A 72089-nucleotide genomic window follows, 5' to 3' on the forward strand; every position below is an offset into this window, starting at 1 on the left:
CCTCACCTCACCAGATGCTGCTCCCTAACAGGAATCACAATGTCATAATGGGACTCATCCGTGTTACGTACTCCTAGCTGGATACGTATATAAATTTAAATAAACTTATTTTGTTCCATTTCATCATTACCTGTATATGTATATATATTATATTTTTGTAAATTATCATGTGGTGTGGCAATATCAGTGGGGACAGGAGCGCGGTTGCTCTTCACACGTCTAATACCTGTTAGATTCGGGAAATTAGAATTGCTGGACCTGTTCAGTTATGGGAGTTCCAGATGTCACTTTTTAATATTCATATATTTGTAAATTTACTGTAATTAAGCAGGTGGCATTGTAACTTATACATGTGGGAACCGACCTGTGAGATTTATATTTATTTAATTTATATGAATTTATATTTACGTTAATTTATATACTTCGATAGCAATTGGAATGATGATAAGTGGACTATATTTCTGCAATAATCTCACAAATCGATCCTCTACACATTAGGGGGGGTTTATATTGAATTTATATATATGCAGCCAATCAAACTACAGTATTAACTACATACATTGAAGAGGTTCCTTATCTTATTGTACAGCAAGCCTTAGTCCACCAGGTATAAATAGGATGTAGACACCAAATTATCCTCTATGAGGTAGCTTCCATCACCCAGTAACTGGCACACAAAGCATGCTTCCTCGTCTTGACCTGTCAAAAGGGCGCTAGCTATGAAGCCAGAATCCTAATATATGACAGCTATATCAGAGAAAACACTGTACAAGGAACCATAAAGACCTAGGCTTAATTACCTTTAGTATGAGGCGATCTCGTATTCTAACCGGCTCACCCTATCTAATGACATTAATGGCCACAAATGATAGATAAATGGGTTTCGGCAGAACACTTAACTTGTATTTGTTGACAGCGTGTTGATGATGGTACACCTTTGGTTTTCAAAACACTTCGTCCAAGTAAAATTAACAGGAGCCGAATTTCTCCCACGCCTCTGGTCTAAGTACAATAACAATGGCTGACCACTCCCTCCTCCCTGACGCTACTGGTCTACATTGCCCAGATGACAGTAAGTGATAAAAGGGTCACATTTACTCTATTTTAATTCTGATAATTAAGTTAATTTATATGAGATGTTTTTATGATGGTAAAGTCCAAAGACTAATTTATTTAAGAATAATTCCCACCATAATAGGTGGTGAATTTATAATAGTATGTGGTAATGATATCCTGTTTTCTATAGACGGAAATTCCACTACAAGTTACATTTTCTATGGGTAACTTGTTTATACAACACAGCAATATTATCTGGCTGTATGATATTATTAAATGGTGTTGGATTTTCAGACATAATTCCCCGGGGGCTGCTCACGGGTCGAAGTCCTCTTTAGAACAGACGAACACCGATACTCCTCCTTCGAATTATTAGATTAATTTGATGTTAGTAGTTAGTAATCACACATTTGTGCGTCTGTTCATACAGGACGGATGTCCCGTACTAGAGTTGCAGGGGTTAGAAGTCTAATGCGATTTCATTTCCCTGTTAACTCTTAAAAGGCTAAAATTCAAGCCCAATTACATATTATTTAACCCAGAAGACTGAATGTGATCAAGTACTACAGTCAAGTATGATTCAGGGACTGCAGTGAGATCAGTGACATTAGATATAACTTGAAGTTTGTTCAGGTAACTGGTCACTAATATATAAACACTGAGGCCCATGGAATTCATCTTGATTAAATAATAAATGTATCAAATCAGTCATCAGATTTATTGGGGTTTAATTTAGTTAATTGATTCAGAAGCTTGAATAGCTCATCATTAAAGTAAAGTATGGTTCTGAGACTGCAGTGGGTTCAGTGACATTGGTCGCAGTGACTTGTAGCTGTTTAGGCTACTGTTCACTGATTTGCCACTGAGGCCTCATGAACTCATCTTCAGCTTTAAATGATGATACTAACATCAACCTCTGTTACTATAGTCAGCTGTAATCTCCTTAGTATAATGCTACTGGAGAAATATAATCAGCTGACAAATTTAGATTTCTATTGGTATTGTTTATCTGCAGCCATAGGTCTTCCCAGGCCTGATACTGGGCCTGAGAGTAATTTACCTCCTGCAGAGTTTAACATGGTTATGCTCTGATATTTAGTAGGGTTACCGATGAATCGATGACAATAGTCTGTCCCTACAAGGAGACCGAAGTCGGTGAGGTGATCAGACATAATATTATCTGCCAATTTTATTCCTCTATTTCTCAGGTATTGTTTCTATTGGTATTATTTATCTGCAGCCATAGGTCTCCCCAGGCCTGATACTGGGCCTGAGAGTAATTTACCTCCTGCAGAGTTTAACATGGTTATGCCCTGGTATTTAGTAGGGTTACCGATGAATCGATGACAATAGTCTGTCCCTACAAGGAGACTGAAGTCGGTGAGGTGATCAGACTTAATATTATCTGCCAATTTTATTCCTCTATTTCTCAGGAATTTGGCTGTTGCTCTCAGACCTTGAACTTGTAGGTCTACTGGTATTTTGTCCACCACAATGGTTTGTACTCTACAGACGTACCTGCCTAAACGTACTGATGGTTGTACCACCTGGTAGACTTGAGGTCCTGCATCTGTTACAAACCCTGAGATATTGAATGACATCTGGGCTACAGGCCTTAATTGTAGTTCATCTGCGAACTTTTTAGTGACATATGTTCTCTGGGACCCTTGGTCAAACAACCCACGGGTATGGACCTTGGCCCTCTTATTCAGGATGGTAATTTGGGCAGTAGGCAAAGTCGTATTACCTTTAGACTTTGCCGATTGGACACTCTTTGTTTGTTGCACCTTGCAGTACTGTACTGTGGTGGGAATGCTATTTTCCACCTTGGAGTTTGGAGACGTTGTTTTGGTGTCTCTGCACAATGCTGCATGGTGCTGACCTTTGTTACACCTATTACAGGTGTGTAATTGGGTATCACAGTCGTTGATGTTATGTTTCCTGAGGCACCTCGTGCAATGTTGCAAATCTTTGAGTCGCTCAACACGGGCGTCACTATCAGGAAAATTAGGGCAGTGGTACATTGAATGTTTCTCATTGCAGAACAAACATGTTCCATAGCTTCCAGTACCCTTTGGTGTCACGTTCTTGGGTGACACAGTAACTATAGGCTTGGAGGGTCCCACTGCATATACGCCCACACTGCTACTGTTCCACTTTGGTGTTGAATTATATTGTCTAGATTGATTTGGAGTACCTTTGGTACTCTGTGGTTTACTATTATTGGTTTCTGAGGGTTTACTTGGTGGTTTTAATTTGTCATGTGTTCGTAATTGATGAACTACTGACTTTAAACCTTCAGATATTTCATTCATGGATAAGATGCTTTTATTGTAATGAGCACTCATTTGTCTCAATATGTCCCTAGGTATTTTCTCCTGGACAATTATTTTCAAGACCCACTCAGCCCCGTTTGTATCTGCTGTCAGGCTGAGGGCATTGATCAATGATTCTACCTCCAGCTTGAAGACTTGGAGTGAATCAGCTGAAGCCTCCGGTGGGGGTAAATGCAACAGCTCATGAACTAAATGTGATGTTCTTACTTCTGGATCAGCATAATTATCCTTGAGGAGTTTTACTGCCAGATCATAGCCGTCATTAGTTAATCTCAGATGGGATACTACTGTTTTAGCCTCACCTGATAATTGGCCTTGCAAATAAGAGAATTTACTACTCTTTGGTAAAGATTGTTTTGAGTCCACAAGGTCAACGAATTTGTTCCAAAATTCGTCCCAATCCTCCTCATCTTTTCCTGAGAAAGTGGGTAAATTAATTGGAGGGAGTCGAGCTTCTGCTTGACTCGTAATAGATGCAACTGTTGTTGCCTTGTTCTGGGCAATTAATTTGACGTAAGGCTGTAATGTGGCCTGAGTGTGATCTTCATAATTCGCTAGATCAACCATAATGTCGTCTATTTCTGTTTCTGATAAATTGGTGTTGGCAAGTTCAGCCACATATGTTGCTATTTGGCATTTGATTTGCTCAAATTTACCTGCAGCTGCTTGATAATAGCTTTCCAGGTCAGCATAATCAACTGGTGATTGTTGTGATAAATCTTCACATTTCTTGATCTGTCTTGTTAAGTGGCCTTTAAGACCTGCAAGGGTTCTTCTCATTCTCCCTGCATTATCCATACTGGCTAGTTGGTGAAACCTTGTGGGGCTTGTACTTGGGTCGCTCATAATACTGAACAAGTACTGATGGTAGCCTAGGTTAAAATTTCTGCACTCGCTAGGCTGTAATCCTACCTCTACTAGAGGTTAGCACTTAAAATTAATACACATTATATATATACAATCATACACACTAATGATTTGAGTGATAAACCAGTGTCACTGGAAGTACCTGTAGGTTAGCTCTTCTATATCACCCTAGGATGGAAGACACTAATTAATCACTCAAAGGTGTAATGATCATAAGTAAATTATTATATATACACAACTCAACTCGAGTTGATAAAATTTACACCCAAAATAGGGTCTGGACCATTCATTAATGGTGTTAAGTTGTTTAATATAGTACAACTAGACTATGGTAATAATGGGACTAGGATGAACAATAAATAGTTCAACTAGTCAATGGTAATATCCTACCCTGTTGTGGGTTGGCAATTGGTAAATAATATATTGTGATCACTAGTGCAATATATATTAAATAATTCTCTATTTTGGAGAAATAATATACACAATTATTGATAATAGCCTCTTAATTGCCTCTATAAAACTTCTAATATTATCTAGAAGTATTAAATATTATTAGTGACCTCGCGAAATAAATTCCACAAAATTCGTAGATAATCTCTCGCAAAATTTAACACCACGAAATCCGTGAACAATCTCGCAATGACACAGCCACTAATTTGGCTGGCTTCAATATTAGCGCTGTCATTTCACAGAATAACACGCCACCAAATCTGTGGGTGTTCATGAAACCGCTGACTAAGGCTTAACTGGGCTGAGGGAGGCTCCTGAGCTCCCTTGAGGCTACGCTGCCATCTTTGACTGTTGGCTTTGTATAAATCACACTGCACTAGTATATTTAATGAATCCACTGGTTAACTGGTTCATCCGGTACTAAGATGACCAAATAATCTGTCATCCAACTCGCAGATGACCAATAATGTGGGTTCAAAGGACCAAATAATCCGGTTCCGAAGGTCCAAATAATGTGGGAACCGACCTGTGAGATTTATATTTATTTAATTTATATGAATTTATATTTACGTTAATTTGTATACTTCGATAGCAATTGGTATGATGATAAGTGGACTGTATTTCTGCAATAATCTCACAAATCGATCCTCTACACATTAGGGGGGTTTATATTGAATTTATATATATGCAGCCAATCAAACTACAGTATTAACTACATACATTGAAGAGGTTTCTTATCTTATTGTACAGCAGGCCTTAGTCCACCAGGTATAACCAGGATGTAGACACCAAATTATCCTCTTTAAAGTAGCTTCCATCACCCAGTAACTGGCACACAAAGCATGCTTCCTCGTCTTGACCTGTCAAAAGGGCGCTAGCTATGAAGCCAGAATCCTAATATATGACAGCTATATCAGAGAAAACACTGTACAAGGAACCATAAAGACCTAGGCTTAATTACCTTTAGTATGAAGCGATCTCGTATTCTAACCGGCCCACCCTATCTAATGACATTAATGGCCACAAATGATAGATAAATGGGTTTCGGCAGAACACTTAACTTGTATTTGTTGACAGCGTGTTGATGATGGTACACCTTTGGTTTCCATAACACTTCGTCCAAGTAAAATTAACAGGAGCCGAATTGCTCCCACGCCTCTGGTCTAAGTACAATAACAATGGCTGACCACTCCCTCCTCCCTGACGCTACTGGTCTACATTGTCCAGATGACAGTAAGTGATAGAAGGGTCACATTTACTCTATTTTAATTCTAATAAATAAGTTAATTTATATGAGATGTTTTTATGATGGTAAAGTCCAAAGACTAATGTATTTAAGAATAATTCCCATCATAATAGGTGGTGAATTTATAATAGTATGTGGTAATGATATCCCGTTTTTTATAGATGGAAATTCCACTACAAGTTACATTTTCTATGGGTAACTTGTTTATACAACACAGCAATATTATCTGTCTGTATGATATTATTAAATGGTGTCGGATTTTCCGACAATACATTTTGAAAGTAACTATTATATTTTATTTGCATTCTTATGTATTTTGAGAACAAGTGGTTGTTCAATTAGTTTTATATATTAAAAAGTCTATATTTTCCATCCCTCATCCTGGATGAGGCAGAGGGGGGGAGAGAATTATGGGTAGAGACGGCACGAGATTCAGTAGCTTCAAAGGACCAGGAGTAACATGTGGGAGTTAAGTCTGAGAGTTCCTGTTGTGTCATTTAGTAGATCTTATTCTGGGAGAAACAGTATTTCTGATTTTGTTTTATAATTGATCTTGTCCATCTGTACTTTACATAATTTTGATTATATTGTTAATATATATATTAAAATTTATATGTATATTTCTTCAGTCCCAAAGGAGAAATTTTACTAAGTGCTTTGTACCAATTAGGGGGTTACACTGGTGACCCGCTCTAGAGAACAGCAGTTGTAGTATCCATAGATATTAACGGTCTGGCTGTTAGGGTTCCGAGTCGGAACGAAAGATTGGTAACAAGAGTTATGGTGGCCTGGCCGGGACATATTGTTCCCAAACATATTTAATATTTAACTTTGCTAATCTAACCTTGCCTTCCTAGGTACCAGTGTGTTAGGTGTCTGTGTGTTTTCTTAAGAACTATTCCATGTGCCAAGCAAGCCTTCCTGTGTGTCAAGTAACAACGCTTCACGATTTTGAGGTAAATCATCCTATATATTTAGTTTGTGCAGTGAGGCCAAGCGAATTTTCAGTGTGGTGACAATTTTACAAGTGAAGTGTAGTGCAGTGCCATTGTGTTAATTATATTGTGTTAATCAAGTGCCAAGTGTTAGTAAATATGGAGAATCAAGTGATGTCGCTGTTGGCTAATCAAGACTTTGAGGGAATTAAGAGCCTAAAATAGTCTGAGTTAATACAAATGGTCAATCAGTTGGAATTAACCGCCAACAATAAAATGGTTAAAGCCCAAATTGTGAAAGTCATTGTGACGCATTTAGTTGAGGGCGGAGAGTTAGATGAAGAAATTCTAGAGGAGGTAAGAGAGGAGTCGAGTGATCAGATGATGTTAAAGCATCTTGTGTTGGAAACGCAAGTAGCATTTGCTAGAATTGAAGCTCAAAAGCCACAGACAATTATTGAGGCGGAAACTCAGCGTTTGGATATTGAGGCACAAAATCGTAGGTTAGTGGCACAGTTGCAACTGGAAGCCACAAGCCGAGGAACAAACTAGGCAATTAGAGATTCAACAACAAATGGCTGACACTAACTTCAGGCTTGAATCACAGCGTATGGCAGCTGGGCATGGTAATGTTTCAACAAATAGTGATAATAATCCCATAAGGATGAATAAGTATATAGAGTTACCCAAGTTTAATGAGGAGGATCCTGAGGTTTTCTTTGTACATTTTTATAAGATTGCAATCAGTATGAACTGGCCAAGGGATCAATGGGTAGCAATCATGCAGTCTCAATTTAAAGGGCGTAGTCAGGAGGTTTTTACATCCCTACCTGACGCTAATAGCTTTGATTATGAATTTGTAAAGAAAAGCATCTTAAATGCGTATCAATTAAATACAGAGGCACACAGGCAGAAGTTTCGGAACCTAAGGAGGGTAAGTGATCAGACAATAGCTGATTTTACTCGTCAAAAGACGACATTTTGCAACAGATGGTTAAAGTCACTTTCAGTAACTGAGTTTGATGCTCTAAAGAATCTTTTTATCATGGAAGAAGTATTGTCATGTCTCCCAGACAAGTTGTCTACTTTTATGGCAGAACAAAATAATGTAACAGACATTTATGAGCTGTCGAAGCTCGTGGATGAGCATGAGTTGTTGACTAAGGCTCAGTTTACGGCCTACTCACCTAAGACTAGTCGTAGAGTAAATTATAATGCTCACCGAACTCCTTATCAGAATCCATCCAGTCCTAGTGCTCCAGTTACTCCCATGAGCTCTTCTCTTGCAAAACCTAATCCTGCTACTTCCTTGTCAGGAATGTCAAATATTAAGGTTAATTCTAAACCTTCAGTTGGTTCCACAGGTGTGTCCACTGTAAGGTCCAGTTCCCATTGTAAGAGAAAAGGCCATGGAATTAATTCCTGTTTTATATTGCACCCTGAGTTACGACCAACTGGTCTCATTTATTGTAGAGGTGTGCAAAATAAATTTACTAAAAAACATGAAACTGTAAACCCCAATTGGGTGAAACAGTATTCACCATATATGTCTTCAGGTGAAGTTTTGTGTATTAATGGGAAGTGGAAGCCAGTGGTTATTCTTCGTGATACAGGTGCTTCCCAAACCATAATTTCATCCAGTATTCTTTCTGATGTTGAAAAGAGAGAGACTGGAAAGTTTGTAGTTCTTCAGAGTGTTGCAGGATGTAAGACTGTACCTCTAATAGACATTAATTTCAGATCCACCATTACACTAAGTTTATGCACTGTGGGTGTTAGTACACAGTTGCCCATCCCAGGTGTGGAAGTTATATTGGGTAATGATGTGGCCATAAACCATGTTGTGGGTGAGAATGATCCCCGTTTCTGTAAACAGTCAGTTGCAGACCATGATTATTCTGCCTGTGCTGAAATTAGTTCCATGAATGAACAACCTGTTGGAGTAGATGGTTTTGTCCATTCTACCTGTGCTGATGTCAGTACTATTATAAATACAGTTGTCAATTCTAATGTTGTTACTCAAGCATTTGTTCCAGTAACCAGTACCCCTTCAGTGGAGAAGTGGGATGTGGTTGTTCCAGATTCCTGTGTGGCCGACCTAGTTGTTGAGAGTAAGCCTGATACTATGACTGCTTTATTCCAATAAATTAGGAAAGGATGTCCATGTACCATTGTCTTGCCCGCTCACTACGAACGTTGTGCCAGGAGTTGAGAGAAACTTAAAAGCCACGACTCTATTGTATTCCAGCCAAGTGAATGGTTTAGGACAAGATGTCGGGTTGGCAGAAGTATTCCCACTCACTCCAAGTTTAGAATCAGTTGTCGAGAGTAAGTCTGTTGTAGAGGCCCCGCCTCACCCTAGTCAAGGTGATAGTATAGGGGGAGGAGGTCAAACTACCTGTTACTTGCCCGCTCGCTTCAGATTCCCTTAATTAATGTGAATTGAGTAGAACTGACCCTAAGATTTCAGAGAGAAGCAAGGAGACAGTCTGTACTGTAGATCCAGTTCTGGAGAGTGTGGGAAAGCAGCCAGAGGATCAGCTTCTGTTGAGTAGATGGAGACCCAGTGAGCCTCCCTCTTCAGTTGTCTGTGAGGATGTGACCCAGCTAGGTAGTGTTATTATTGATTGTGAGCAGACAGTACTCCGAGCAGCTCCAGAAGTCATGGGAGGAAATTTTGGTAAAACCATTGAGAGTGGTAAAGTATCATTTGAATCTAAGTTGCGAAGTTTTGTGGGTTGTGATTCTTATTCCATGTGGAATAATTATTTGTCATTGTGTAAAATAAGTCAGAGTGTGTGTAGGATGTTGAAATCTACTTTTATTCTGCAGGAGCCATTTTCTTGTGAAGTAATGGACTGTGGGACATCTTTGTCCAGCCTTATGGTTGAGCAGAGAGAGTTTACTAAAGTAGGTTGTGCATCCAGTTGTTCTGAGGAAGTGGTGAGTTATACTAGAGCAGTGTCTCTATATTCAGATCCAGTTTATTTTGATGCACGAGTGATGAAAGTGTATGTTCCACTCAAGTGTGGTGTTGACTTTCAGAGTCATATTGGAGTTGACTTTCAGAGTCATAGTGATGGTGAAGGATTTAATCATAATGGGGAGCAGATGTTTGAGGCTCCAGGTGTGTATTTCAAGTTGGGGGATAAGGTTATCCTACCTAGTGTTAATCATTGTGAAGGGTTTCAGATTGTCCTTGGGTGTTTCCCAGGTAATCTGCTGTGCATCTTCAAGATGTTAAGACCCTTAAACCTCTTGGTTGATTGTTTGTCATCAGACGTAAATCACATGGGAAGTGATGGTGAGGGTTGTCAAGTTTTCGGTATGTTTTATTTAGTCTTTTGGAAGACTAGAAGGTTGATGAAAGTGTGTGTTGTGTTCAAGTTCACCATCAGGGGGTGTGAACTTGTCTTGAGAGTTATGATTGAGATATGGTGCCTAGGCATATGCCTGTTTTTTTTCACTGACCGTTATGACAGAGTTATGAGGAAATTGATTTCTGTGTTCCTTATGGATCATCTGAGTCAGTTCGAACAGGTAGCCTTTGCACTTATTATAGGTTGCATTTCTTGGTTTGAAGGTCAAAGGTTTGCTAAGTCGGTGTGTTGTGTTTCGGAAGGTTCTATGAATGGGAAAGTTTTATACATAATTGTGAGGTTTAACGCTAATTTCTCTAATTTTAGTATCCATTGGGCGAGAGTATGTGTTCCACTGAGGATCAAGAGTGATGAAGAGCAGATGTCTTTGTCAGAGCATACCCAAGAGAAGTCCCAAATCTACTTTACATCCAGTCAGCTTCAATTTAGCAGTTCAGCTCCAGAAAAAGGGAGTAATGGAAAATGGAGTCTGCCTTGGAAAAATTCACCATGTGGAAAAGGGATCACAAGGAAATACGGGACTGCTCTTAGAGAAATAGTAGGAACAGATAGAAAGATAAATTGCCGTGATAACTGTGTGAAAGCAGCTACCTTTATTGACAATTGTATTCATACTAATGATAATAATGTTGATAGGTGTGTGAAATATGATCTGAAACAAAGTGAAATAAATGAGATAGTACCCTGGAGAGATAAATTTGCTTACTCCAGTGAAACATATGTAGAACATAGTCATAAGACTGAAATTTCTGAGTTTCCTGTAAGAATATATTTGAAGTGTTTTCATTTTTGTCCAGAAATGTGTTCTTATTACTTTTACATGTTTGATGTCATTAATACCATAAATCTCAAGTGTCATACATTTTTACTTCAGAACAAATGCCATTGATCTTCAATCCATTGCATTTTTTTCTTGGTGGTGGAAGTGTTACGTACTCCTAGCTGGATACGTATATAAATTTAAATAAACTTATTTTGTTCCATTTCATCATTACCTGTATGTATATATATATTATATTTTTGTAAATTATTGTGTGGTGTGGCAGCATCAGTGGGGACAGGAGCGCGGTTGCTCTTCACACGTCTAATACCTGTTAGATTCGGGAAATTAGAATTGCTGGACCTGTTCAGTTATGGGAGTTCCAGATGTCACTTTTTAATATTCATATATTTGTTAATTTACTGTAATTAAGCAGGTGGCATTGTAACTTATATATTTTAAAAGTAACTATTATATTTTATTTGCATTCTTATGTATTTTGAGAACAAGTGGTTGTTCAATTAGTTTTAAATATTAAAAAGTCTTTATTTTCCATCCCTCATCCTGGATGAGGCAGAGGGGGAGAGAATTATGGGTAGAGACGGCACGAGAGTCAGTAGCTTCAAAGGACCAGGAGTAACATGTGGGAGTTAAGTCTGAGAGTTCCTGTTGTGTCATTTAGTAGATCTTATTCTAGGAGAAACAGTATTTCTGATTTTGTTTTATAATTGATCTTGTCCATCTGTACTTTACATAATTTTGATTATATTGTTAATATATATATTAAAATTTATATGTATATTTCTTCAGTCCTAAAGGAGAAATTTTACTAAGTGCTTTGTACCAATTAGGGGGTTACACTGGTGACCCGCTCTAGGGAACAGCAGTTGTAGTATCCCTAGATATTAACGGTCTGGCTGTTAGGGTTCCGAGGCATAACGAACGATTGGTAACAATCCGCACTGCTGAAATGATTACAGGCACGAACACCAAGGAATTTGTACGAATTCTAAACAACATGTACGCTGACATTGGTTTACCAACATTCACTGTTCGTGACGAACTCTTCACAACAACAGCCTCAGCCAACGCCAGTTCTACGACTTCAGCAACAAATACCACTTCTGCCTCTAACATCACCATCTCTTCAACTGCATTGGCAGATATCCTGTCTGCTGACGCCCACCCTGTGCAACCTGCTACATATTCTGCAATAACCTTGCACACTGCTACTCCAGACGAACCATCAACTTCTCCAGTGGTACCTGAGACTACACCAGCTTCACCAGAAACTACACCAGCCGCACCTGAGACTACACCAGCTTCACAGGTACCTACACCTGATGCTTCTGTAAACCAACACTTGTCTTCCGATGATGACTCTACTGCCTCGGTTGACGTTGAAGCACAATCACCATCTCCTGCAACAGAGGAGTCTCCAAGAGTCTCCGCACTATATGATCAACGTGAAAAAAATTGCATATGGATCTCCCGAATACAGACGCCTCTCCAGCAAAATACTCAACACAAGGTATGCGGAATGCCTGCTGAATGATCCAGACTCAAAGTACAAACTAAGGAACGAAGTAATCTTATTTGAATGCGACGAAACCACATTGTCAAAGGACCTTTTCCCACCAGACTACGCCGAGTACAAAAAAAAAAAATTATCAAATGATTACACGAAGCAAGAAAAAATAGAAGCAAGAAAGAAGAAGAAGGAAGAAGCACCGCCACATTGAAGCAAGAAAAAAGAAAGAAAGAAAGAAAAAAAGAAAAAAATGAAGACACCACCTAAAGACAGATTGCCTCTACCTTGAATGATAGAAGCACTGCCACTGCCGCCTTCCAGACCCGCCTCCAAGCCTAGCCTGTTGTTGGGTTGTTTCAGCATCGACATATTGCCACGCAGCTGGGTTTAGCCCTGGCACTTTTCTCTTCAACTTCAGCATTTCCTCTCACAGACTTCTCTTCAGCTGTCCCCACTTCAAGGCTCGCCCCATGGGCATCTTCTCCTGTATCCAATCTAATCTAATCTAAGTAAAAAATATTAATATCCTGTTTTTTCTAACTCACTTAGAAGGTCGTCAGGTCGGATTTTTCTCAAGGTTTTCTATACCGCCTTCATGGGGCAACATTTATGTTCACAATTTTTTATGTTTCATTCCTCCAGAAATTTTGTGTTGATACTTTGAATACCTTATTAATATCCACTTTGTGAACCGTATTCTTAAGCCACTGTCAAAGTCGTCAGTAAGTGTGGATCACTTAGCTATTGGGCACCATTCCACCCCCTCCCCCCTCCCCCGTCCAATCCCAAATCCTTATCCTATAATTGGATGCAGTGCCTGGTTATGGTTATGTTGTGGCTGAGGGTGTGGAGGCTGGTGTTGATGTTGTTCAGGGCCTTGTTGAGGTTGGTGATGCAGTGTCTGGTTATGGTTATGTTGTGGCTGAGGGTGTGGAGGCTGGTGTTGATGTTGTTCAGGGCCTTGTTGAGGTTGGTGATGCAGTGCCTGGTTATGGTTATGTTGTGGCTGAGGGTGTGGAGCCGGTGTTGATGTTGTTCAGGCCCTTGTTGAGGTTGGTGATGCAGTGTCTGGTTATGGTTATGTTGTGGCTGAGGGTGTGGAGGCTGGTGTTGATGTTGTTCAGGGCCTTGTTGAGGTTGGTGATGCAGTGTCTGGTTATGGTTATGTTGTGGCTGAGGGTGTGGAGGCTGGTGTTGATGTTGTTCAGGGCCTTGTTGAGGTTGGTGATGCAGTGCCTGGTTATGGTTATGTTGTGGCTGAGTGTGTGGAGGCTGGTGTTGATGTTGTTCAGGGGCCTTGTTGAGGTTGGTGATGCAGTGCCTGATTATGGTTATAACAATAAGCACTACAATGAACAACATGAAAGTGGAAGATGCGGACATAACTTTATGCGTGATATCCAAACTCCTGTAAATATAACTGATATCAACACGAGCGAGGCAGATTATGCAGTAGAAATTGTCAACATGCCCATGCACTCAGTCCAATGTCCAGACTCTTGGAACTCAATATTTGTAAAGAAATATTGTTCTAAATTATATTCTAAATTAAAAAAAAGGGGTTTTAGAAGCTTAATGGTGTAACAACACGTCTTCCTACTTGTTACACAGCAACATTGTTTAAAGTTTGGACATTTCTTTCTCCTTCACTAGTTATGTAGTATTTAAATACCGGTTAAAGGGAAGAGGCGACGCCGTTGTCATGGAGACATCACCCCTCCTCCTCCTGACTGATGTTTACACATTTACGCCATAAACTGCATATATGTCATGTTTTATGCCCTCCAAAGGAAGCAAACAGCCGGGTTTGTCATTTAAGTAACTGGGCTTTTAGGGGAGAATTTATCGTCTAAATGTCGCCTGTATCTGTGTGAGGAGCGAGGTGGTTGAGAGATGGTGTTGGGTCGCAGAGGGAGAGAGAGAGAGAGAGAGAGAGAGAGAGAGCCTCGACCCCCTGCCTAGAAAACTCAAGGAAATAAATGGTAGATTTTACATGACGTGTTCTGGGATGGGGGGGGGGGCCTCAAAGTAGATTTGAAAGTGATTGATGGACAACGAGTGTTTTCATGTCCACTAATTCACTAATTCATTAGTGAATTAGATAATATTAATGTAAGTAATAAATGAGTAATTTCACAAAATATCCCGTCTTCCCTAAATTAATGTTTTCTCTTCAACTTCAAAGCAATTGATTCTTACAATGTTGCAAGAAGTATAGATTACATCGAGGCATGAAGAGAGGGAAGATGAATGTCCTGTCGAGGGGAAACTAGGTAATCTTGCTCTGCAGTTGCATTGATCAGCTGAAGAAGAAGTTCGTGTAAACGTCTTAGACTTGTCAACCATAGAGTGTACCTAACTGAGTGTTTGATGTAAAGTTCTTCAGCTATGTCTGATGTCCTTGTATATCAATATCTGTCGATCATGTCAGTGTTGCTCGTCAGCATATCTCAGGTGATGGTCTGGTTCAGTGCAGAAATATTGTGATATTGCTATTGAATTCAGTGAACAACCAAAAAGCCGGTGTTTAACAGTGCCTTAGAATGATCACTGTACAGAGTAGTGAGTCAATTCGCATGTCAGAGTCCTCACATTCATGAGGAGTCCTGCTTAGTGCATGACGTCACTGGGGTCCTACTTAGTGCATGACGTCACTGTGATCCAGCTTAGTGCATGACGTCACTGGGGTCCTGATTAGTGCATGACGTCACTGAGGTCCTGCTTAGTGCATGACGTCACTGAGGTCCTGCTTAGAGCATGACGTCACTGGGGTCCTGCTTAGTGCATGAAGTCACTGGGGTTCTGCTTAGTGCGTAACGTCACTGGGGTCCTGCTTAGTGCATGACGTCACTGAGGGCCTGCTTAGTGCATGACGTCACTGGGGACCTGCTTAGTGCATGAGGTCACTGAGGTCCTGCTTAGTGCATGACATCACATGGGTCCTTCTTAGTGCATGATGTCACTGGGGTCTTGCTTATGGCATGCCGTCAGTGGGGTCCTGCTTACTGCATGACGTTATTGAGGTCCTACTTAGTGCATGACGTCACTGGGGACCTGCTTAGTGCATGACGTCACTGAGGGCCTGCTTAGTGCATGACGACACTGGGGTCCTGCTTAGTGCATGACGTCACTGAGGTCGTGCTTAGTGCATGACGTCACTGAGGTCCTACTTACTGCATGACGTCAATGGGATCCTGCTTAGTGCATGACCTCACTGGGATTAAGTACACTGTGGCCACCTGACCTAAACACCAACAACAAGAAACACCAGCGTGACCAAAACACCAACAACAAGAAACACCAGCGTGACCAAAACATCAACAACAAGAAACACCAGCGTGACCAAAACACTAACAACAAGAAACACCAGCGTGACCAAAACACCAACAACAAGATACACCAGCGTGACCAAAACACCAACAACAAGAAACACCAGCGTGACCAAAACACTAACAACAAGAAACACCAGCGTGACCAAAACACCAACAACAAAAAACATCAGCGTGACCAAAACACCAACAAACACCTGTTGGAAGGTGAGTTTGTGTCAACAACTGGCCTTAGAACACTGTACACAGTAACGAAGTGTCCCCCCACACTCTAACAACTGTGACGACCACTGTAGTACACAGTATCTAAGGGATCCCAAATCACTGCCCACTTTAAGGTTTAATGTGTACAATGTACTGTGACGGGAAAGTGTTGGAGTATTGATGTTCGGCAGTCCTCCAAGGGCAGGTGTCAATGCCTGGTCACACTTACAAAAAAAAGATAGACTGCTTGCCTGTTGTCTGTGGTAAATTAGAGGGAAGAACACGTAAAACACAAAGTATGAACAATGAAACTTTAATATATTTACTTTAAACATAAATGAAAATAAAGACAAATCTCGGGTAAATGACTGGTGCAATAAAATGACAAAGATAAATGCAAAAACATAATAGATTAAATAATATAATGTGAAATGGTGCTGAGAATATTGGCTTTGGCTGAGACCTGCCTTAGAATACGAAAGCCAGAGAGCTTAGTATGCCAGAGAGAGATGTCAACTCTAAGAGCACAAAGAATATTCTGAAGTTGACAGCTGGTCAGGCTCAGACGTCGACTCAGGTAGATGGTGCTGAGGTGCAGGTGCGCGGTCGGCGAGTCACCACTCAGGAGCAGGCAGGCTGGAATGGGTAGTTTGCTGGTTGACGACGAGCCGGCATGGAGGGTGTGTGGAGTAGGGGGGTTCTTGGGTACGTTTTGCCTCTTGGTCAAAACGTTTTGTGCTACCGGTGACGTATCTTGAATGTAGCAACTTATACTTGTAGAATTGATGTAACTTTAAGTAGGGAAGAGCAGGCTCAATCTCTCTTGAAAGAGATTATCGTCACAATACACATACACTTAAAATATATGATATAATTGAAAATTCACCACAGTTTGCTAATATTTACATTAGGGGTTATTATATACACATAATAATTTTTATAAATTTAAGACGTAAATTTTTTTCCTAAAATTTAAAACATTTAAAAAAAAAGTACAAACTGCTTTTTTTCATTTTATATTGCTAATTAAATCGTGTTATATCCATGTTTTATAAAGTTAAAACTAAATGTATTTAAGAAGTAATAAGTATAAAAATCCTGCACTTCTTCCTACACTCATTCGGTCGTCTTGTCGTGATTTTTTATACTGCCTCAATGGGTAACTTAAATATTCAAAAAAAATTTATGTTCATTCCACAAGAAATTTTGTATTGATACTTCGAATACCTTATTACTATCCCGTTTGTGTACCGTATTCTGAGGCCACTGTAACATTCGTCAGTAAGTGGGGATCACTTAGCTATTGGGCACCATTCCATTCCCCCCCCCCCCGCCATCCCCCGTGTGGGACATTTGGGGCTTGAATCTGATTATTTAAATATTAATGTAGTAAATTAAATTACGAAGGACCACCCGCTTTTATAGTAAAGAGGGAAACTGAGAATTTCTGATCATTAAATAATTCTTAGATGAACCAGTAACTATGGATAAAATACTAGAGAATATGATCATAGAAATAATTAATGGGCTGTATAATTAAATGAATCAAACCCTCAAACACCTACATTGGGGGGTTATTACTGGAAGTCAGTACGTCCAGGAATTAGTGTGGTTCGTTCACTAATCCAAATTATAATAATCTAATCCTATGAATTATAGTGAAACTAATGTCATTACCATGAAAGGGAACGTAGATTATAGGTATAGTAATGATAGTCACAATAAACACATGTTAATCCAGAGGAATTCTGCATGTAAGTAATTTCAGAAATTTCATGAATAAATACAAAGAAATCTTAGCTTAATGATGATTCCTTTATGTAAGCCACGACGCTTCCTCTAATTCCCTTGGGCTCAGCTGGCTGACGAATGGGATGGATTAACATGGGAGAAGGCGGCAGGGAGAATTCTTCTCACGTGCTGCAAAACAAATATTTACAGTAGCAACTAATTAAACTACTGAATCTCTATGTTCAAGAAATTAAGAGTTACAGGTGATAATAGGTAATAACCTGTAGTTTGATGTTGGCATACGTCGTCACGGTCAATCACCCAGCTACTACACTACACTTTACCAGATGCATCAAATAAAGAGAAGATACTTAGCTAATAAGGGCACTGTATAAGTCTTAAGATTGCCGAAATTCGCGTCCCAGGCTCTGGCTTCAGCATATCCTGGATAATGGCGCGCTTCACTAGCCGGTCACGTGTAGTCAGGAACCAGATTAAAAAGGTTCCTTATGTTACACCAGCACCAGTTGAAGATATTATCTGCAAGGTTGTTCACGCCTCACAGTGGTGACTTTCATCTGAGGATGGATAACGTCTACCCGGATGGCTGGGTAATGGCGTCTCCTCGTGAGCACGATACGGGTAGGTCTGCCTCAGAGCTTCCCTCCACGTGTACTGGCAAGCCTCTCCACCCCACGCCGCGTCTCGCGTTCATTAGACAAATTATTGTCATGAATATTAGTATTTCTCGCATTTACGCTTGAAATGTTGAAGACTGGACGGGTTTATTATTTAGAAGAGGACAATATTATTATTTGCCAATTTAGTGATAGTAAACGTATAAGGGAGAGGAATTAATGTCTCCCCATGGCATTCACTCTTGACGTTAACTTTTATTACTAGATAATCGCTGTGACTCCAACGCTCTATTCGGCTTTTAGTTGGAGGTCAATTCATCTGTAATTAATTATCATACAGAATGCCATGGTTATAGAGAATCGAATTTAATTCTCAGATACATTGGATATAATGTGTTTATTGTAAGGAAATCTGACGCAATACTGGCGTCGGATGACGTGAGAATTCTAACCTACTGCACAGATGAAATTATTAGTACATGAGAATTCTACGTGGTGTTAATTTTACTTACTACAATAATTAGTAAAGTTAGTAATAAGTAATGAGAATACAACAGTGTTGTATTCGGTGTTGGAAATTTCCAACATAACTCCGGGGGGAGGATTCTAGGGTCGTAGTGTACTGTGGAGTACTGACCTATCCCGAAGTGATATTATGATTAGTACATTAGTATGTTAATATGTTAGTATGTTAGTACACACATAATGAACGTCCCGGATTTATCAAGGACTTACAAGAACTTGAGTCTTGCTATTTACATGTCAAATGAAACATGTTGCTTATAGCCTACACAATATTTATAGATTTTAACTCACACAATTTAAACAACAGAATCTACTATGAGGGGATATCCTGGGTCATAGTGACGTGTAATGTTTAGTTACGTGATATCACATCGCAGCATCATCATAGTTATCTAAGTGGAATGTGAAAGGAATTACTCTTGCTCAGAGTTGTAATAGGCTTGCAAATTCCGCCTACATTGTTGAGCAGCAGCTCTAGTGGGGCGGTTGCTTGGAGGAACAGGATCATTGTCCTCGGAAATTACTGGGGAAACTGGATCTGGCTGATATTCTTGCTCAGTCAGTTCAAGGGGAACCAGCTTCTCTAAAGTTTTTAGAGTAGTGTTGCCTCGGCATAAAACTTTAACTACTCTTAGGACACCTTGACGATCTGGATGAATGGTAACAATTTTGCCTATAGGCCACTCTGACCTTGGTCATCACTGTCGACTAGTACTAGGTGTCCTGGTTTTAATTGCACCTTATTGTAAGGACTCGAAGCTCCGTAGTGGTACTCTCGTAGAGCTGTGAGGTACTCTAGAGTCCACACCTCATTCCACCTGTTAATAACTCTAGAAAGATGCTGGTAGCTTTCCACCAAGTCTCCTCTGGTCACATGTGACGGGTCTACAGGGTCCTCTTCGGCTAAAGGGATGAGAGGGCTCAGTAGACCTCCATGGATCAAGTGTGAGGGGCTCAGAGGTTCTCTCTGGGTGAAATCATCAGACAGGTAGGTGATTGGGCGGTTATTGACTCGCGCCTCGATTTCCACAACAATGGTTTGGAGTTCTGAGTAACCGACCTTTTGTCGGTGTAAAGTTTTCCTTAGACACTTCTTGACTGTGCCTACCATTCGCTCATAGAACCCACCTTGCCAAGGGGCTCTCGGTGCTATGAATTTCCAGTGACATTGTCGTCTCTGTAGGACTGACTGTACTTCTGGGTGGTTCCAGACTTCTCACAAACAACTTTCTCCTGCCACAAAATTAGAACCGTTGTCCGATATCATTAATTTAGGACACGATCGGCGGGCAGCAAATCTGCGGAAAGCTTGAATGAAGGCTTCAGCACTCATGTCTGGAGTGACCTCTAAGTGTACGCCTCTGGTTGTAGCACATGTAAAGAGACAAATGTACGCCTTCACTGGTATATTATCTGAGTTACCAGTGATGAGTAAGGCTCCTGTATAATCAACACCAGTGGTTTCGAAAGGACGAAGATGAACCACTCGCTCTTCTGGGAGTGGTGGAGGTCCTGGGTAAGGACATACTCTAGCGTCGTATCTCTTTCAGATTACACAAGATTTAATAATTGTCTTAGCTGTCTGACGACCTTGAGGAAGCCAGTACTTTTGTCTAAGGTCGGTGAGAGTATCTAAAACTCCACCATGTAAGGTACCATATTGATGGTGATGTAAGACAAGAAGTTTAGTGATGATGTGGTGACGAGGTAAAAGAATTGGATTCTTAGTGTCTAAGTCATTTTTGCATGTAGCAAACGTCCTCCACATCGTAGTATGTTATGAGTGTTGGCATCATACCAGATGCCTAGAGACTTAGTTAATTTATCTGGAAGATTCTCAAATTCGCTTCCATATGTCTCTTGCTGTGCACGCTTGATCCAATAGTGGATAGGATTGGGAAACTTATGTCGAATTCCTACCTTAGCAAGGAAATCAAACACGTGTGCAGTCACTCGTAGCAATTTGCTTAAGTTAGAATAATGGTGAGGATCAATGGCTAATATTCGTTGAGGTTCTGGTTCTTTCATGGGAGTGGTGATGTTGGTCACTATGACTTGTGGCTTTTGTTTGGGCCACTGACCACCAACAAGCCATGAAGGTCCATTGAACCACAGCGAAGACTTGACAAGTTGTTTTAATGTTAACCCTCGAGATAAATAATCTGCAGGATTGTCCTTAGTAGGAACATGTCGAAATTTATATCCAACAGATAAATCATGAATCTCCCTGACACGATTACTGACGTAGGGAGTTTTGTTGTTATTGTTTCTTACCCATTGTAAGACTGCCTCGTTGTCTGACCACACTACAATCTCACCAAAGTAAATATTATTGAGTGTCTTTGCCAGGCAATAAGCCAATCTTACTCCCACTGGCAATGCAGTCAACTCCATCTGAGGTAAAGATCTCTTCTTGATGGGAGCAACTCTTGCTTTAGATGTGAGTAAAATTGATTGTGCACTATTAACTAAATAGGCTGCTGTGCCATATGCTTTGCCAGAGGCACCGCAAAAAACGTGCAAATTGGTGGGTAAGTTTGGTCCTGAAGCATTACGAGGAAATTTCAAAACGCCTAACTGATTAAAATCCGTTGAGAGTATTTGCCATTTGGCTTGTAACTCACTTGGTAACGGATCATCCCATCCCATATGTTTCTGCCAGCACTCCTGCATTAGGAGTTTGCCCCTTATTAATATAGGACTAAGTAGGCCTAAAGGGTCAAATGGTTGACTGACAAATGAGAGCAGTGTTCTCATGGTAAGGGTTGAATTATCAGTTTGCACTGACTTGACATTCATCTCGTCAGTGCTGGTGTTCCATTCCACGCCTAGAACCTTTAATTGAATGGGTACCTGATAATCTGGAAATTCTTTCTCGATTACCTGGTTAAGCAGTTTATTATTTGAGGCCCATGACTGTAGTGGCATATTGGCTCCTAACAGTTCACGGTTAGCCTCATGGTAGATTTCTACCAGATCAGCTTGATCATTAGTTGTCCCCTGGAAATTGTCGACATATAAGTTGTCGCTAATGTCTGCCTTATAAGGGCTGTTTGATTTCCATAAATGCGTGTCTAATGTTGCTTGCAAAAGAAACGGTGAGGACGTAGCTCCAAATAATACTGAGGCAAAACGGTAGGTGATTATTTCACTGTTAGGATCCAGTGGATCCTTAAACCAGAGGAATTTTGTGTAGTCACGATCTTCCTCCTGTAACCCTACTCGGAGAAAGGCTTTGCTGATGTCAGCTGTATAGGCAAAAATGCCTGTGCGAAATCGTAACAACACGTCATGTAGCCTTTGTGTTAGGCTAGGTCCTGTTTGGAGACATTCATTTAAAGACACACTGCTCGGCTTTACTTTAGTACTGCAGTTAAAGACAATACGAATAGGTGTTGTCAATGAGTCTTTCACCACAGCGTGGTGAGGTAAATAATGACCTGTTTTTCGGTCATCGTGTTCAACAACTTCAATGAACTTATGGTTAAGTTGTTGTTGGATAAGTTGATGATACATGTTCAGTTTGCCTGGCTGCTTCTGTAGTCGTGTTAATTGAGACTGCAATTGTGAGGCTGCCATAATATAATTAACTGGAAGTTGTGGATGATCCAACTTCCATGGGAGTCTTACCCAGTATTGTTTATTTGAGTAGACAACTGTATCCAGATATTGCTGGTAAGTCCACGTATCATCAGGACTTGGTTGCTCAGGGATGATGCCTAAGGTGTCTAAATCCCACAAACGATGTATTGGTGGGTCAGACTCAATATCCTCAGATATTTCCCGGAAACGTAGGGGTGACTGTTCTAAGCCTAGTCACGCCACAATTACATTATTGGATTGTTGGTTTGTGGACGCTGGACCTTGTCTGAAAAGCACTGGTCCTGTGAGCAATTTGCCTCCTGCGGACGACAACAAATTCATACCATGTTGCCTAGTGCATCCAGTTATAAACTTGTAATAATGATCCGCGCCTATTAGTATTCCAATATTTGTGAGGCAGTCAGAATTTATTTTATAATCTGCTAGCCTCATGCGGTTTCGTTTAAGGTGTCTCGCAGTGCGAGCTAATCCTGTGACCTGCAGGTCTGTAGGAATCTTATCCACTACTACCGCTTGGATTGGACTAGTAGAAGATCCGAGTCTTACTAATACTTTAACTACCTTGTAGTCACGAGGTCCACTATTTGACAAGAAACCAGAAATATTTAACCTCACACTTTTGGCAGGTTTTAAATTTAACTCATGTACCAACTGATGTGTAATGAAGGTTTTCTGTGAACCTTCGTCAAAAAGACCTCTAGTGTTAATTCTAGATCTTCGGTTTATTAGTAAATTAATTCTAGATCTTCAGTTGAGCTGTAGGCAAAGTAGTATTATTGCCTGACTCAGTAGCAAGTACATTTACTTCGTGATGTACTTGGCAATATTGCACTGCAGTTGAATTCGTAGAATTCTCTCCAGTGGTCATAGTTGGTGTAGAAGACTTTCTACATAAGGCGTAGTGGTGTACACCCTGGTTACAACGGTTGCAGGAACGTAGCTGCACTGCACATTTCTTGGGATCATGAGAGCCCATGCACTTGGTGCACTTGTGCAATTCTTGTAACCTTTTAACCCTAACATTATAAGTAGGATAAACAGAGCATTGATAAGTGGTGTGTTCCTGATTGCAGAACAGACACTTTCTCTGGTTAATAGACTTAGTCTCTTTAGTAGACAAGTCCTTGGTTATCTCCGAAGGAGATACCGAATATATACCTACATTTCCACTTCTTTTTCCAGTGGATGGAGTAGGTTTGGATTTATATTTATTAGACTTACTCTGAGTCTGTTTAGGTTTGACTGAAATATCAGTACTAGTTGGTTTAGACTCAGGTTTAATTTTATCATGAGTCTTTAACCTGTTAACTGTGATCCTCAACCCCTCGAAAATTTGGTCGAGAGTGAGAAACTCAGTATTATAATGTGAGCAGAGCTCTGTCAAGACATTTCGAGGTAATTTCCTCTGTAATAGTAGCTTGATAGACCATTCTGAAGCAGGCATATTAACTTTAGTACCTAAGGCCTTTACTAGAGACTCTACTTCTAGTCTGAAGCTCTGAAGTGACTCTGGTCTACTGTTTGGTGCATTCAGATCTAGCAATTGATAATAGAGGGTAGCTATACTTAACTCTTCGTTGCAATAGTTCAACTTCAGGAGTTTTATAGCTTCCTCATAATTACTCTCATTAAGAGTAAGGTTATGTATGACCTTTTTAGCCTCTCCTGTGAGAAGACTAAGTAGGTATGAAAATTTAGAAACCTTGTCTAGAGACGGCTTCTTATGGATGTGAACTTCAAAGGAAGTCCAAAAATTGTCCCAATTTTCTGTATCTAATCCTGAAAATGTAGGTAAGTCTAGAGTAGGTAAACGAACCTCTGGTAATTGATTATTGAAGTGAGACCCTGTGTTACTGGTATTGGATCTAGATTGTTTTGCTAATTTAGATAATTATATCTTGAGTCTCATCTTCATACTGGGAGATGTCGTCTACAATTTGACTTACTTCCTCAGGATCGGTTTCTACAGTATTTAGCAAATCAAGGTAAGATTGACCTGCATGATCTGACTTGATCAAATTTCAGATCAGCCACTCTAACTGATGTCTCTAAGTGATAAGAGTCAATGGGAGTATCTTTAGTTAAGCCCTCAGCCTTATTAATTAATCTGGTCAAATGACCTTTAAGGCCAATGTAGGTTCTCCTCAATTGCTCAGGAGTAGCCATGTTGGGCTTAGGTTCAAACTTCACAGTGTTAGCATATGTATTACTAATGAAGCTTGGGTACTTGTTCATTAGTGAATTAGTAACATTAATTGTAGCCTAATTTAAGGTGGCTACTTTATATTTTTCCTCAATTGAGGTTGAATGTACCTACCTACCTAACAACAAATAGCTAGATATTTTGTGCACTGTCTGAACTTCACCATTAGTTCTCGTCCGGTTAGCTCATCTATATCACCATCAGAGTTAATGGAGATTATCCAGCAATACACAAAATAGATACACAAAATAATGCATACAAGAGAAATATTATGGAGACACTCCAATCAGAGTTATCTCAAAAATTGATCCCACCCTGTATAGGGTCAGCACAAATAATATAATACATACAACACTGACTAGTTGAGATCTAGTCGTAATAATTCCTAACTAAGAACTATAAAGTTATTTAGTCTGGGCTTGTACCAAATTCAGCACAATCTCAGCCTAAATTCTACCTAATAACATGGGTAAAGATTATTGTGGTGCAGTAAGGTGAATATAGTTGTGCTGTATTTTTTGTTTTTTTGTTTTATAAGAGTGCTCTTGCACACACAGGTGAAACAATTATGTACAGTTAAGTTTGGCTTGCTAGCCACAGCCGTTTGTGATGGTTGGTGGTGTTAATTAACTTGTCAACCACATGCAACCTAGATTCCCCTGACAAGTGTACACCATCTCTGGTCAGGTTCTGTCTGTAAGGTCTGGCTGTAAATTGGATATATGTGGCATCCAATCTCACTCGTTTTTTCAGCCTGAAATTTATGTACTTAGCAGCTCTCAGGTAGTATTCTGGGGTTACTCCCCAACGATTATCTTGACTTGGTTGGCGAGGTTCCACTAATGTGAATACTACCGATTCACTGATGAGCTTGAAAGAAGAAATTATGGCTTTGAGGTGTTTGATCACCTCGGCTGGATGACGAGTGGGGTGGATGTCATTACCACCTAAGTATATAATGGTTAGATGGTGAGGCCACTCTAACGCAGGTGTTAGGGTGGGGTTATTATAAAAGTTATGAGCTGTTGCTCCTGGTGACCTAAAGATTCTCACCTCTGTGTGAGGTATAGGTCTAAGTGTTGTGGGTAATTGGCTATGACCCACTAAAGCTACCTTATACATGAGGTGAAAGTAGCAATATGTTAGTGTGATCTAGGCTAACTGATGTGTTACACTGTTAGTTGACACAATTAATTAAATAGTTAGTCTAACTTCAATCACACAAGGATTAGTTATTAATGATTAATATTTTAATTATAAATTTAATGCCTATCCGGTTCGATAAGGACCATAATGTGGGACATTTGGGGCTTGAATCTGATTATTTAAATATTAATGTAGTAAATTAAATTACGAAGGACCACCCGCTTTTATAGTAAAGAGGGAAACTGAGAATTTCTGATCATTAAATAATTCCTAGATGAACCAGTAACTATGGATAAAATACTAGAGAATATGATCATAGAAATAATTAATGGGCTGTATAATTAAATGAATCAAACCCTCTGTGACAATAATCTCCTTCAAGAGATTGAGCCTGCTCTTCCCTCCACAATTACGTTGTTATAACTATATAAAACTACTATGGAAGAAATGTCCAACAATGACCTCAGTCCTCAGAATATTCCTTGCTTTCACAGTTAACACTTCTCCCTCCTAGACGTAAGCTTTGGGCGTACGTGTACTGAGAGAGGTGATAGCTTAAAGCCAATATTCCAGCACCTTTCATTTACTTTTATATTGCACTTCTTGTTATTTTGTCTTAACGTAACTTTTCATTGTGTCATTTAATTATTCTTATTATTTTGATTGATTGATTTTATTATACGAATTTGTTTGTCCATTTTATTCATGTTTGTTTATTTAACGTAATTAAAATTCCATTGTTAAAATTTACTTGTGTTTTGTGTGTCTTCTCCTTACCTTACCACAGACGAAGTTCCAGATTTTCTATTTTTTTTTAATACTATGTGACGAGGCCATACCCCTAGCTTTGAACAGCCGAACACCAACGCGTTACCGTCACATATTATATGGGGGCCTGAGGTTGTTGCCTGCCTGGCTGCGTGCTGACGTGGCCTTTTTGCCATGGGGGGCCTGGCTATTCCTCCTGTGTTGAGGGTAAATTCCGTGGGACTGGAATTCACGTGTAAGGCTGGTTATCCGGCCGTTGAGTTAGTTATGTGTGACATGCTTCGTGTCCCGGTGGAAGCTGTGTATGGCGTTGAGCTTGTTACGGCCCACCGGGTGATTGTCAAGTTCGTGGGGGAGGAGGAGTATCGGGAATTCCTCCGGCGGAACGAGGGGCGTTCATTGCAGTTGCCGGATGGCGCCGGCTCCGTTACGATCTCGGACCGAAGTGGTGCCCTGACATATGTCAGTGTGCACGGTGCGCCCCTGGAGTTCCCTGAAAACCTTCTCCGGCGCTTCTTCGGGAGGTATGGTGCAGTCATCAGTGTGCGGGTGAACAAGCTGTCCTCGGGGAAGTATGCTGGGAAGCAGACGAACGTCCGTACATTAGGTATGCGCCTGCGGTCGGATATCCCATCTTCTGTCCGGCTGCTGGGCTACTACGTTCGGGTGTACTATGCCCGGCAGCCCTGTACTTGTTTCCGGTGTGGCCAGTTGGGGCATCAGGCTGCCGGGTGCTCTGAGACACCTACTGCACCCGTTAACTTATTCCGGGAGGAGGATTTCCCGCCGCTCCCTCAGGGCGTGGATTCCGGAGATGAAGTGGAGCAGGTCCCAGTCGCTGCTGATGCGTCACCCGACATGCCCCCGGTGCTTGTTGCCCCTCAGCCGAGTGCGTCTGCGTCTTCCTCGACTCCTGCTGCTGCGCCTGGTTCTGCGCCCTCGCCAGGTGTTCCGGCTGTGTTGGGTGTTGGGGGTACTGCGGAGCATCCTGTTGTGTGCGGCCTGGTTCCCCATGTGGTTGAGGCTGCTGAAGTACTGCGACGGGCGTTGGTTCGCCCGGTTCGTGAGGGCCGTGGTTCTGGGTACGCCTCCGGCTGTGAGGATGTGCGGCCAGTGCCCAAGCGTTCTAGGCGCTCTTCTACTGCTTGGGCTGATATGGAGGACTACGACGCGGGTGGAGCTTCGGGAGATGGTGTGGCGGTTCCAGGTGCCTCGTGCTCTACGACGCTGGTGGTGGCTGATGTCCATATGTCTGCTGTTGACGATGATTGTGCGTCTAATTTACCTCCTGTTCTTTCTCCTGCAGAAGGTTCTCCGCAGTGGGAGGTGGTTGCTCCTACGGGCGTGGATGGTGTGGATCCTGGTACGAGCCGAGGCATCAAGCTGGTGCTGAAAAAGGATGCCAAGCGTGGGGGGTCCCGGCAGGTGCAACGTTCAGTGGTTGCCGAAGAGCCCTGTGAGGCAGCTGAGGAGACTCCCAGTGTGCTGCCCATTGCCCGGCCTCATGGGAAGGAGCCTCTCCCTCTCATCTTGGCCTCCGGAGTGGCGATGGATGCTGACCATCCTTTGCATTTTGAAATTGTTGACCGTGTGCGTCCTGCTCCGTGGTGCCCTTCTACCATCTGGATTCGTCGGGCTAAGTGTTTTATTGTGGGTGTGCCAGAGTTAATGCCCGATCCTCGTACGCTCAATAGTGACCATGTTTCGGAGGACATTATGTTACTTTGGGAAGCGTACTGTATTCGCTTCCCGGCGGAAGAGTGGCCGGACAAGTATGAGATCTTTTCGTAGTCTGTGTGCTTGCTGTGTGTTTTATTTTTCTTTTGTTTTCTTGAGTTTTTGATGTTGGCCCTTCAGGCCGGTGTTTAGTGACTTGTGTTTTTGCCTGCTTTTTTATTGTAATTGGCCTCGCCTTTTGTTACGGGGCGTTAATGTATTGATTTTCTGTTGCTTTACCTGTTGCCTCTTGTTGTATGTTTTGTTTTTTGGAGGTGTTGTTCTGTACTGTGATTGCTGGATTGCCATTGTATTCTGTTTTATGTTTTGATGTATGCTGTATTTTTCATGTTTTTCTTGTGTATGTGTTTTGTTGTGCTATGCTGTTTTGTTGTGCTCGGCTGTCGGCCCTTCTGGCCGGTGGTCTGTTGTTCTCCTTTATGTATTCTGTATTTTTATTGTATTTAATTTGCATGCTCTGCATGTAAAAATAAAAATAAAAAAAAAAATATGGGGGCCTGTCCACGGAGCTTCACTCAGGTACTGGTGCCAAGTGGTAATTTATGGTAAGCGTATTTAACTTTGTTTACGTAGCTTTACTATTTTTCATATTCAATTTCATTTTTTATAAGGTGCGGTGTATTGTGCATTACGAGAGTAACATATAGTGAAGGTGAGACAACTTTGGATTACGTGGTGACTGTAGGCCGCAGTCATACTCTTAATTGGTCATCTCTCCCTCCGTGTTATTACTCGTGTTTACCATCTTTGTCCCTTGAATATTTCTTATTTTGACAGATCATCATATTGGTACCCTGGTACTGTGGTCTGCCCCGGGTCAAGAGTACCCAATCTTCTGCAATCTGACTGTAGAAGGACAAAGAGGGCCATAGTTCCTCTAGCTCGAACTTTAGTTGCTGAATTGGGACCTCAGCAGCAGTTCTCGTCACCAGTTGACACCTCGCACCCCTACACGTCAGTCAGAGATGATGATACATACAACGGTAGGGAATTAGCTTACTTTTCAGAGCACAAAAGTTCGCTAATTCTGTAAGTATCATATTAAATTCAGTAGGAAAAACTTGCTTTATGTCCTATAGAGACTTGGCAAGGTATGCCTACATCCTTGGACTACCAATTTTACTTTTGAGGCAATTTACTGTTTCATTTGTTTTCGAAACTCTGTTTCATTTATTAGTAGGATTTTCTTGCCCTTATCCTCTTACATGAGTACCGGGTACAAGATTTCCTGCGCCCTTGATTTAATTTAATCATTTAACATCTTTTACTTAACTTTAATTGTTAAAGATCTCACAGGATAGGTATCAGTTGCCACGTTGTCCTGTTTCTGACATTCACTATTGAATATTCGTGTTACATTTATTTGCTAATTTCACCATGTTTCGTCTCCAAGCTTTCCGTGCAAATCCAGCAGGTGAAATAGGGACTTTAAGTCGTGCCAAGAGGACTGAATTACAAACTCTTGCACATGAGTATCAACTAGAAGTTCCCTACCAAGCCAACAAAAATGACCTATACAACCTGTTGCTGGATTACTATTTAGAGCAAGGTAAGATAGACTCTGAAACTCATGAAACTTACTATATTGCAGATAAAACTGATTTGGCAACGATGAAACTCAAACTAGAGCTGGCCAAGATTGAACGTGAGCAGCAAAGAGAAGCAGCTGCCATACGAAGGGAAGAACAAGAACGTGAGGCTGCCTTAAGAAGGGAAGAAATCGCCCTCAAGGAACGTGAGTTTGCAATGCTCCGTGAGCGGGAACGAGTACAGCTTGAAACACTCCAGGAGCGGGAACGCTTACAGCTTGAAACCAAACAACGCGAGTTGGAGATACAACGTGAACATGACAAGCAACAAGCGACTCTGGCTCTTGAGTGTCGTCAACGAGAATACACGTTGGAAACTTCACACTTCACTCAACGCCAACAAGCTACTGCCAATCTTCCCGTCAGTTTTAATATATCACATGCAAGTAAGTTAATGCCATCCTTTGTAGAAGCAGAAGTTGATGTGTTCTTTACCACCTTTGAAACCCTTGCTAATCAACTCAGTTGGCCTGTCGACCAATGGGCCACACTTCTCAGAGTCCATCTTACAGGTAGAGCGGCAGTCACACTCAGTACTCTGGCGTCTGAGAATGACTACCACACTCTGAAACAAGCAGTGTTGGACGCCTACCTACTTTCCACAGAAAGTTATAGAAGGAAATTCCGTGACCACCTGAAGGCAAGTACCACTACCTTCCTCGAGTTTGCTAACACGAAACGGAGGTATTTCATGAAATGGCTGGAAGCAGCACATGTCTCTACTTTTACAGAACTCGTCAACCTGATGCTTGTTGAAGAATTCTTGAGACGTGTGCCGCCTCCTGTCCGCCTCTACTTAGCAGATAAAGAAGAAACCGACTACCTGAAGTGTGCTAAGTCGGCTGACACTTACAGCCTCATCCACCGGCTGACACCCGAACCATCCTCCAGTAAGAAGTCGTGGTACAGTTACGAGAAAGTGAGCCCCGATCAAGCTGGTTCACAACTGTACTGCAAGTATTGTAGACTCTATGGACATACCATAGACAAGTGTGGTAAGTCTCAATACAAGGGAACCACTGACCAACAAAAACCCAAACCAACTCCTCCTAAGTCCGGTAAGCCTGTGATGAATGTTGGTGTTAATGTTAATGATCTTTCTCTTTTCAGTAACCACCTGTATACTGGAACTGTCTCTGCCAACGGTTCAAATCCGGAGGGACGTTTCAAATTGAAGATCTTGAGGGACACAGCGGCTCTTCAATCGATCATCTTGAAGTCAGCTGTGACCAACATCACCTACACCGGAGAAACTGTCTTCATCACTGACCTCACTGCTACCACTCCATACCCTCTCGCCAGAGTCCACCTGGATTGTCCCTACGTGAACGGGGAAGTCCAAGTCGCCGTCAGGGAAAAGCCTTTTCCCATGCCTGGAGTGCAACTTCTCCTAGGCAACGACTTGGCAGAAGACCTGCAACCGACCAACCTGATCGTCATGGACAAACCCCAGGTGTGTAACTCTGTGCCAAGTAACCCTATTCTAGAGTATGTTCCAGCAGAGGTTCAAGAGAGTGATGAAGTTTCTCCTCCGGTTCTCGTGACCACCCGTGCACAAGCCGCACGTCCACAGCCAGCTGACTACTGCTACCGCTGTCCCTCAAGACCCTCAGAAACTCCCCCCGCATCTGACCAAGTTGGAGTTCCGTAAGTTGCAGAGGGAAGATCTTACTTTAACACCATTGTTTTTCCAGGCTGAGACTCAACCCGACAGTATTCCTGGGTTCTTCCTAGAGAACGACTTGCTCTACCGCAGATATAGACCCAGTAAACTGAAGGAGGAGGACGATTGGGCCAACATCGAACAACTTGTGATTCCTACCAGCCTGCGGTCCACTATTCTACACCTGGCCCACGGAGCACTCTCCCACTACGGCTTCAACAAGACTTACCATGGAATTCGTCAAGACTACTACTGGCCAGGTATGGTAAATAACGTCAAACAGTATGTAAAACAGTGTCATACATGTCAGATGGCAGGCAAACCGAACATCTCCATTCCCAGAGCGCCACTGATTCCCATACAGGTGCCTGCGGAACCTTTCCACAGACTCATAATAGACTGTGTCGGTCCTTTACCTCGGACCAGTTCAGGTAACGCCTACATCCTAACCATCCTGTGTCCTACCACCAGATTTCCCATAGCAGTTCCAGTGAAGAACATCACGGCTGCTACGGTTATAAAACATCTATTGAAGATCTTCACTCAATACGGATTTCCCAGGGAGATTCAGAGCGACTGTGGTACCAACTTCACCAGTGATCTCTTCAAAAGGACACTGGAGGAGTTCAACATCAAACAGGTATTGTCCAGCCCCTATCATCCTGCTTCACAGGGTTCTCTTGAACGTAGTCATCAGACAATCAAAGCACTCTTGAAAAAGTTTTGTAGTGAAACCTCTAAGGATTGGGATAAGCAGATTGACCTTATAATGTGTATTTTCAGAAGTCTCCCCAATGAGTCCCTAAGAGTATCTCCTTATGAGATGCTCTACGGCCGTAAGTGCCGTACTCCCCTTAAGGCTTTCAAAGACTCTCTCCGAGATGCCACCTTCAGTGAGCATCAGAATGTGCCCCAGTTTCTTCAAAACCTTCAACACATTCTAGAGAGAGTCCACCGCTTTGCCCATGATAATCTATTGAAAGCCCAGGAGAGAATGAAGACTCATTATGACCAGACCAGCAAAGTAAGAAAATTCAAGCCGGGAGACTTCGTCCTTGCATATTTCCCTATCCCAGGTTCACCTTTACAAAACAGGTTTTCAGGACCCTACCGCATCAAAGAGTGCAGGAATAATAACAACTACGTAATAGAGACTCCGGATAGGCGGCGGAAGACCCAGCTGTGCCACGTCAACCTCCTGAAGCAATATAATGGTACTCCTCCCACTGTCCTGACTAACTGTTCTACCTTCACAGAACCCTACATCCACAGTGAGACCATCCCAGCTTCTCCTCCCGAAAGCACTGACAAGGAGTCAGCGCTTTCTAATTCCGAAATCCTTAATGATCTTCCCAAATGCTTTCAGGATAATAATCGTGCTCCTTTGCCCTATTCTAATTCCACTCTCACCTCGTCAGATAAGCCCTTCATCCTCCATGTCGACGCCAGTGGTACCGACGTTGGTGGTGTCGTGATGCAGCAACGAGGCGAGGAGAATACACCTGTCGGCAACTACTGCTACAAGGAACTACGGAACAATTGGCAAGGAGCTACTCTTCCTCATCCTGAAGCTTCAGCACTTCACTCCACACCTGAAAAGTGCTCGGTCCACCATCAACACGGACCACACCACCCTACACCACCTGCAGCACGCCCACTTCTCATCTCAACGTCTTCTACTATGGGCTTGCTAACTGCAGAAATTCAACCTGGAGACACGCTATACCAAGATTCCGACAACATCTTAGCCAATGATCTCTCCAGAGTTTATGAAGTAGAAGCGACTCCATCCATTACTCCACCACATAACGACGTACTTCTTCCAGAACTGCAGGCTTCGGGGGAGAGTTGTGACAATAATCTCCTTCAAGAGATTGAGCCTGCTCTTCCCTCCACAATTATGTCGTTATAACTATATAAAACTACTATGGAAGAAATGTCCAACAACGACCTCAGTCCTCAGAATATTCCGTGCTTTCACAGTTAACACTTCTCCCTCCTAGACGTAAGCTTTGGGCGTACGTGTACTGAGAGAGGTGATAGCTTAAAGCCAATATTCCAGCACCTTTCATTTACTTTTATATTGCACTTCTTGTTATTTTGTCTTAACGTAACTTTTCATTGTGTCATTTAATTATTCTTATTATTTTGATTGATTGATTTTATTATACGAATTTGTTTGTCCATTTTATTCATGTTTGTTTATTTAACGTAATTAAAATTCCATTGTTAAAATTTACTTGTGTTTTGTGTGTCTTCTCCTTACCTTACCACAGACGAAGTTCCAGATTTTCAATTTTTTTTTAATACTATGTGACGAGGCCATACCCCTAGCTTTGAACAGCCGAACACCAACGCGTTACCGTCACACCCTCAAACACCTACATTGGGGGGTTATTACTGGAAGTCAGTACGTCCAGGAATTAGTGTGGTTCGTTCACTAATCCAAATTATAATAATCTAATCCTATGAATTATAGTGAAACTAATGTCATTACCATGAAAGGGAACGTAGATTATAGGTATAGTAATGATAGTCACAATAAACACATGTTAATCCAGAGGAATTCTGCATGTAAGTAATTTCAGAAATTTCAGGAATAAATACAAAGAAATCTTAGCTTAATGATGATTCCTTTATGTAAGCCACGACGCTTCCTCTAATTCCCTTGGGCTCAGCTGGTTGACGAATGGGATGGATTAACATGGGAGAAGGGGGCAGGGAGAATTCTTCTCATGTGCTGCAAAACAAATATTTACAGTAGCAACTAATTAAACTACTGAATCTCTATGTTCAAGAAATTAAGAGTTACAGGTGATAATAGGTAATAACCTGTAGTTTGATGTTGGCATACGTCGTCACGGTCAATCACCCAGCTACTACACTACACTTTACCGGATGCATCAAAAAAAGAGAAGATACTTAGCTAATAAGGGCACTGTATAAGTTTTAAGATTGCCGAAATTCGCGTCCCAGGCTCTGGCTTCAGCCTATCCTGGATAATGGCGCGCTTCACTGGCCGGTCACGTGTAGTCAGGAACCAGATTAAAAAGGTTCCTTATGTTACACCAGCACCAGTTGAAGATATTATCTGCAAGGTTGTTCACGCCTCACAGTGGTGACTTTCATCTGAGGATGGATAACGTCTACCCGGATGGCTGGGTAATGGCGTCTCCTCGTGAGCACGATACGGGTAGGTCTGCCTCAGAGCTTCCCTCCACGTGTACTGGCAAGCCTCTCCACCCCACGCCGCGTCTCGCGTTCATTAGACAAATTATTGTCATGAATTTTCTCGCATTTTCGCTTGAAATGTTGAAGACTGGACGGGTTTATTATTTAGAAGAGGACAATATTATTATTTGCCAATTTAGTGATAGTAAACGTATAAGGGAGAGGAATTAATGTCTCCCCATGGCATTCACTCGTGATGTTAACTTTTATTACTAGATAATCGCTATGACTCCAACGCTCTATTCGGCTTTTAGTTGGAGGTCAATTCATCTGTAATTAATTATCATACAGAATGCCTTGGTTATAGAGAATCGAATTTAATTCTCAGATACATTGGATATAATGTGTTTATTGTAAGGAAATCTGACGCAATACTGGCGTCGGATGACGTGAGAATTCTAACCTACTGCACAGATGAAATTATTAGTACATGAGAATTCTACGTGGTATTAATTTTACTTACTACAATAATTAGTAGAGTTAGTAATAAGTAATGAGAATACAACAGTGTTCTATTCGGTGTTTTAAATTTCCAACACCCTGTCCAATCCCTAATCCTTATCCTAATGTGGCTGAGGGTGTGGGGCTGGTGTTGATGTTGTTCCGGGCCTTGCTGAGGTTGGTGATGCAGTACCTGGTTATGTTCTGGCTGAGAGTGTGGAGGCTGGTGTTGATGTTGTTCAGGGCCTTATTGAGGTTGGTGATGGGGTGCCTGGTTATCGTAATGTTGTGGCTGAGTGTGTCGAGGCTGGTATTGATGTTGTTCAGGACCTTGTTCAGGTTGGTGACCGATTGCCTGGTTAATTGTTATGTTGTGGCTGAGGGTGTGGAGGCTGGTGTTGATGCTGTTCAGGGCCTTGTTGAGGTTGGTGATGCAGTGTCTGGTTATGGTTATGTTGTGGCTGAGGGTGTGGAGGCTGGTGTTGATGTTGTTCAGGGCCTTGTTGAGGTTGGTAATGCAGTGCTTGGTTATGATTATAACAATAAACACTACAATAAACAGCATGAAAGTGGTAGATCCAGACAACGTCTTTATGCATGATATCCAAACCCTTGTAAACATAATTGATATCAACACGAGCGAGGCAGATTTTGCAAGAGAAATTGTCAATATGCCCATGCACTCAGTCCCGGGTCCAGACTCATGGAATCCAATATTTATAATAAATATTTTTCTAAACTATATTGTAAACTAATAAATGAGTTTAAATGCATGATGTTGCAACATATCATAATACTTGGGTCAAAGAGTTTCGAAGCATGATGATGTTGCAACACGTCTTCCTACTTGTTACACTGGAACATTGTTCAGATTTTGGACATTTCTTTCTCATTCACTCGTTATGTAATATTTAAATACAGGTTAAAGGCAAGATGTGACGCTATTGTCAAGGAGACATCGCCCCTCCTCCTCCTGACTGATGTTTACACATTTACGCCATTCACCGCCGTTTATTCACCGAATTGAAGAAACAACCAGAAAGCAGATGTTTAACAGTGCCTTACAATAATCACTGCACACAAAAGTCAATCCATTCTCATGTCAGAGCCCTCATACTCAGGAGTGGTCCTGCTTAGTGCGTGACGGCCATGGGGTCCTGCTTAGTGCATGACGTCACTGGGGTCCTGCTTAGCGCATGACGTCACTGGGGTCGTGCTTACTAGATGATGTCACGAGTCCTGCTTAATGCATGACTTCACTGGGATTAAGTACTCTGTGATCGCCTGCTGGCTCTATGCTTAGTGCAATGTGGACATCTGAACAAAACACCAACAACAAGAAACACCAGCGTGACCAAAACACCAACAACAAGAAACACCAGCGTGAACAAAACACTAACAACAAGAAACACCAGCGTGACCAAAACACCAACAAGAAACACCAGCGTGACCAAAACACCAACAAGAAACACCAGCGTGACCAAAACACCAACAACAAGAAACACCTGTTGAAAAGTGCCTTTCTGTGACAACCACTGACCTCAGAACATGGTAACACAGTAGCTAAGTGTTACCCTCTCTTAACAACTGCGACGACTAGTGTAATAGGAGGTCTAAATGATTCCTAATCACTGCATAGTTTAATGTATATAAATTACACTCAAAATTTTGTATCAAAACGCATTGAATGTATTATAAGAAAGTTTCTTATATATAAGTTAAATTTATTTACAAATAATTTATGAAAAAAAATTTTGTGCTAAAATTCTTGAAAGTGTTAAAAAAATTTTAAATTCTTAACAAATTTTTTTTTAACTTCATATTAATAAATAAAATTTAATATAAAAGTGTTTCTAGGTACACAATAATTGTATTCAGCAGCTAATATATATTAATATCATGATAATCATCTCACTCCCATATGGTCGAATAGTCGTGGTTTTCTATACCTCTTTAATGATTAACTTTTATATTCAAAATTTTTTGTTTCATTGTACTCGAAATTTTATGTTGATACTTTGAATGCCTTATTAATATCCCATTTGTGTACCGTATTCTTAGGCCATTATCAAAGTTGTCAGTTAGTAAGGAAAACTTAACAGCTGGGCACCATTCCTTCCTCCCCCCATCCAATGTCCTAATCCTCATCCAGTAATTGCATGCATTGTCTGGTTATGCTTATGTTGTGGCTGAGGGTGTGGAGGCCGGTGTTGATGTTGTTCAGGGCCTTGTTGTGGTTGGTGATGCAGTGCCTGGTTATGGTTATGTTGTGGCTGAGGGTGTGGAGGCTGGTGTTGATGTTGTTCAGGGCCTTGTTGTGGTTGGTGATGCAGTGCCTGGTTATGGTCATAACAATAAGCACTAAAATAAACAGCATGAAAGTGGAAGATCCAGACAACGTCTTTATGTGTGATATTTAAACCGCTGTAAATATAATTGGTATCAACACGAGCGAGGCAGATTTTGCAAGAGAAATTGTCAACATGCTCATGCACTCAGTCCTGTGTCCAGACTCATGGAATTCAATATTTATAACGAAATATTATTCTAATTTATATTCTAAACTAAAAAAGGAGTTTAGAAACATGATATTGCAACATATCCTAATTCTTGGATCATAGAGTTTAGAACCTTGATGTTGCAACATATCATAATACTTAGGTCAAGGAGTTTAGAAGAATGATGTTGTTGCAACATATCCTAATATTTGGTCATAGAGTTTAGAAGCAGGATGATGTTGCAACATATTCTAATACTTGGTCATAGAGTTTAGAATCATGAGGATGTTGAAACATGTCCTAATACTTGGTCATAGAGTTTAGAAGCATGATGAAGTTGCAACATATCCTAATACTTGGTCATAGAGTTTAGAAGCATGATGATGTTGCAAAATATCCTAATACTTGGTTTCGGGGTTTTCTTCAGTAAGTAACCGTACCTCGAATCCTGGCAAGGTCGCTAATGTCGGGGTTTCGTCCAGTAAGTAAATAAGTTAAGGTAACTGTACTTTATATCCTGTCAAAATTGACAATGTCGGGGTTTCTCTACCTCTCACCAGCCACTACCAAGTAGTAGTAGTGGTAACTGTTATTCACTGTAGCCCTGCGGGTCTTCACTCCATCCTCGAGGTGCCACTGTTCACCTGGGGCCGGATTCAGGAAGGTACTTACGAAGGTTTTTCCTCTTAGCTGAGAACGTTTTCCCTCTTAGCGCCTTCGTGGCGGTTACGTTCGTATTCAAGTAGCTACCCTAAGTGGAAAAACCTTCATAAGTTCATTCCGGGATTTAAGTGTGGTTTCGACCACTCGTAGCTTTACGTAAACTGGATATAAGTAATTTTGTCTCTACTACATAACACTGGGATCGATTTATGATATTGGAACATGACCAAAATATTATAGCTGGTGAATCTAGTGAAGAGGAGTCCTTCGTGTTAGTTATATATGCATTCTCTGCTTAGCAACATATTATACCCGTAGTTATTAAGTAAATAAACACTGGTGAACATGAAATATGAGAGAAGGTGATGAGCCCTGCCTGATGGGATCATTTACTATCACCAAATGCCCCTGTTCACCTAGTAGTAAGGGTGTAGCTTAGCTATACATACCCATCTCTAATTTATTTAGTTTGGTTTTATTTTGAAATTAAATCTGGGTGAAACATAAAATAAAAATATGCTGCACAGATGATGTTAGGTAAGGAGAAGGGTAAAAATGTCAAAAACTTTATTCATTGAATACTTAAAGCTATAATTATGACTATATAGACTATTAAAAAAAGAGAGAGGGAAGTAGGAGTCCAAGACCTCTTCCTGTTATACAATTTGGGTGTGGAACAAGTAATTATGAAAAGAAGGCACCATGCCTGGAAGGCTATGTGGCAGTAAGGCAGTGAGGTGAGGCAGCTACTTATTTGAGAAATGCTTATTTTATTTACCTTATAACCTGAGGCAACTTATTTTATTTGAGGAATACTCAGCTGATTCCTCCACATTTAGCATGGAACAAATTTGTGTCCAAGACCTCTTCCTGTTACACAATTTGGCTGTGTGTAACCAAACTAGAAGTGCTCTACAAATCAAGGGACCCAGAATGTGGAATGACCTCCCGAATCATGTCAAAGGCTGTACCTCTCTCAACCAGTTTAAGAGTTAAACCAAGTACTGCCTAATTAACTCCATGTAACCTAACTTACCTCCTAAATGTCAACCCATGTCTTGCTATTTTTTAAACAACTCTGTTCACCAACATGTGCAATTGCTGATTTATGCTATGTTAATCCCCCTTTTTGTATTTTTTATTCCTTCTTTCAACACAATTTATACCTAATCCCGATTACTATTAAGTTTTAGTCTGTGTTTTTTCCCCCACACCTTGCCCGAAATGCTATGAGTATTAGTGGCTTTAGGTATTGTATGTACTAGCTCTGTCTATAAATCCAACATTATGTTTGCAAATCAACTGTATGTACTTTTCCTGAATAAAATGTATTTATTATTTATTTTTTAATCAGTAAGTATTAAAAGAAGGCACCAAGCTGGGAAGGCTATGTAGCACTATTGTGTGTAACAATAAACCAAATTTTTTTTAACAAATAATGCACCTGTATGGTCAAACAAATCCTGTCAGCTGTAAAAATATTGATGGAGTTATTTAAATGAAAAATATAATGAAAGAAATATTACTGGTTTATTTTTATCCTATCTTTTTGTACTGTACAGTATATCCAAGGAAGTGAAAAATTGAGACATAATGCACAATTTAATGAATGATTAGCATGGATTAGCAGTTCGAAAGAAATATGACTATTACATATCAATATGAGATCTTAATGATCCATGGTTAACATGATTTAATAAGGATAATACAGTACTGTATTTGTAATAATGCAAACTATAATTTAAAATCTTTATTACTGATCATTTTTATTAAGAAGATTAGGTATACACAGCAATGTGCTGCTACCCTATTCTATATGGAATATTACTGTGTAGATAAAAAACTAGCTATAAGTTTATCTAATACTCCCATCTCACAGGATGGTTAGACATACAGTACTGTACATGGAATCAATTTAGAAAATACCAGCCTCAATACAAAAAACAAATCAACTCTGACTAAACAACTCTTCGCGATTTTCACAAGAGGTAAGCATTGAATCATGGAAACATTATATTATAATTACTCTTACCAGTTTCTACAAGACTCCTCTCAAACAATGTATTTTTAAACATGTTTAGGTATACACAGCAATGTGCTGCTTCCGTATTCTGTATAAAGGACCACACAGTGCAGATCAAAAACCAGCTACAAGCTCATCCAACATCCTCACCTCACAGGATGGCCAGTCATACATGGAATTAGGAGAGAGAACAAAATACTTAATGCTGATCTATTCGCTTCCACTGGCAAAATCTGGGTGCAGCACAAGAATATCTTCCAATATTCCTGAGTGTATGAAGTAATTACAGAGCTCAAAATACCTCATACCATTTGGTATGAAGTCACTGATAACAGGGCAATCACAGATATAGTGTTGGAGAGTATGTTCTCTCAAGTAGGACTGAAAACACGTTTTATTCCCACCAAGAGGGCTATAAACCCATGGAACCGCCTACCCGCTGAAGCCGTAAATGCAAAATTCCAGCTAAAAAATATCATTAAGACAATTGGCGGGCCCTTAAACAAGCCGCCGGCTTTCTGTCCTCTTCGAGGCCATTAGATAGTGGCCCTTGGGTAAATTCAGTAAATATATACAATAATTGTCAGCGCATCTTCCGAGCAACAAGGACAGCTACACAGTATCTCTTAGAATTACGTAGGTAAACAACAAATGTAACATATTTGTTTACTACAATGTCGGTGCTGGCTGTAGAAGTTGAAAAAACATTGTTTTACTTCGAAATATACTAATTTTATAAGAAAATTCGATGTAAATAGGAGGCAGTAGAGCTCCGATAAACCAGCGCTAAATCTTCAATATGAAGAATGTTGCTGCTCTCTGATTGACCAAACGAAACACAGTAGTGACCTCTATCGGCACGCAGGTGAACCAACAAATTTCTTCCTAAGTGGACCTTATTGAATCGCACCTAAGCATCTTCTTAGGGCGCACTTAGGAACCTTCGTAGCAAACCCACTTACGAAGAAATACACAGAGCTTCCTGAATCTAGGTCCTGGAGAGTATCCCAGTCTACCTCCGGCCGGCCTTTTAACCTGAAGGCGAGTGGGAACACAATCCACTCTCTTGATTGTGTGTCCGCCCCGACAGAGGGCTCTACTGCTAACTGAAAGGTCGCCAACTGGTGTTCCCGTGTCCAGTAACACGTCAGTGGTATCGTGGGATTGTGGTAATAGTGTCAAGAATGCACACTAAATAAATCTGGTATCAGGCAGGTATGTATCTCTATCACTCTCACTCTTTCAATGGACTCTGTAGCAACAAGCAATGGAGGGATAATGCAAACGGGAAGGTAGTTTTGTATTTTACTTAAAACATTCAAGTATTATCTCTCTATATCAACAACAAGGCGAAGAAATACATGACAGATCACTCTCTCTTCATAAACTGGAGCGCAACTGTTCTTTTATTGACTCTCGGTGGATTGGCCCAGCCGCTACGTCGTCACTAAACGGGCGAACTGGCTCAAACGTCCCATACGTCACTGCACAGACTTCACCACTTGCAAAGCGCCTGTTACTGGAGCACTTGCTGCTCAATTCTCGTCGATTCCTTCTTTGGTCCAACACATGGAATAAAGGAAGACCTCACTGGGTGCTTGCAGACTACTGGGTGACGCGTAAAATCCACCGGAATGAGGTAGACTGTCAAACTGACAGGACCCTCTCTCGCACGTCCGACCTCCTCGACGTGTCGTGTCAAACCCTGGCACCACCGCGGCGCGATGACCGGACCCCCCTGCCTTCGTGACGTCATACTTGCCAGGGGCGTTTCTCATTGGCTCCCTGTGCCATGTCACTGTTCCTGACCAATCTGGTGCCACTGACGTCATACCGTTTTGGAAGCAAAACGGAGGGGCCGGCGCCATATTGGCGTCCTACAGCGCCAAGACCACAGGCCAAAACACTCTTCTTTTGCGAATTTCTCGCCAACGCGAGAACACTACACGCTCCCACATATGTTGAATTGTTCCCCAGAACGTAGAGAACGCTCGGGTAAAGTAGATATGACTCTTACAGCTGGCGTGGGAGAAATATAAGTTGGGGAACACCGTCACATTGGTAATAGAACTTAAAAGCATGATGATGTTGCAACATATTCTAATACTTGGTCATAGAATTTAGAAGCATGATGATGTTGCAACGTATCCTAATACTTGGTCATATAGTTAAGAAGCATGATGATGTTGCAACTTACCCTAATATTTGATCATAGAGTTTAGAAGCATGATAATATTGCAACATATTCTAATACTTGGTCATAGAGTTTAGAACCTTGATGATTGATGATGTTGCAAAACATACTAATACTTAGGTCATAGAGTTAGGAAATATGAGGATGTTGCAACACGTCTTCCTACTTCTTACACAGCAAGATTGTTAAGATTTTGGACATTTCTTTCTCATTCACTTGTTATGTAGTATTTAAATACCGGTTAAAGGGAAGACTGCGACGCCGTTGTCATGGAGACATCACCCCTCCTCCTCCTGACTGATGTTTACACATTTACGTCATTCACCGCCGTTCATTCACCGAATTCAAGAAACAATCAGAAAGCAGGTGTTTAACAGTGCCTTACAATGATCACTGCACACAGTAGTGAATCAATTCGCATGTCAGAGTTCTCACATTCATGAGGCGTCCTGCTTAGTGCATGACGTCACTGGGGTCCTGCTTAGTGCATGACGTCACTGGGGTCCAGCTTAGTGCTTGACGTCACTGGGGTCTTGCTAGTGCATGACGTCACTAGGGTCTTCCTTAGTGCATGACGTCACTGGGGGTTCTGCTTAGTGCATGACGTCACTTGGGTCCTGCTTAGTGCATGACGTCACTGGGGCCCTGCTTTGTGCATGGCATGACTTGGGTTCTACTTTGTGCATGACGAAACTGGGGCCCTCCTTAGTGCATGACGTCACTTGGGTCCTGCGTTGTGCATGACGTCACTGGGGTTCTGCTTAGTGCATGATGTCACTGGGGTCCTGCTTAGTGCATGACGTCACTGGGATCCTGCTTAGTGCATGACGTCACTGGGGTCTTGCTTAATGTATGACGTCACTGGGGTCCTGCTTAGTGCATGACGTCACTGAGGTCCTGCTTAGTGCATGACGTCTCTGGGGTCCGGCTTAGTGCATGGCGTCACTAGGGTCCTGCTTACTGCTTGACGTCACTGGGGTCCTGCTTAGTGCATGACGTCACTGGAGTCTTCCTTAGTACATGACGTCACTGGGATTTCTGCTTAGTGCATTACGTCACTTGGGTCCTGCTTTTTGCATGACGTCACTGGGGGTCCTGCTTAGTGCATGACGTCACTTGGGTCCTGTTTAGTGCATGGCGTCACTGAGGTCTTAATTAGCGCAAGACGTCACTGGAGTCCTGGTTAGTGCATGATGTCACTGGAGTCTTCCCTAGTGCATGACGTTACTGGGGAGTCCTGTTTAGTGCATGATGTCACTTGGGTCCTGCTTTGTGCATGACGTCACTGAGGCCCTGCTTAGTGCATGACGTCACTTGGGTCCTGCTTTGTGCATGATGTCACTGGGGCCCTGCTTAGTGCATGGCGTCACTTGTGTCCTGCGGAGTGCATGACGTCACTGGGGACCTGCTTAGCGCATGATGTCACTAGGGTCCTGCTTAGTGCATGACGTCACTGGGATCCTGCTTAGTGCATGACGTCAGTGGGGTCCTGCTTAGTGTATGACGTCACTGGGGTCCTGCTTAGTGCATGACGTCACTGAGGTCCTGCTTAGTGCATGACGTCACTAGTCTCCTCTCACTGTCAGTACTTGGTCACGTGACCCTAAATGTGTCACTGAGTACTGTGAAGTTGTTCTACTTTGCACCATCGTGTTTAATGGAAATAATTCATTATAATACAGAGCCTGACACCAACCTCATTACATAATACACTGTAACATTACAGTAATTTTCCCTGGGTACCGTGTCAAGCCGTCCTCCTTATAGAACGTCGCCACCTGTTGGCTCTAGGCTTAGTGCTCTGTTGTCACCTGCTGGCTCTAGGCTTACTGCTCTGTGGCCACCTGTTGGCTCTAGGTTACTGCTCTGTGACCACCTGCTGGCTCTAGTCTTACTGCTCTGTGGCCACCTGCTGGCTCTAGGCTTACTGCTCTGTGACCACCCGTTGGCTCTAGGCTTACTGCTCTGTGGCCACCTGCTGGCTCTAGGCTTACTGCTCTGTGACCACCTGCTGGCTCTAGGCTTACTGCTCTATGACCACCCGTTGGCTCTAGGCTTACTGCTCTGTGACCACCTATTGGCTCTATGCTTACTGCTCTGTGGCCACTTGTTGACTCTAGGCTTATTGCTCTGTGGCTACCTGATCAAAACACCAACAACATAAAACACCTGCTGAAAGGTGAGTTTCTGTGTCAACAACCGGCCTCAGAACACGGTACACAGTAGCGAAGTGTCCCCTACTCTCTAACAACTGTGACGACCACTGTAGTACACAGTATCTAAGTGATCCCTGCCGACTGCAAAGTTTAATGTGTATAATGTACACTAAAAACATATGGTGTAATTGAAGATTTAACACAAATTCACCACTTTCCGTCATTATTGAATGAATGAATGAATGTATAATACAGGAGAAGATGCCCATGGGGGCGAGCCTTGAAGTGGGGACAGCTGAAGAAAAGTCTGTGAGAGGAAATGCTGAAGTTGAAGAAAAAGTGCCAGGGCTAAACCCAGCTGCGTGGCAATATGTCGATGCTGAAACAACCCAACAACGGGCTAGGCTTGGAGGCGGGTCTGGAAGGCGGCAGTGGCAGTGCTTCCACATTCAAGGTGGAAACAATCTGTCTTCAGGTGGTGTCTTCTTCTTCTTCAATTTGGTGTTTCTTCTTTCTTCTATTTTTTCTTGCTTCGAGTAATCATTTGATGTTTGTACTCGGCGTAGTCTGGTGGGAAAAGGTCCTTTGACAATGTGGTTTCGTCGCCTTCAAATAAGATTACTTCGTTCCTTAGTATGTACTTTGAGTCTGGATCATTCAGCAGGCATTCCGCATACCTTGTGTTGAGTATTTTGCTGGAGAGGCGTCTGTATTCGGGAGATCCATATGTATTTTTTTTCACGTTGATCATATAGTGCGGAGACTCTTGGAGACTCTTGGAGACTCCTCTGTTGCAGGAGATGGTGATTGTGCTTCAACGTCAACCGAGGCAGTAGAGTCATCATCGGAAGACAAGTGTTGGTTTGCAGAAGCATCAGGTGTAGGTACCTGTGAAGCTGGTGTAGTCTCAGGTGCGGCTGGTGTAGTTTCTAGTGAAGCTGGTGTAGTCTCAGGTACCACTGGAGAAGTAGATGGTTCGTCTGGAGTAGCAGTGTGCAAGGTTATTGCAGAGTCTGTAGCAGGTTGCACAGGGTGGGCGTCAGCAGACAGGATATCTGCCAATGCAGTTGAAGAGATGGTGATGTTAGAAGCTTCTGGCTGGGAAGAGCAGGTGGGGAACATGTCCTCTGGTATAACGAAGGTCGGTAGCTGGTTCACTTTGTACAATTCATTCAGAATTCTGTACCGTTGTTTAAGATCTCCGCCTGAGAGCTCCGTTGCGAAGTGAATCAAAGCTGCAACAGTGCTATCAGGGGTGGCTGAAGGCGTCGTGAGTAAGGATGGCTGGCTGGCTTGGTGCAGAGGAGTCGTCTGAGGCTGTGAGTGGCTGGCGCTGGAGTTGCTGGTCCAGTAGTTTGATTGCGCGCCGCTCGCGGCGCCACTTGTCGGGAGTGCTGGGAAGGTCTCTTCTTGTATACTGAATGATTTCAATCTTGGGGTAGAATTGCGAGGTCTGTCGTCGACCATTTTCTTGATTTCTTCCTGTCTGAAGGGGCAGTCTTGAGAGATGGCTGTGTGGTCACCGTTGCAGAGTAGACAACGTTTGGTGGTGGCATTGCAAGTCCTGTGATGGTGTTCCCCAGCACAAATGCTGAAATTTCTGCAGCGGGTTTGGGCACTTCTGAAGGTAGTGGATGTATTGATAACACCTAAAACACTGACGTAGGCGGAAATAGCGCTGTCTGGAGATCTGGTGGGGCGTGCAGGCCACTTCGCAGCATCTGAGGCCGTTGTCTGCTGCGAGAGTAGCCTCTGCCGGAGTCTTGAGGGTGACCTTGAGGGTGGGCTTCCCGTCCTCACCCTTCTGGATGAGGTGGGCCGAGATGGCTGAGAGGGATCAGTTCAGAGTGTTTATGCTCTTCACGATCTCAGTGATGGGCTGTTCGGCGATGATGTCACTCACTCTGTGAATGAATATTGTCTTTACTGCCTGGAACTGGTAGGGAGGCAGGAGTGTTAAGCCCTTTTCCTCGAGTGCAATGGTCGTTGTCGTGGTGAATAGCGCTTCTAGTGCTACTGCACTACTGAAGAGGATTTGGGGTCCATTTACGTCCATGACGACGTCGATGGGTGCTACCCCTGAGGTCGAGGTCAGTAGGTCCATGATCTCGGCCTTGTTGAATGTGGTGTCGGTTTCTCGGAACCGCACCTTCACTCTAAACAGCATGGTGCCTATTCAGACACCACGCTAAAGATAAGGAGGGAAGCGCTCACGTTGCTGCTCAATATTTATCCACTCGGCAGTGCTAGGTGCAAGCTTTCTCTCCGCTGGTCTGTATGCGCGTCGTTATTAATCTAAAGGTTTAATTTATATCATTAATAAAAATTTTTCAATTGCAAGACTTTAGTTTTGTGCTAAAATTTAATAAATTTGAAAAAGAAAGGTTCTAACAATTTTTTTTCATTTTATATTGGTAATCAAATTGTAATTTACACATATTTCTAAAAAAAGAACTAATTGTATTCAAAAAGTAATAAATATTAATATTCTGCGCTAACTCCTACACTCATAGGGTCGGTTGGTCGTCATTTTCTATACCGCTTTAATGGTAACTTTTATTTTCAATTATTTTATGTTTCATTCCACCAGATATTTTGTGTTGATACTTCGAATACCTTATTAATATTCCGTTTGTGCACCGTATTTTTAGGCCACTGTCATAGTCGTGAGTGAGCAAGGATCACTTAGCTACTGAGGCACCATTCCTTCCTCAACCCCCTCCCCCCGACCATTCCCTGATCCTTATCCTGTAATTGTATGCAGTGCCTGGTTACAGTTACGTTATGGCTGAGGGTGTGGAGGCTGGTGTTGTTGTTGTTCAGTGCCTTGTTGAGGTTGGTGATGCAGTGTCTGGTTATGGTTATGTTGTGGCTGAGGGAGTGGAGGCTGGTGTTGATGTTGTTCAGGGCCTTGTTGAGGTTGGTGATGCAGTGCCTGGTTATGGTTATGTTGTGGCTGAGGGTGTGGAGGCTGGTGTTGTTGTTTTTCAGGGCCTTGTTGAGGTTGGTGATGCAGTGCCTGGTTATGCTTATGTTGTGACTGAGGGTGTGCTTACTAGGCTTACTGCTCTGCGGCCACCTGTTGACTCTAGGCTTACTGCTCTGTGGCCACCTGCTGGCTCTAGGCTTACTGCTCTGTGGCCACTTGTTAACTATAGGCTTACTGCTCTGTGGCCATCTTCTGGCTCTAGGCTTACTGTTCTGTGGCCACCTTCTGGCTCTAGGCTTACTGCTCTCTGGCTACCTGCTGGCTGTAGGTTTACTGCTCTGTGGCCACCTGTTGACTCCAGGCTTACTGCTCTGTGGCCACCTGCTGGCTCTAGGTTTACTGCTCTGTGGCCACCTGCTGGCTCTAGGCTTACTGCTCTGTGGCCACTTGTTAACTATAGGCTTACTGCTCTGTGGCCATCTTCTGGCTCTAGGCTTACTGTTCTGTGGCCACCTTCTGGCTCTAGGCTTACTGCTCTCTGGTCACCTGCTGGCTCTAGGTTTACTACTCTGTGGCCACCTGCTGCCTCTAGGCTTACTGCTCTGTGGCCATCTTCTGGCTCTAGGCTTACTGTTCTGTGGCCACCTTCTGGCTCTAGGCTTACTGCTCTCTGGCCACCTGCTGGCTGTAGGTTTACTGCTCTGTGGCCACCTGTTGACTCCAGGCTTACTGCTCTGTGGCCACCTGCTGGCTCTAGGTTTACTGCTCTGTGGCCACCTGCTGCCTCTAGGCTTACTGCTCTGTGGCCACCTGACCAAAACACTAATAATAAGAAACACCTGTTGAATGGTTATTTTCTTTGACAATTACTGGCTTCAGAACACGGTACACAGTAGCTAGGTGTCGCCTACACACTAACATCTGCGACGACCACCGTAATAAACAGTAGTTATATGATCCCTACCCACCGTAAGATTTTATGTGTGAAATATATACGCAAAATTTTTAATTTTGTCGTGAGTAGTAGTTGGCTTGAAGTTTTATAATATATAAGTTATATATTTTTACAAAAGATAAAGAAAATAGTTTTGTGTGAAAATTTATAAATGTCATAAAAATATAAAAAAAATAATAATTTTTGTATATAATATTATATTGTTAATCAAATCAAAATATTAAAATATTTCCAGTCACGAACTGATTATATTTAAGAGGTTATAATTTTTAATATCTTCTCTACCTCTCCCCCCCCCCAAAAAAAAAAATACCAAAACAACAAACACACACACACACACACATATATGGTCGTTTGGTCATGGGTTTCAATACTGATTTAATGGGCAGTTATTATGTTCATAATTTTTTATGTTTCATTCCACCAGAAACTTTGTTTTGATACTTTAAATACCCTATTATTTATCCTCTTTGTGTACCGTATTCTTAGGCCACTGTCACAGTCGTCAGTAAGTGGGGATCACTTAGCTACTGGGCACCATTCCTTCCTTCCCCCCCCCCCAACCCCTCATTCCCCGTCCTGTCCTATCCCAAAACCTTATCCTGCATTTGGATGCAGTGTCTGGTTATGGTTATGTTGTGGCTGAGGGTGTGGAGGCTGGTGTTGATGTTGTTTAGGGTCTTGTTGAGGTTGGTGATGCAGTGTCTGGTTATGGTTATGTTGTGGCTGAGGGTGTGGAGGCTGGTGTTGATGTTGTTCAGGTCCTTGTTTAGGTTGGTGATGCAGTGCTTGGTTATGGTTATGTTGTGGCTGAGGCTGTGGAGGCTGGTGTTGATGTTGTTCAGGGCCTCATTGAGGTTGGTGATGCAGTGCCTGGTTATGGTTATGTTGTGGCTAAGGGTGTGTTTAACGGAAATAATTTATTAAAATACAGACACTGACACAAACCCCATTACATAATACACTGTAACATTACAGCAATTTCCCTGGGTAGCGTGTCAAGCCGTCCTCCTAATAGAACGTCGCATTTTGACGTATAGTCTACCTAAGACCAAAAGTAGTCGTACTGGAGAATATAAGCGTCTCGCTAAAGTGACGTAATGTCCCGCTTTCTGTTAGGGGTTTAATAGTAGGTTAGGATAAGGGCACTTTTGTACGACAGTTTCTATACGTTGGGAAGACTTTGGAAGAGTAACAGAGTGTGTATTCTTTATAAATATGTTATGCCTTCAATATAGAGAAAAAATGGATATTATTTCCTTATAGCCTTAAAACTTCCGTTTGATCTTTGCCATTGGCATCTTCATTAAGCTCTTTAAGGCAAGATCTAAGGCAAGTTTCTAAAAAAAAAATAAACATTTTCTAGATTGTGGAGGCATAAGCCTTTAATAAACAACAATTATATTACCCATGGCAAAACACTATTACATTGTAATAAATTTACATCACTATAAGAATGTATACAATGTCACGAAACAAAGTTGTAGGTAAATGTCACTGAAAGCACTTGTCTGGGGCAGTCCGAATCATAAATGATCCCTTTTCCCTTCATCTTCATTTTCTCCATCTCCTCCGCTTCCTTCTCTCCCTCTCTTCTTTACAAACTTTTACATTTTCTCCCCATCAAACATAAGCTTTCAACATAGTTGGGAAAACATTAAATCAGCATTTACGTAAGTTGATGTTAGGGTACCTTTATTAAACTGAGTTTTTCTCAAATAAGAATCTCAGTAACTAATAATATATATGTGCAATACTCGTATATGGCAATTAATTTCTAGTTCTCTTCCATTAACAGCTTCTAGTCGGTTCTCTTCCACTTCACCAGCACAAGTGGGTTATAGCCATACTGCCATGTGGCTACATGGTGGCTCCGTGCTAACTGTTCTCTGGCCACTTTCTAGCTTACAGGCTTACTGATCTGTGGCCACCTGACCAAAAACACCAGCGTGACCAAAACACTAACAACAAGAAACAGCTGTTGAAAGGTGGGTTTCTGTGACAATCACTGACCTCAGAACACGGTACACAGTAGCTAAGTACTTACCTAGTGGTGCTTGTGGGGGGTTGAGCTCTAGCTCTTTGGTGTGTCCCTACACTCACTATCAAGTGTGACGACCATTGTTGTACACAGCAGCCGAATGATCCCTTCTAACTGGAAAGTTTTACAATTGTAATGTACACTTAAAAATTTCACTGGTGTGTTGTGATGAGTGTGACGGTAACACAGAACGACAAGTTTGTTTCTTTGTATATAAATAATATATTTAAAAAAAATTTAAACAAGAAAAATCTTGTGCTAAAACTTTTAAATATCTTAAAAAATTAAAAAAAAAAAACGTTTCATTTGTTTTCTTAAGTTTTATATTGGTAAACAAATGCTGATATTAGAACAAAAATTTACAAAAATATTTATATATAAGAAGAAATAATTATTAATATCCTGTTCTTTATCCATCATTCACAGGGTCGTTTGGTCGTGGTTTTCTATATCGATTTATTGGGTAACTTTTATGATCACGATTTATTTGTTTCATTCCATCAGAAATGTACGAAATTCTAAGGCCACTGTCACAGTTTCCCTAACTTGTATACCATGCAAGGTGATGGAGAAGATCGTGAAGAAAAGGCTCGTAGAGCACCTGGAGGGAAATAACTTTGTAATGCACCACCAACATGGGTTCAGGGATGGTAAATCGTGCCTCACAGGTTTAATAGAATTCTATGACCAGGCAACAAAAATTAGGTAGGAAGGAGAAGGGTGGGCCGACTGCATTTTCCTGGACTGCCAGAAAGCCTTTGATACAGTACCCCATAAAAGGCTGTTAAAAAAGTTGGAGCAACAGGCAGGAGTAAAAGGGAAGGTGCTCCAGTGGATATGGGAATACTTAAGCAACAGGTAACAGCGAGTAACGGTGAATGGGGGAGATATCAGAGTGGCGAGATGTCACCAGCGGAGTCCCAAAGGGCTCAGTACTTGGACCCATCTTGTTTCTAATATATGTAAACGATCTTCCGGAGGGTATAGACTCGTTCCTCTCAATGTTTGCTGATGATGCATAAATTATGAAAAGAATCAAGACGGATGAAGATAGACAGAGACTACAGGATGACCTGGATAAACTGGAGGAATGCTCTAGAAAATGGCTGCTAAAGTTCAACTCAGGAAAGTGTAAGGTAATGGAATTAGGCGAAAGGAGCAGGAGGCTGAACACAAGGTATTATTTGGGAGGTGAAATCCGAAATCCTGCAAGAGTCAAATAGAGAGAAAGACCTGGGGGGTTGATATCACACCGAACCTGTCCCCAGAGGCCCACATCAAAAGGATATCATCAGCGGCATATGCTAGACTGGCCAACATAAGAACTGCCTTTAGAAATTTGTGTAAGGAATCGTTCAGGACCCTGTATACCACTTATTTGATTTTGATTGTTGATTTATCTCTAAATGGCTCAACTGTACTACAATCGAAGATATAGTGTTCGAGTGTGTCCCTGTTTTTGTCCACACACTTTACACTTTACTTCATCTAGATCCCTATACAAGCCGAACTGCCAGAGATACTTGTAGCCAAGTCTTATACGAGCTGTGACAACATCTGTTAGTCTACTGACTTTGTTACTTGCCCCATACACATGTTTTACTTCACATATTTCATTGTGATGAACAATGGACCTGCTAGTTCCAGTTTGCACAGTTGTACCACTTATACCACTTATGTAAGACCAATCCTGCAGTATGCAGCTCCAGCCTGGAGTCCATACCTAGTTAAACACAAGACAAAGTTAGAGAAGATTCAGCGGTATGCCACCAGGCTCGTCCCGGAACTGAGAGGAATGAGCTACGAGGAAAGGCTAAAGGAGCTGAACCTCACATCCCTGGAAAACAGAAGAGTAAAGGGAGACATGATAACCACCTACAAACACCTACAAAATTGTCAGGGGGAATTGACAGGGTGGACAAAGACAAACTCTTCAGCACGCGTGGGACACGAACAAGGGGACACAGGTGGAAACGTAGTACCCAGATGAGCCACAGAGACGTTAGAACGAATTTTTTCAGTGTCAGAGTAGTTAATAAATGGAATGCATTAGGAAGTGATGTAGTGGAGGCTGACTCCATACACAGTTTCAAATGTATATATGATAAAGCCCAGTAGGCTCAGGAATCTGTACACCAGTTGATTCACAGTTGAGAGGCGGGACCAAAGAGCCAAAGCTCAACCCCCGCAAGCACAATTAGGTGAGTACAGTCGTCAGTTGGGGATCATTTAGCTACTAGGCACCATTCCTTCCACTCCCCTCCCTTTCCTCTCCTATCCCAAATCCTAATCCTGCAATTGGTTGCTGTGTCTGGTTATGGTTATGGTGAGGATGTGGAGGCTGGTGTTGATGTTGTTCAGGGCCTTGCTGAGGTTGGTGATGCAGTGCCTGGTTATGGTTATGTTGTGGCTGAGGGTGTGGAGGCTGGTGTTGATGTTGTTCAGGGCCTTGTTGAGGTTGGTGATGCAGTGCCTGGTTATGGTTATAACAATAAACACTACAATAAACTGTATGAAAGTGGAAGATCCGAACATCTTCATTATGCGTGATATCCAAACTCCTGTAAATATAATTGATATCAACACGAGCGAGGCAGATTTTGCAAGAGAAATTGTCAACATGCCCATGCACTCAGCCCCGGGTCCAGACTCATGGAATTCAATATTTATAATGAAATATTTTCTAAACTATATTCTAAACTAGAGAAGGAGTTTAGAAGCATGATGATGTTGCAACATATCCTAATACTTGGGTCATAGAGTTAAGAAGCATAATGATGTTGCAACACGTCTTCCTACTTGTTACACTGCAACATTGTTCAGATTTTGGGCATTTCTTTCTCATTCACTTGTTATGTAGTATTTAAATACCTGTTAAAGGGAAGATTGCGACGCCGTTGTCATGGAGACATCACCCCTCCTCCTCCTGACTGATGTTTACACATTTACGCCATTCACCGCCGTTCATTCACCGAATTCAAGAAACAATCAGAAAGCAGGTGTTTAACAGTGCCTTAAAATGATCACCACACACAGTAATGAATCCATTCGCATGTCAGAGTCCTCACATTCATGAGGGGTCCTGCTTAGTGCATGACGTCACTGGGGTCCTGCTTAGTGTATGACGTCACCAGGGTCCTGCTTAGTGCATGACGTCACTGGGGTCCTGCTTAGTGCATGACGTCATTGGGATCCTGCTTAATGCATGACGTCACCTGGGTCCTGCTAAGTTCATGACGTCACTGGGGTCTTGTTTAGTGGATGATGTCACTGGGGTCCTGCTTAGTGCATGATGTCACTGGGGTCCTGCTTAGTGCATGACGTCACTGAGGTCCTGCTTAGTGCATGACGTCACTGAGGTCCTGCTTAGTGCATGACGTCACTCTGGTCCTGCTTAGTGAATGACGTCACTGGGTTCTTGTTTAGTGCATGACGTCACTGTGGTCCTGCTTAGTGCATGACGTCACTGGGATCTTGTTTAGTGCATGACGTTACTGGGATCTTGCTTAGTGCATGACGTCACTGGGGTCTTGCTAGTGCATGACGTCACTGGGGTCCTGCTTAGTGCATGACGTCACTGGGGTCCTGCTTAGTGCATGACGTCACTAGGGTCCTCCTTAGCGCGTGACGTCACTGGGGTCCTGCTTAGTGCATGACGTCACTGGGGTCCTGCTTTCTGCATAACGTCACTGGGGTCCTGCTTAGTGCATGAAGTCTCTGGGGTCTTGCTTAGTGCGTGACATTCGCTGGGCGTCACGCACTAAGTTCCTGTTCCTGTTACATGCATGACCTCACTGGGAATAAATACTCATGTGACCACCTGTTGGCTCTATGCATAGTGCAATGTGACCACCTTAACAAAACACTAATAACAAGAAACACCAGTGTGACCAAAACACCAACAACAAGAAACAACTGTTAAAAAGTGAGTTTCTGTGACAACCACTGGCTTTAGAACACGGTACACAGTAGCTAAATGTCCCCCACTCTCTATCGCGCCGACTACTGCAGTAGACAGTCTCTTAGTTATTCCTAATCACTGCTGAAGTTAATGTGTACAATGAGTACTTAAAATTTGATATAATAATAATTAAATTAACATAACCGAAGTTTCTTCGTATATAAATTTAAAAACCTTATTAAAAAAATTATTCATAAAATTTTGTGCTAAAATTATTTAAACTTTAAACAAATTAAAAAATAATTTTAGCTGTTTTATTTAGTTTTATATTTGTAATTATAATTTGTATGTATTTTTTTTAAGTTGCACAACATTTGTATTTATTAACGAATATATATTAATATCTTGCAAATCCTCTCTCACCCACATCCTCGAATTGTCGTGGTTTTCAATACCATTTTTATGACTAACTTTATTATTCAAATTCTTTTTTTTTCATTTTATCAGAAATTTTATGTTGATACTATGAATGCCTTATCTATATGCCCTTTGTGTACCGTATTCTTAGGTCATTGTCAAAGTTGTCAGTAAGTAAGGATCACTTAGCTGCTGGGCACCATTCTTTCCTCCCCCCGTCCAATCCCTAATCCTTATCCTGCAATTGGATGCAGTGCCTGGTTATGGTTATGGTGTAGCTGAGGATGTGGAGGCTGGTGTTGATGTTGTTCAGGGCCTTGTTGAGGTTGGTGATGCAGTGCCTGGTTATGGTTATGTTGTGGCTGAGGATGTGGAGGCTGGTGTTGATGTTGTTCAGGGCCTTGTTGAGGTTGGTGATGCAGTGCCTGGTTATGGTTATAACACTAAGCACCTCAATAAACAGCATGACAGTGGTAGATCCGGACAACATCTTTATTTGTGACATCCAAACACCTGTAAATATAACTGATATCAACACGAGCGTGGCAGATTTTGCAAGAGAAATTGTCAACATGCCCATGCACTCAGCCCCGGGTCCAGACTTATGGAATTCAATATTTATAATGAAATATTTTTCTAAACTATATATTTTAAACTAAAAAATGAGTTTAGAAGCATGATGTTGCAACATATTCTAATACTTGGTCATAGATATTAGAACCTTGATGATTGATGATGTTGCAACATAATCTAATACTTGGATCATGGAGCTTAGAAGCATGATAATGTTGGAACATATCCTAATACCTGGGTCATAGAGTTTAGAATCATGATGATATTGCAACATCTGCTAATACTTGGCTATAGAGTTAGAAAGCATGATGATATTTTAACACGTCTTCCTACTTGTTCCACTGCAACACTGTTCAGTTTATTGTCATTTCTTTCTCATTCCTTTGTTTTGTACTATTTATATACCGGTTAAAGGGAAGATGCGACGCCGTTGTCATGGAGACATCACCCTCCTCCTCCTGACTGATGTTTACACATTTACGCCATTCATTCACCGAATTCAAGAAACAACCAGAAAGCAGGCATTTAACAATGCCTTACAATGATCACTGTTCACATTAGTGAATCCATTTGCATGTCAGAGTCGTCACATTCATGAGGGGGTCCTGCTTAGTGCATGACGTCACTGTGGTTCTGCTTTGTGCATGACGTCACTGGTCTCCTCTCACTGTCGGTACTTGGTCACGTGACCCTAAATGTGTCACTGAGTACTGTGAAGTTGTTCTACTTTGCACCGTCGTGTTTAACGGAAATAATTCGTTAAAATACTGAGCCTGACACCAACCTCATTACATAATACATTGTAACATTACAGCCATTTTCCTTGGGTAGCGTGTCAACTCGTCCTCCTAATAGAACGTCGCATTTTGACGTATAGTCTACCTAAGACCAAAAATAGTCGTACTGGAGAATGGAAGCGGCTCGCGAAAGTGACGTATTGTCCCGTTTTCTGTTTTGGGTCTTATAGTAGGTTAGGATAAGGGCACTTTAGTATTACAGTTTCTTGACGTTTGGAAGCGTTAGGAAGAGTAGCTGAGTGTGTATTGTTCTCAAATTTGTTATGCCTCCAATGTAGGGAAAAAATGGGTATTATTACCTTAATGCCTTAAAACTGTTACATTGTTTAAATTTATACATCGCTGTAAAAATGTATTCACTGTCACTAAACAAAGATTTAGGTAAATGTAAAGAGAAAACTTCGCTGAAAGCACTTATTTGGGGCAGCCCAAATCAGTATCAATTTTCCCTTCATCTTCTCCTTCCCTCCCTCTTCCCCTTTCTTACTCTCCCCTTCTCTGTCTCTTTCCCTCTCTTCTTTACATACTTTTGCATTTTCTCTCCATTTTCAACAAGAGCTGTCAATATAGTTGGGAAAACATTAAATCAGCATTTACATGAAATGATGTTAGGGTGCCCTTATTACGCTGAGTCTCTGTAAAATGACGAACCTTAGTTATTAATATAAGAGCGATAGTATAATTTAGCACTACATATCCAGGCTGTTCTCACTCCTTGTGGCCACCTGTTGGTTTTATGCAGCGTTCTGTGACCACCTGCTGACTCTAGGCTTAGTGATCTGTGGCCACCTACTGACTCTAGGCTTAGTGCTCTGTGGCCACCTGCTGACTCTAGGCTTAGTGATCTGTTGTGGGATATTTGGGGCTTGACTCTATTTATTTAATTATTAAAGTAATGAAATCAATTACGAAGGACCACCCGCTTTTATAGTAAAGAGGGAAACTAATAAAAATGTGATCATTTGAAATTCCTAGAGGAACCAGTAACTATGGATAAATACTAGAAATTATAATCACTTGAATAATTAATGGGCTGTATAAATAATTTAATTGAATCAAAGCCTCAAACACCTACATTGGGGGGTTATTGCTAGAACTTCATATATGTCTAGGAACTAGTGTGGTTCGTACACCAATTCATTGTGTAATAACCTAATCTTATGACCAATTAGAGAATCAATAGTAAATTTGTCACCAATAAGAATATAGATCATAAATATCAGAAATTATTAATTATAATAAACATGTGTTACTTCCAGTGCACAGTACTCTGTAATGAAAATCAAGTTCAGATAATTCGAATAATAAAGAAATACGTAAAAGTCTTAGCTTGAAGACGTTTTCGAAGACATCAGTCACGAATCATCCTCGGAATGTCTGGAATTCTTCGTAAAACACTGGGAGATGAATAACACGGGTAAAGTAACAGCTCGGGGAATTCCTCACACGCAAGCTGAAAATTAAGATATATTACGTAGCAACATATTAGGCTGCTAAATATCTATATTCAAGAAATTGGGAATGGAGAGTAATAAAATATACTAACATGTGATTCATTTATGTCGCTCGGCGTGACGACAAGCTACCCTGCTATATACAATCTCTAATGATGCATCAAAAGGGAGTTATATGTGTACTTAGCTAATAGGGCACTGTATAAGTTGAAGCTTGCCGAAACTCGCGTCCCAGGCTCTAGCGTCACAATGGCGAACACGTGGTGGCTAGCTTGGCCTAGATGTCGACGCGCTTCTCTGGCCGGTCACGATGGATTACGCAGAACAAATTGACAAGTTCCGGGCTGAATGTCAGGTTAAATCTTGCTGACGATTCAGCACAACATATCCTAAACACTGACCAAACGAGCTGCTCAATTCCACAACAAGTCTTCACGCCGCACTCAGGCGCCTTCCTCTCACAGCGACGCCTACACACGTTCTCTCCTTAATGGCGTCTCTCCCTGCCCGCGTCCCGCATTCGCCATACAAATTATTCACCACGAATAATATTATTTCTCGCAGTTGTGGCTAAAATGCTTTGATAAAGACTGGGTTATTATTCTGGGGAGTTAAATATTATTACTTTCGCGTTTTACGATAATAAACGAGAGATGGAGATGATTTTAATTCTCTCCATGACATTCACGCGTGACGTTAAATTTATTACCAGATAACAGTTGTAACTAGAAACGCTCGATTTGGCATTATTTGGGAGTCAGGTTATCGGTAAATAATTATCACACAAAATACTGTTGTTTTTAGAGAATCAAACTCAATTCTCTAACACACTGGATATAAATGTGTTTATTTTGGTAGAATCTGACGCAATACTGGTGTCTGGTTATGTAAGAATTCTAGCATTATTGTACAGATACAATTATTAGTTCATGTGAACTCTACTGTTGGTTAATTTTAGTTACTACAGTAATTAGTAGATTTTAGTAATAATTAATAATAATACAACTGTATTGTATTAGTGTTGGAAATTTCCAACATAACTCCGGGGGGAGATTTATCGGGTCGCAGTGTAATGTTTAGTACTGACATACCCATCCCGAAGTTAATATTAATATTAGTATGTTAGTATGTTAGTATGTTAGTACACACATAACGGATGTCCCGTATTTGTCAAGGACATACAAGAAACTTAAGTCTTGCAGTTTTCATGTTAAATGAAACATGTTATTATGAATTACCTAAAGCTAATAACTAAGAAAGCCTACAATAAACTCTGTGACTGGTGTCGCTATGACATGTAATGTTTATGTTACTAAGTCTCAAAGTCTAGTAAACTCTCAGATACTCTAGACAAATATTGTTATTTATAGCCTATACAACAATTAAGAATTTAAATCACACAATTTAAATAACTGTGATGAAAATGTGAAAATCTACTGTGATGAAAATGTCCTGGGTCATAGTGACTTGTAATGAGTTGTTACTTGACATCACACCACAGTATCATCATGATTACTTAAATTGGGATTTGGTCTTGGTCAGAGCTGTAATAGGCTTGTAGTCTCCGCTTGCATTGTTGAGCAGCAGCTCTAGTGGGGCGGTTGCTCGGTGGATCAGAATCGCTGTCCTCGGAAACTACTGGTGAAGCTGGTTCTGGCAAACACTCTCGTTCTGTTAATTCGAGAGGTACCAACTTCTCTAAAGTTTTTAGGGTAGTGTTGCCTTAGCATAAAACTTTCACTACTCTCAGGATACCTTGATGATCTGGATGGATGGTAACAATTTTGCCTATGGGCCACTCTGACCTTGGTCCATCACTGTCAACCAATACTAGGTCCCCTGGTTTAAGTTGTACTTTATTATAAGGACTCGAAGCTCCGTAGTGGTACTCTCGTAGAGCTGTGAGGTACTCTCGAGTCCACACCTCATTCCACCTTTCAATGACTCTTGAGAGATGTTGGTAACTTTCTACCAAGTCACTCCTGGTTACATGTGAAGGGTCGACGGGGTCCTCTTCTGCTAAAGGTATGAGAGGACTCAGCAGGCCTCCATGTATCAAGTGTGAGGGACTCAAGAGGTTCTCTCTGTGAGAAATCATCGGACAGGTATGTTAATGGACGGTTATTGACTCGCGCCTCGATTTCCACAACAATTGTTTAGAGTTCGGAGTAACTAATTTTCCGTCGATGTAAGGTTTTTCTTAAACACTTCTTGACTGTGCCTATCATTCGTTCGTAGAACCCACCTTGCCAAGGGGCTCTTGGAGCTATAAATTTCCAGTGACATTGTCGTCTCTGCAGGACTGACTGTACTTCTGGAATATTCCATACTTCTCGCAGACAAGCTTCTCCTGCCACAAAATTGGAACCATTGTCCGATATCATTAGTTTGGGACAAGATCTGCGAGCTGCAAATCTGCGGAAGGCTTGGATGAAGGCATCAGCACTCATATCTGAAGTCACTTCTAAATGTACGCCTCTGGTAGTAGCACACGTAAAGAGGCATATGTAAGCTTTCACTGGTATCTTATCTGGGTTGCCAGTGAGAAGCATTGCTCCTGTGTAATCAACACCAGTGGTTTCAGAAGGACGAAGATGAACCACTCTTTCTTCAGGGAGTGGTGGAGGTCCTGGGTAAGGATATACTCTAGCATCGTATCTTTTGCAGATTACACAGAATTTAATAATTGACTTGACTGTCTGACGACCTTGAGGAAGCCAGTATTTCTGTCTAAGGTCGGTGAGAGTATCTAACACTCCACCATGTAAAGTACCATATTGATAGTGATGTAAAACTAGAAGTTTGGTAAGGATGTGGTGACGTGGTAGAAGAATTGGATTCTTTGTGTCCAGATCAATTTTTGCATGAAGCAAACGTCCTCCACACCTTAGTATATTATGAGTGTTGGCATCATACCAGATACCTAGAGACTTAGTTAATTTATCTGGAAGATTTTCATATTCGTTTCCATATGTCTCTTGTTGTGCACGTTTGATCCAGTAGAGGATAGGATTGGGAAACTTATGTCGGATTCCTATCTTAGCAAGAAAGTCAAACACATGTGCTGTTACTCTTAATAACTTACTTAAGTTGGAATAATTGTGAGGATCAATAGCTAAGATTCGTTGAGGTTCTGGTTCTTTCATGGGAGTGGTGATATTGGTCACTATGACTTGTGGCTTTTGTTTGGGCCACTGACCACCAACAAGCCATGAAGGTCCATTGAACCACAGCGAAGACTTGATAAGTTGTTTTAGTGTTAATCCTCGAGATAAATAATCTGCAGGATTGTCCTTAGTAGGAACATGTCTGAATTTATATCCAGCAGATAACTCATGAATTTCCCTAACACGATTACTGACGTAGGGAGTTTTATTATTGTTGTTTCTTACCCATTGTAAGACTGCCTCACTGTCTGACCACACGACAATCTCACCAAAGTGGATATTATTGAGTGTTTTGGTCAGGCAATGAGCCAATCTTACTCCCACCAGCAATGCAGTCAACTCCATTTGAGGTAAAGATCTCTTCTTAATGGGAGCAACTCTTGCTTTAGATGTGAGCAAAATTGATTGTGCATTATTAACTAAGTAGGCTACAGCGCCATACGCTTTGCCAGAGGCATCGCAGAAAACGTGCAAATTTTTGGGCAAGTTTGGTCCTGAAGCATTACGAGGAAATTTCAAAACACCTAACTGATTAAAATCCGTTGAGAGTATCTGCCATTTAGCTTGTAACTCACTTGGTAACGGATCATCCCATCCCATATGTTTCTGCCAGCACTCCTGCATTAGGAGTTTGCCCCTTATTAATATAGGACTAAGTAAGCCTAAAGGGTCAAATGGTTGACTGACAAACGAGAGCAATGTTCTCATGGTAAGGGATGAGTTATCAGTTTGTACTGACTTGACATTCATCTTGTCAGTACTTGTGTTTTATTCCACACCTAGAGCCTTTAATTGATTGGGTATCTGATAACCTGGAAATTCTTTCTCGATTATCTGGTTTAATGATTCATTATTTGAGGCCCATGATTGGAGTGGCATATTGGCTCCTAATAACTCACGGTTAGCCTCATGGTAGATTTCTACCAAATTGGATTGATCATTTGTAGTTCCCTGGAAATTGTCGACATACAAGTTGTCACTAATTTCTGCCTTATAAGGGCTATTTGACTTCCTCAAATGTGTGTCTAATGTTGCTTGCAATAGAAACGGGGAAGACGTCGCTCCGAATAATACTGAGGCAAAACGATATGTGATGATATCACTGTTAGGATCCAGTGGGTCCTTAATCCAGAGAAACTTAGTGTAATTACGATCCTCCTCCTGTAAACCTACTCGGAGGAAAGTTTTACTGATATCAGCAGTATAAGCAAAAACACCAGTGCAGAATCGTAATAGCACATCATCTAGCCTTTGAGTTAGGCTAGGTCCTGTTTGGAGACATTCATTCAAAGACACACTGCTTAGCTTGACTTTAGCACTACAGTTGAAGACAATATGGATAGGTGTTGTCAATGAATCTTTCACCACAGAGTGATGGGGTAAATAATGACCTATTTTCTGGTCATCACTATCAACAACCTCGATGAATTTACTGTTGAGTTGTTGTTGGATTAGTTGATGATACATGTTCAGTTTGTCTGGCTGCTTTTGTAGTCGTGTTAATTGAGACTGCAATTGTGAAGCTGCCATAAAATAATTAACTGGAAGTTGTGGATGATTCAACTTCCATGGGAGTCTTACCCAGTATTGTTTATCTTTATAGACAACTGAATCCAGATATTGCTGGTAAGTCCACATATCATCAGGGCTTGGTTGTTCAGGGATAATACCTAAAGTGTCTAAATCCCACAGACGATGTACAGGTGGATCAGACTCAATATCTTCAGATATTTCTCTGAAATGTAGGGGTGACTGTTCCAAGCCTAGTCACGCCACTATTATGTTGTTAGATTGTTGGTTAGTGGACGCTGGATTTTGTTGGAAAAGCACCGGTCCAGTAAGCAACTTGCCTCCAGCAGATGACAACACATTCATTCCGTGTTGTCTGGTGCATCCCGTTATAAATTTATAATAATGATCCGCGCCTATAAGTATTCCAACATCAGTGAGGCAGTCAGAATTTATTTTGTAGTCTGCTAGCCTCATGCGGTTTCGTTTAAGATGTTTCGCAGTGCGAGCTAACCCTGTGACCTGCAGGTCTGTAGGAAGTTTATCTACTACTACCACTTGTATTGAACTAGTGGAAGATCCAAGTCTCACTAATACCTGAACTACTTGGTATTCACGAGGTCCACTATTAGTCAAGAAACCAGAAATATTTAACCTCACACTTTTGGCAGGTTTTAATTTTAACTGATCTACTAACTGTTGTGTAATGAAGGTTTTCTGTGATCCTTGATCAAAAAGACCTCTAGTGTTAACTCTAGATTTCCTGTTCATTAGTCTAAGTTGAGCTGTAGGCAGAGTGGTATTATTGCCTGACTCAGTAGCAAGTACATTTATTTCTTGATGCACTTTGCAATATTGTACTGTGGTAGAATTCGTGGAATTCTCCCCAGTTATCATGGATTGGGTAGAAGTTTTTCTACATAAGGCGTAGTGATGTACACCTTGGTTGCATCTACTGCATGAACGTAGTTGCACTACACATTTTTTGGGATCATGAGAGCCCATGCACCTGGTGCACTTGTGTATTTCTTGTAACCGTTTAATCCTAGTATTATAATTAGGATAAACAGAGCATTGGTAGGTGGCATGTCCTTAATTACAAAACAGACACCTTCTTTCTTTGGTTGACTTGGTCTCTTTAGTAGACAAGTCATTGGTTATCTCAGAAGGAGACACCGAATAAGTACCTACTCCTTGCTCCATCCACTCCTTGTTCCAGTGGATGGAGCAGTCCTAGATTTATACTTATTAGACTTATTCAAAGTCTGTTTGGGTTTGACTGAAGTGTCAATATGAGCTGAGTTACGATGGGAGTTAGTAGAGAAGTTTGAAACATTCTCCCCTTCTTGGTTGGCTCTTTGTCTTTCGACTAAGGTATGTAGACCTTCTGTGATTTCTTTCAAGGTCAAAAAAGTCTTATTGTACATAGTACACAATTTATCTAAGGTTTCTCTTGGCAATTTTCGCCTAACAACTACTTTGGTCATCCATTCAGCTGACTGAATTTGGACCTTAAAGCTTAAGGCCTTGAGTAAAGACTAACTCTAGTCTGAAAGTTTGGAGAGAATCTGTGGAATTATTAGCAGAGGGGTAAATCTAGCAATTTTTGAACTAAGACAGTAATAGTTCTCTCCGTGTTATCGTAGTTGGTTTTGAGCAATTGAACAGCTAGGGTGTAACCATCACTGGTCAGTGTTATATTAGAGATTACTTTCAAGGCTTCATTTCGTAACAAGCCTTGTAAATAAGTGAATTTGGTTGTTTGAGGAATGTTAACTTTAGAGTCTACTGCATCTACGAATTTACTCCAGAAATCATCACAACTTTCGTTCTCATTACCAGAGAATGTGGGTATATTGATTTGAGGTAATTTGACCTCAGGATCTGTACGTGCAGCAGAAGCTACTGTCAATTTGTTTTTAGCAATTTGCTTCTTAAAAGGTAGAAGCTTAGCCTGTATATCTTCTTCATACTGGTCTAAGTCATTTATAGCATCCTCAAGTTCACTACTATCTACAGAAGTTGAGTGAAGTTCTGTCAAATACAGACTCATGTGTTGCTTAATATGGGCAAATTTGCTTTCAGCAACTTGTAGTAAATCTTCTAATTCAAAGTAGTCAACAGTTGACTGTTGTGACAGATTTTGGCATTTATTAATCTGTCGGGTCAAATGACCTTTCAGACCGATAAGGGTCCTTTTCATTTTGGTAGCCGTTTCCATTTTGTTGGGTAAAGGCTGGTTTGTCAGCAAATATTTATTACTGAGATAACTGGGATATTGACTCATTCAGTGGAGATCAATATCAATGAGAGTAGCCTAATATACTTGAATAGACTATAATTTTACCTACCTAACAAGAGATAGCTAACTATTTTGAGCAGTGCTCGAACTTCACCATTAACTTTCGTCCGGTTAGCTCTTCTATATCACCATTAGATGTAATGGTGATCATCCAGCAATACTCAAAATAGACACACACAAAATAATGAGTACAAGATGAAATATTATGGAGACACTCCAATCAGAGTTATCTCAAAGTTTAATCCCACCCTGGATAGGGTCAGCACAAATGGTATAATACATACACTACTGACTAGCTTAAGTCTAGTCGTGATAATTCCTACCTAAGAAACTACAAATTTATTTAGTCTGGGCTTGTGCCAAATTCAGCACAATCACAGCCTAAATTCTACCTTATAAGATTGGTAAAGATTATTGTGGTGCAGTAATGTGAATATAATTGTGCTGTATTTTTTTTTTTGGGGGGGGGGGGATTTTATTGTTTATAAGTGTGCACTTGCACACACAAGTGAAAACATTTATGTATTATAAAAGTTATGAGCTGTTGCTCCTGGTGACCTAAAGATTCTTACTTCAGTATGAGGTATAGGTCTAAGTGTTGTGGGTAACTGACTGTATCCCACTAGTGCTACCTTATACATGAGGTGAAAGTAGCAATGAATTGGTGTGACTTAGGCTAACCTATGTTACGCTGTTGGTAGACACAATTAATTAATGGTTAGTCTAGACTACATCACACAGTGATTAGTTATTACTAATTAGTATTTATAGTTTTAATTTATGTTTATCCGGTTCGATAAGGACCATAATGTGGGATATTTGGGGCTTGACTGTATTTATTTAATTATTAAAGTAATGAAATCAATTACGAAGGACCACCCGCTTTTATAGTAAAGAAGGAAACTAATAAAAATGTGATCATTTGAAATTCCTAGAGGAACCAGTAACTATGGATAAATACTAGAAATTATAATCACTTGAATAATTAATGGGCTGTATAAATAATTTAATTGAATCAAAGCCTCAAACACCTACATTGGGGGGTTATTGCTAGAACTTCATATATGTCTAGGAACTAGTGTGGTTCGTACACCAGTTCATTGTGTAATAACCTAATCTTATGACCAATTAGAGAATCAATAGTAAATTTGTCACCAATAAGAATATAGATCATAAATATCAGAAATTAATAATTATAATAAACATGTGTTACTTCCAGTGCACAGTACTCTGTAATGAAAATCAAGTACAGATAATTTGAATAATAAAGAAATACGAAAAAGTCTTAGCTTGAAGACGTTTTCGAAGACATCAGTCACGAATCATCCTCGGAATGTCCGGAATTCTTCGTAAAACACTGGGAGATGAATAACACGGGTAAAGTAACAGCTCGGGGAATTCCTCACACGCAAGCTGAAAATTAAGATATATTACGTAGCAACATATTAGGCTGCTAAATATCTATATTCAAGAAATTGGGAATGGAGAGTAATAAAGTATACTAACATGTGATTCATTTATGTCGCTCGGCGTGACGACAAGCTACCCTGCTATATACAATCTCTAATGATGCATCAAAAGGGAGTTATATGTGTACTTAGCTAATAGGGCACTGTATAAGTTGAAGCTTGCCGAAACTTGCGTCCCAGGCTCTAGCGTCACAATGTCGAACATGTGGTGGCTAGCTTGGCCTAGATGTCGACGCGCTTCTCTGGCCGGTCACGATAGATTACGCAGAACAAATTGACAAGTTCCGGGCTGAATGTCAGGTTAAATCTTGCTGACGATTCAGCACAACATATCCTAAACACTGATCAAACGAGCTGCTCAATTCCACAACAAGTCTTCACGCCGCACTCAGGCGCCTTCCTCTCACAGCGACGCCTACACACGTTCTCTCCTTAATGGCGTCTCTCCCTGCCCGCGTCCCGCATTCGCCATACAAATTATTCACCACGAATAATATTATTTCTCGCAGTTGTGGCTAAAATGCTTTGATAAAGACTGGGTTATTATTCTGGAGAGTTAAATATTATTACTTTCGCGTTTTACGATGATATACGAGAGATGGAGATGATTTTAATTCTCTCCATGACATTCACGCGTGACGTTAAATTTATTACCAGATAACAGTTGTAACTAGAAACGCTCGATTTGGCATTATTTGGGAATCAGGTTATCGGTAAATAATTATCACACAGAATACTGTTGTTTTTAGAGAATCAAACTCAATTCTCTAACACACTGGATATAAATGTGCTTATTTTGGTAGAATCTGACGCAATACTGGTGTCTGGTTACGTAAGAATTCTAGCATTATTGTACAGATACAATTATTAGTTCATGTGAACTCTACTGTTGGTTAATTTTAGTTACTACAGTAATTAGTAGATTTTAGTAATAATTAATAATAATACAACTGTATTGTATTAGTGTTGGAAATTTCCAACATCTGTGGCCACCTGCTGACTTTAGGCTTAGTGCTCTGTGGCCACCTGCTGACTCTAGGCTTAGTGCTCTGTGGCCACCTGCTGACTCTAGGCTTAGTGCTCTGTGGCCACCTGCTGACTCTAGGCTTAGTGCTCTGTGGCCACCTGCTGACTCTAGGCTTACTGCTCTGTGGTCTCCTGACCAAAACACTAACAATAAGAAACACCTGTTGAAAAGTTTCTTTGACAATTACTAGTTTCAGAATACGGTACAAAGTAGCTAAATGTCCCCATCACTCTAACAACTGTGACGATCACCGTTTTATGCAGTAGCTATATGATTCTTGCCCACCGTAAAGTATTATGTGTGTAATGTACCCTCAAAATTTGGTAGGCTTAACTTTAAGGTTTTATTTTTGGAAGTTTATTTTTATAAAAATAACACTTTTAAAATATATATATATAATTTTATGTTTGAATTTACTAAATTCTTATAAATTTAGAAAAATATTTAATATATTTTTTTAAAATTTATTTTGTTCATCAAATTGTAATATAAGAATATTTTCTTGATAAGAGCTTATTATATAATAGAGGAAATAATTATTAATATCCTGCTCTACCTCTCACCCCACCAAACCACAAAAAAATTACAAAAAAACACACACACACACACACACATGGTCGTTTGGTCGTGGTTTTCTATACCGATTTAATGGGTAATTTTTATATTCACATTTTTTTTATGTTTCATTCCACCAGAAATTGTGCGTTGACATTTTGAATACTTTATTAATATCCCCTTTGTGCACCGTATTCTTAGACCACTGTCACAGTCGTCAGTAAGTGGTGATCACTTAGCGACTGGACACTATTCCTTCCTTCCCCCGCCCCGACCCACCTTCCCAGACCTACCCGCAACCAGACCATCAACTCTGGTGTTAGTCTGGTTGAGTGCAGAAATATTGAGATATCACTATTGAAATGTAGAAATAATCAGAAAGTAGGTGTTTAACAGTGCCTTACAACGATCCATTCCATGTCAAAGTCCTCACATTCACGAGGGGGTCCTGCATAGTGCATGACGTCACTGGGGTCCTGCTTAGTGCATGACGTCACTCGTGGTCCTGCTTAGTGCATGACGTCACGGGGTCCTGCTTAGTGCATGACGTCACTGGGGTCCTGCTTAGTGCATGACGTCACTGGGATCCTGCTTAGTGCATGATGTCACTTGGGGTCCTGCTTAGTGCATAACGTCACGGGAGGTCCTGCTTAGTGCAAAAGTCACTGGGGGTCCTGCTTAATACATGACGTCACTGGGGTCCTGCTTAGTGCATAACGTCACTGGGATTAATTACACTGTGACAACCTGCTGGTTCTATGCTTAGTGATCTGTGGCCACCTGACCAAAACACCAACAACAAGAAACACCAGCGTGACCAAAACACCATCAACAAGAAACACCAGCGTGACCAAAACATCACCAACAAGAAACACCAGCGTGACCAAAACACTAACAACAAGAAACATCAGCATGACCAAAACACCAACAACAAGAAACACCAGCGTGACCAAAACACCATCAACAAGAAACACCAGCGTGACTAAAACACCAAACACAAGAAACACCAGCGTGACCAAAACATCAACAACAAGAAACACCAGCTTGACCAAAACACTAACAACAAGAAACACCAGCGTGACCAAAACACCAACAACAAGAAACACCAGCGTGACCAAAACACCAACAACAAGAAACACCAGCTTGACCAAAACACTAACAACAAGAAACACCAGCGTGACCAAAACACCAACAACAAGAAACACCAGCGTGACCAAAACACCAAAAATAAGAAACACCAGCGTGACCAAAACACCAACAACAAGAAACACCAGCGTGACCAAAACACCAACAACAAGAAACACCAGCGTGACCAAAACAACAACAACAAGAAACACCAGCGTGACCAAAACACTAACAACAAGAAACACTAGAGTGACCAAAACACCAACAACAAGAAACACCAGCGTGACCAAAACACCAACAACAAGAAACACCAGCGTGACCAAAACATCACCAACAAGAAACACCAGCGTGACCAAAACACTAACAACAAGAAACACTAGAGTGACCAAAACACCAACAACAAGAAACACCAGCGTGACCAAAACATCACCAACAAGAAACACCAGCGTGACCAAAACATCACCAACAAGAAACTCCAGCGTGACCAAAACACCAACAACAAGAAACACCAGCGTGACCAAAACACTTACAAGAAACACCTGTTGAAAAGTGAGTTTCTGTGACAACCTCTGACCTCAAAACACAGTACACAGTAGGAAAATGTCCCCCACTCTCTAACAACTGCGATGCTGTAGTAGACAGCGTAAATGATCCCTAATCACTGCATAGTTTATTGTGTATAATGTACACTCAAATTTTTTATTAACTCATCGACCAGATGTAACTTAACAAAATTTCTTTTTATATGAATTAAATAAATTTAGTAAAAATTAAGACAGTAAATATTTGTGCTAAAATTTTGTTAAATTTTAAAATTGTTAACAGTAAATTGCTATTTTTTTTTTACTTCAAACTAATAATAAAACTTGTATATCGAAACATTTCTAAATACAAAATAATTGTAGTTAGTAACTAATAAACAATAAAATTTTGCTCATCTTCTCACACCCACATCACCGAATTGTCGTTGTTTTCTATACCTCTTTAATGATTAACTTTTAAATTCAAAATTTTTTGTTTCATTTTACCAGAAATTTTATGTTGATATTTTGAATGCCTTATTAATATCCCCTTTGTGTATCGTATTCTTAGGCCATTATCAAAGTTGTCAGTAAGTAAGGATCACTTAGCTGCTGGGCACTATTCCTTCCTCCGCCCCATACAATCCCTAATCCTTATCCTGCATTTGGATGCAGTGCCAGGTTATGCATGGTTATGTTGTGGCTGAGGGTGTGGAGGCTGGTGTTGATGTTGTTCAGGGCCTTGTTGAGGTTGGTGATGCAGTGCCTGGTTATGGTTATGATGTTTCTGAGGGTGTGGAGGCTGGTGTTGATGTTGTTCAGGGCCTTGTTGAGGTTGGTGATGCAGTGCCAGGTTATTGTTATAACAATAAGGACTACAATAAACATCATGAAAGTGGAAGATCCGGACAAATTTCTGCGTGATATCCAAATTCCTGTATATGTAATTTATATAAACACGAGCGAGGCAGATTTTGCAAGAGAAATTGGTTTAGGATGAAAGAAATTTCGTTTAGCTTGAGAGTAGGCTCAGTTGATGAAATGCAAAGGATAACCAAGGCGAGAGAATGATTTGTAGATAAATCCTAAACCTGCTTCCAACACTAGTAGCACTGTACTATGCCTTCCCTTCATATCTGAACTCAAAACTGTTCCAATACCTTTCGTCCTCTTGACATTAAACTCGCCTTTCGACAAACTAACACACTTCGTAGCAATCTAGTTCACACTGCTCCTCCTGCTTCTAATGCTGCTGGTGTCTACTCTATTTCCTGTTCATCTTGTCCTCTCCAATACTTTGGCGAAACTGGCCGAACACTGAATGACAGACTTAAAGAACACAAGAGAAGTGTTAAGTCTGCAGACACTAACAATGCTCTCTTCTGCCATGTGAGGGATTCTAATCATCCCATTGATTGGTCTTCCTCCAAAATAATCTTTCCTAATTCTATACAGACGCCGTCTTGTAGATAGCGCGTTCTCCCTCCCTCATTATCACTCCCAGTGAATTAACTTAATTAACCCCCTGTCAACTAGTGGGGCTAGGTTTCCTAAGTCTCATTGTTTCATTTTCTGACTTAATTTTTAACTTACTCTTAACTAGTCATTTACTGAAATTATTTAATTGAGTGCATAAATAGTTCTTCAGGTCTTATTAATTATACAGTCATAACTGAACTATTTATAGTTAATAATCATTAGCTTAAATTTGCCTATGCTTATTATTCAACTTTTCTTTGATTCCATTTATTACCTAGGTTGCCTAGCCTCGCCATGCTCCCTTACTCCATTGTACCCCTGGCTTTGCCTGTATCTCAAATTGTAAATTGTTACTTACAGTGTACCTGAGAGTACTTGTAAGCAATCTACCTCATTTTTCATTTTTGCTCAATTTGTTTTTGTATTGCTTAGTCTTGTTTATATTTTTGTTTTGTATTTCTATATCCTGTGTTTTGTATAGTCCATGTTTATATGTTTTTTCGTTAATCTCATTTATTACCTAGGTTGCCTAGCCTAGCCATACTCCCTTACTCCATTGTACCCCTGTAAGCCCCTTTTGAGTTTGCTTTGTTCTGTATTGTGTACATCTTTTTCCCTATTTTATAGCTTATTTCTACCTTGTTATTTGCCTTTCTTCCCTTGTTTTTACTGCAATCAGCTTTTTTTATGCAGACAAGTATAGACCCTGAACTTAACCTCTTATCCACTATCTATGACAATTATCACTTTAATGATCTAAATTGCAGATATTTTGCAGCACATGATGTAAACAATGTATTAACTCATAATCACAATATCTCTGTAATCAATTTGAACGTTAGATCCCTAGGTAAACACTTCGATGATGTTAGTGCCTTGATTGAAGCTATTGACAACAAATTCTCTTTTATTATACTTACTGAAACATGGTTGAAAGAGGATACTACTCAGCTCTTTAACATGCC

At 41.1% G+C, this 72089-nt stretch overlaps 1 protein-coding gene across 1 annotated transcript; it reads left to right on the forward strand.

Moving 5' to 3' along the window:
• The first annotated feature begins 7166 nt into the window (after positions 1–7166).
• LOC138353665 (serine-rich adhesin for platelets-like) lies at positions 7167–45443 on the forward strand. Its single transcript, XM_069306849.1, has 7 exons — positions 7167–7393; positions 7790–7824; positions 7988–8254; positions 8690–8865; positions 9936–10043; positions 11908–12561; positions 45159–45443. The coding sequence occupies exons 1-7, from the start codon at positions 7167–7169 to the stop codon at positions 45441–45443; spliced, it is 1752 nt and encodes a 583-aa protein (XP_069162950.1).
• The last annotated feature ends 26646 nt before the right edge of the window (positions 45444–72089 follow it).

Source organism: Procambarus clarkii, chromosome 59 (assembly GCF_040958095.1).
Source record: "Procambarus clarkii isolate CNS0578487 chromosome 59, FALCON_Pclarkii_2.0, whole genome shotgun sequence".
In the NCBI taxonomy this organism is placed as follows: Eukaryota; Metazoa; Arthropoda; class Malacostraca; order Decapoda; family Cambaridae; genus Procambarus; species Procambarus clarkii.

Bases quoted from the DNA above. Each gene is read 5' to 3' on its own strand.
- LOC138353665 (XM_069306849.1), top strand. From the start codon at position 7,167: ATGGTTAAAGCCCAAATTGTGAAAGTCATTGTGACGCATTTAGTTGAG. The intron at 8,255-8,689 runs GTGTGTCCACTG...TGCCCATCCCAG, and splicing joins ACCTTCAGTTGGTTCCACAG to GTGTGGAAGTTATATTGGGT. The intron at 12,562-45,158 runs GTATGCGGAATG...TGTATAATACAG, and splicing joins AGCAAAATACTCAACACAAG to GAGAAGATGCCCATGGGGGC.